General features: G+C 42.1%; 4 protein-coding genes and 1 pseudogene across 5 annotated transcripts; 1 reads left to right on the top strand and 4 right to left on the bottom strand.

The window, feature by feature from the left end:
- Positions 1 to 15,057: 15,057 nt before the first annotated feature.
- Positions 15,058 to 15,438, bottom strand: LOC133904494 (putative cysteine proteinase inhibitor 7). The gene has a single exon (XM_062346003.1). It carries the CDS (start codon positions 15,436 to 15,438, stop codon positions 15,058 to 15,060), a length of 381 nt encoding a protein of 126 aa, XP_062201987.1.
- Positions 15,439 to 21,407: 5,969 nt separating this feature from the next.
- Positions 21,408 to 21,788, bottom strand: LOC133904493 (putative cysteine proteinase inhibitor 7). Its single transcript, XM_062346002.1, has one exon. It carries the CDS (start codon positions 21,786 to 21,788, stop codon positions 21,408 to 21,410), a length of 381 nt encoding a protein of 126 aa, XP_062201986.1.
- A 9,633-nt stretch (positions 21,789 to 31,421) lies between these two features.
- On the top strand, positions 31,422 to 34,088 carry LOC133904492 (uncharacterized; annotated as a pseudogene).
- Positions 34,089 to 37,431: 3,343 nt separating this feature from the next.
- Positions 37,432 to 40,306, bottom strand: LOC133904254 (G-type lectin S-receptor-like serine/threonine-protein kinase At2g19130). 2 transcript variants are annotated; one of them, XM_062345711.1, is made up of 2 exons: positions 39,873 to 39,972; positions 37,432 to 38,061 (listed from the first exon to the last, which is right to left on the bottom strand). In XM_062345711.1, the coding sequence occupies exons 1-2, from the start codon at positions 39,877 to 39,879 to the stop codon at positions 37,586 to 37,588; spliced, it is 483 nt and encodes a 160-aa protein (XP_062201695.1). In that variant the 5' UTR covers positions 39,880 to 39,972; the 3' UTR covers positions 37,432 to 37,585. The 2 variants fall into 2 exon arrangements, with proteins under 2 accessions (XP_062201695.1, XP_062201694.1); XM_062345710.1 differs by having other exon boundaries at positions 37,432 to 40,306.
- A 12,745-nt stretch (positions 40,307 to 53,051) lies between these two features.
- Positions 53,052 to 59,366, bottom strand: LOC133905306 (2-dehydro-3-deoxyphosphooctonate aldolase-like). Its single transcript, XM_062347065.1, has 14 exons — positions 59,208 to 59,366; positions 59,031 to 59,086; positions 58,437 to 58,534; positions 58,258 to 58,354; positions 57,727 to 57,792; positions 56,698 to 56,757; positions 56,499 to 56,573; positions 55,660 to 55,744; positions 55,246 to 55,304; positions 54,376 to 54,420; positions 53,819 to 53,917; positions 53,643 to 53,690; positions 53,487 to 53,534; positions 53,052 to 53,400 (listed from the first exon to the last, which is right to left on the bottom strand). Exons 2-14 carry the CDS (start codon positions 59,067 to 59,069, stop codon positions 53,344 to 53,346), a joined length of 876 nt encoding a protein of 291 aa, XP_062203049.1. The 5' UTR covers positions 59,070 to 59,086; positions 59,208 to 59,366; the 3' UTR covers positions 53,052 to 53,343.
- Positions 59,367 to 72,089: the final 12,723 nt, after the last annotated feature.

Below are 72,089 nucleotides of genomic sequence, written 5' to 3'. Positions count from 1 at the left end.
CGCGTAATACTGGGGACAACAAAGGCCTCACTCGAGGTGGTGGAAAGTGGTGCCCCATCCATCGGAGCAATCAGCACGACTTTGACGAGTGCTTTGTGTTCAAGAAGAAGCTTGATGAAAAGATCAAGGCAAATGCTGAGCGTAGTAATAAGCAGGCTAAGTCAAACGTGGAGGGTAGCGAGCCCTAGTTCCATGAGGCTGACCACAGTTTGGCACACATCTTCGGAGGATCCGCCACGTACGAGTCCAAAAGGCAGTACAAGGCGGTCGAGCAAAAAGTCAACTTGGCCCTAACTGGGCCCGCTCGGTATCTCAAGTGGTCGGAACAGTCGATCACCTTTGATCAAACCAACCATCCAGTCACGATACCACATCCTGGTCGATACTCGGTCGTGGTTCAGCGAACCATACTCAACATGAAAGTCTGCAGAACTCTGGTCGATGGTGGTAGTTCACTCAATCTCATTTTCTCCAAAACCTTGGACAAGATGGGAATTAAGAGGTCAGAGCTTAATATGGGAGTCGAGCCTTTCCACGCCTTAACTCCCAACTCATCGACCATGCTTCTCGGCTAGATCGAGTTGCAGGTCACGTTTGGCACGCCCGACAACTTCCGCACAGAAAAGCTGACCTTTGATGTCGTGAACTTCGAGACGGCGTACAATGTAATCTTAGGTCGCCTAATGCTAGGCAAGTTCATGGCGGTGGTTCACTATGCCTAGCAAACACTCAAGATCCTGGGTCGTAAGGGGGCCATTATCGTTAAAGGGGATCAACGCGCAGCGGTCAAATGTGACAAGCAAAGCCTAGATATGGTCGAACACTTTAGTCGAGTGGCCATCACTCCTAAGGACGCAAAATCTAAGTGCCAAAGGCGCCAAGGTGTCGTCGAGGCCAAAGACTCCAAACTAGTAAGTCTTGCTGGCACTTCTGAGCCCGACGACGCCAAAGGCAAAAATAATGATGGCGTCAACAACAAGAAGAGCGATGGTTACGTCAAGGCAGTGCCTCTCAACCCATCTAAACCATCTAAGATGGTTAAGATTGGGGCCAACCTTGACCCCAGATAGGAACTCGAGCTCATCACCTTCCTCCAGGCAAACCAAGACATGTTCGCATGGCAACCGTCCGATATGCCTGGGGTCCCCAGGGAGGTGATCGAGCATCGACTAGCTATTAAACCCGATGCCACGCCTTTGGTGCAGAAGCAGTAAACATTTGTGAAAGATAGGAACTGGGCCATCCAGGAGGAGGTCGATAAGCTCCTAAAGGCGGGTTTCATCCGAGAAGTGTGTCATCCTATGTGGCTCGCGAATCCCATCTTCGTCAAGAAGGCCAATGGCAGATGGAGAATGTGCGTTGACTTCACCGACCTCAACAAAGCTTGCCACAAGGATCCTTTTCCTCTCACGCGCATCGACTAGATCGTCAACTCTACAGCAGGCTGCGAATTGCTATGTTTTCTAGATGCCTATTCAGGGTATCACCAAATTAGCATGGGATTAGAGGATGAGGAGAAAACGGCTTTTACTACTCCTTTCGGTGTATTTTGTTATGTATAGATGCCTTTCGGTTTAAAAAATGCTGGTGCTACATATCAAAAGTGTATTCAAAATTGTCTACAATCCCAAATTGCACGCAATGTAAAAGCATATGTCGATGATGTCGTAGTCAAATCGGAAAACAGAAGTGCATTGGTTGACGATCTCATGGAAATGTTTGACAACTTCAGGAAGTATCGCATGATGCTCAACCCCGAAAAGTGCACGTTTGGTGTGTCGTCTGTCAAGCTTCTCAGCTTCCTGGTGTCAACTTGTGGCATTGAAGCCAACCCACTTAAAATTGAGGCTCTTGACCAGATGTGGTCACCTCGAACACTAAAGGAGGTTCAAAAACTGACAGGTTGCATTGCTGCTCTTAGTCGATTCATTTCCAAGATGGGCGAGTGAGGAATGCCTTTCTTCAAGTTGTTGAATAAACAAGACCGATTCAAATGGATAGAAGAAGTGGAGCGCGCCTTCTAGGACTTAAAAAAGTACTTATCTTCTCCATTAATTCTTACACCGCCTAACGAGAAAGAGCTCTTTTTTATATTGCAGCTACCCCATAATTTGTAAGCACGGTACTGGTGGTCGAACGGGAATGTTCCGAGAAAAGGCCAAGGTCCAGAAACATATTTATTACGTGAGCGAGGTTCTAAATGATGCTAAGCTACGATATATGCAAGTATAGAAGCTGATATATGCAGTATTGATGTCTTCCCAGAAATTACGACACTACTTTCAAGTGCACAGGATCAGCGTCATAACGACGTATCCACTGAAGGATGTAATACACAATCGGGAAGCTACTAGATGAATCGCGCAATGGGCAGTAGAACTGAATGAGTTCGACGTAAGCTACGCACTACGCACAAGCATGAAATTTGGAGTGTTAGCAGATTTCATCGCCGAATGGACAAGCATTGAAGAAACCAGGCCAAACATGGTTGAAGATCACTTGACACTCTTCTTTGATGGATCGCTCATGCTTCAGAGCTTGGGGACTGGTATTGTACTCAAATCTCCAACGGGCGACGAACTCAGGTACATTGTGCAATTAGACTTTAAAGCCTCTAATAATGTTGCAGAATATGAAGGACTGGTAAACAGGCTCCGTATAGCTACATCACTTGGGATTAAATGACTTCTTGTGAAAGGGGACTCACAGCTAGTCATAAACCAAGTTTAAAAGGTGTACCAGTGCTTGACGACAACATGACGGCTTACTTACTCGAGGTATGAAAGCTCAAGCAAAAGTTCAAAGGGCTAGAAGTGACGCATATCAGAAGGAGTGATAACTCTGATGCGGACGAAATTGCTAGATTTGCTTCTTCTTGGGCACCGGTACCCATAAGAGTCTTTGTTGAGAAACTCCTTAAACCATCTGTCCTGTCGACGATCATAGGCTGCCCAACCAGACCAGCAGTCTGGCCAGGTCAGCGAGGCAGAACCCGTAGACACGGATGCTGCACTACTCGAACGCAAGCTGACTTGGATGACTCCGTACCAAGCCTATCTCGAGGGTCGAGACATCCCTGATGATGATGTGGCTGTAGAGCAAATTGCTCGTAAATTCAAGCTCTACGTCTTGGTAAACAGCAAGCTCTATCGAAAGGGGAGTAACAGAATCTTGATGAAGTGCATCACTCAAGAAGAGGGCAATAAAATATTGCTCGATATACATGGAGGCACGTGTGGTAATCATGCGTCTTCTTGCGCCTTGGTCGGAAAAAATTTCCGCCAAGGATTCTATTGGCCGACTGCCGTCCAGGATGCTTCCAAACTGGTCAAAAAGTGCGAGAGCTGCCAATTTTTCAGAAGGCAGACCACTCGACCAGCCCAAGCTCTACAAACAATTCCTCTTTCTTGCTATTTCTCCATCTGAGGCTTAGATATCCTATGACCGTTCACAAGGGCTCAAGGTGGTTACAAGTTCCTATTCGTGGCTATCGACACGTTCGCCAAGTGGATAGAGGCCGAACCCGTAGGAAAAATAGCCGTAGAAGCGGCCAAGAAGTTCATGAGGAGCATAATTACTCGATTCGGCATTCCGCATCGGATAATTACGGATAATGGTAGCCAGTTTAGAAGCAGAACCTTTATTGCATTTTGCGAAGAATTTGACATCAAGACTTGTTTCACCTCAGTAGCTCACCCTCAGAGTAATGGTCAAGTCGAGCGTGCTAATGCTATAGTCTTGCAAGGTATCAAAACTCGGGTCTTCGACAAGCTAAAACCCTACTCGAAATGGCAGGTAAAAGAGCCTCCCTCGGTACTATGAACGGTTCATACATCAACTAATAGGGCCACCGGTGAAACTCCGTTCTTCTTGGTTTGTGAAGCGGAAGCGATGCTCCCGACCGAGTTGCAGTTCGGATCACCTCGAGTGGAAAGTTATTCAGAAGAAGGGCAGGAGCACTTACGAGCGGATGACATAAATTTACTCGAGGAGTACCGTGATCAAGCATCTATTTGAGCGGCTAAGTATCAGCAGACATTGCATAGATATCAAAGCTAGAAAATTCAGCCAAGGCAACTCGCTGCTGGGGACCTCGTCCTACGAAAGGTACATAAACAAGCCTAGCGCCACAAGTTATCACCTAAGTGGGAAGGACCTTATATATTAGTCAAAGTCACCCGACCTGGGTCAGTACGGCTATCTACTCTGAACGGCGAGATACTCGAGCACTCGTGGAACATCAACCAACTCTAAAAGTTTTATTCATAAGATAGATTACAGAAAGGATCCACCTAGCTCTAGCAAATAGTGAAGATCCACCACCTCAAAAAGTTTGGAAGCGTATGGACCCTCATTCGCCCCTGAACAAGTCGAGGAACCTTCTATACTCCTCCCTCAGGCGGTAGCTGATCACTCCTGGAATCGGCCGCCGACCAGCATACGGGCCAGGAAAAGTGGCCGAGGTGAAGGTCGTGCTGGAGCTTATGACCGGTGCTAGTGATGCCGAGTGGTCTTTTGCCTAGCGCGAAGGCGATGTGACGGTTGTCGACAGAGAAGGCGATTGTGCCTCCTTCGCCGGTGACGACTCGGGGGCTCCATCGCCGAAGACCTCAAGGGCTACTTGTTCGATGATCTGGTCAAGATCACCACCATCCCCATTCCTCTTCGGTGCAGAGCACTACGCCGAAGAATAGGTCTTGATGTAACGGCAAACGCACTGAGTGAGGGGACGGAGATGATCCACGATGGATGTTTCTTCCCTCTCCTTTTGAGGCCTGCTACTCGAGTTCTCGTCATCGGAGGACGTAAGGATGATGACCTCAGGAGGTATCATGGCGAGGGGCCTAGGGGAAAGGACTTCTAGGATCGGCTCAAGAGGCGGAGGTTGAGTGGAGGCCATGGCTTCAAGCTATACGAGTCCTAGGAGGCAATGCGTAAAAAAACAAAGGAGATGACGGACAAATGGCTTTGAGTTCCTTCTATTTATAGCGAGGAAAATGGGTTGTACTGTGTAAACATGGCCGTCAAGATCTGAAACGATGGTGTCGCCTTAGGCGTGTAGAGCGTTTGGTGGAAGTCATGATGGCGTTATGGCTTGTCTCATCTCTGCAAAGAGGGATGGGCGGCCATTATGACACATCAGATCAAATGTTGCGGTGAAAACAGTACAAATAGGAGTGGGGTCTTTTAATGCCCACCTGCCCACTGCTTCAAGTTCACTCGATAATCATATTGCAGTCAAAACCATAATGCTCAGGGGCTTTCATTCTAGAGTATTCAGTCAAGAACGAGCCTCATCCTTCGACCAACTCCATTATTGAGTATTCAGTCAAGAACGAGCCTCACACTTCGATCGACTCCTTTATCGAGTACATGGTTGAGAACGAGCCTCATTGTGTGCATGGTTGAGAGCGAGATTTGGTCGAGTATAGAGTGCTGAGCTATAAAACTACTTTCTGATCAATAGTACATGTATGTCCTTTTCTACTCTCCGATCGAGTAATTTATTCCTCAACCATAGAGTCGGGGGCTATATCATAATACCATATGTTTGTTATATGTTTTTTGCAAAATTTTATCTGGCTCTGCGTCGGTCACATTGAATAGGACCAACGGAGGCATGTGTTGGGTCGATGATGGACAGCTATACCTTAGGAAGAATAACAGCACAGAGATTGTCAGACTTCTCACGCTTAACGGTCAAAAGGATTCTGAAGTCCTAGTCTGTCTCATGTGTGTCCTCTATCAAGTTCATGTTTGCATGCTAATCGAATGCGCACGTTGAGAAAAGTTCAAAAAAAAATTCGACATGATCTTTCTTTTTCTAGCTCTGTATTAGTCTTTCCTTACTATTACGGTCTCTCGAGGGCCGCACATCTAATGACTTCTCTAGCTATGATTTCAGGTATCAACAGATATACCATTGATCAATCTCGAGAATAACGATAGCACGCTCTGATCAGTTTTGCATCTATTTGTACTAAACTCTATTTCATAGACAAGGAAATAGTAGTCATAGCATATTAGATAGACCAAATATCAGCAGCATCTCCAGTACAATTATCAAACAAGAAGAAGCCTATTACATATTTAAGGGAAAAGCTTAGGAGATATCCACCTACAAGAACACCACTTAAAATTCCCTTCAAGGGATTTGACCGTCCTGGAAACATCGTCGGGGTGCAAAATCTCGAGCACCGAGTATTCATCTCGGTCAAAAGCTGAATTTGTCCGATGGAAGCCTAGAGTTTGACCAGGGTTGGTAATCCCTAGTACTGGAAGGACAACCTCAGAAGTCAAGCCCAGCAGAATTGTTTTTTCCTTCATCCAAGGGATAGCTTTCCAGTCGAGAGGCTCCCAAATGTTATCATTAAAAGCATGGATGGAAACTAGTGTCTGAGCATTGCGTTCAGCAGGATCATCAATTTGGTCGCCCCAAGATTTCAAGAAAAACACGCGAGTCTTGTCCAAGATAAGTCGAGTGCCCTCTAGACCAGGCTGCCAGAACTCAAACTCCAGCATCGACTATCCCAATGCCGTAATGACTCCTGATGGATCCCCTGAAGCAATCCCATCCAGGAAATCAGCAATGCGCCACCCGAATTTGCTATTAGAGACTTGGAACCAACGCAGTGGACCATCGACAAGAAACACATGCACACCCTTTGTCATATGAAGATGAAAACATGGCATCCTTGGGACGATGATGATGAATAGTCTCTCGTCTTTTCGCACCACACATCCCTCCAGGCTTACCCAAAACACATCATAAGAGAGTGGCGGAAGGTCGTAGAACCATCCTGCCACTGGGTTGATTACTCTGCCCTTGACCTGGCGTCCTCGCTCGATGACGATCAAGAGCCCGCTTGAGGCCCTGACTATCTCCCAACTGTCACCAACTAAACCTCAGAAATGAAGATCTAAAGTTGCTTCACTCCCCAGACGATGCACCTTGACCAAGCCATCATTGTACACAAATGGTCCTTTCAAGATCCATGGCGCAAACTCTACTACCATGTGCACTTCACGCCAAGAAGTGTACACACAACGGAACAAAGCGAAATCCTCCGGGTGCAGCAGCTTTCTGGAGATGGTATCTAGTACTCCCAATGGCAGAACAACCCAACTGGGATGCTCAGCCATGAGACTCAGGGAGGGCAACAAAAATCCTTGAATGAAAGTGGATGATGCCGAAATAGTTTAGAGAGGAGATCTAAAGGCAAGGTTTTAGCAAAGGTAGAAAAGATGAGGCGATGGAGTTTCTCTTTGGAAGTATAAGTAAGGCATTGTTTCCAAATTAAAATCGGAAATTGATTCCACCTCGACAACTACAATGAAATACACACAAATAAGTAGATCGAACAAAATGCATAAATATTGAGCAAGAACACAAGAAAAACAAACCGAAGAGGAAACACAAAGATTTGTTTCCCAAAGTTCAGATTCACCACCGTGAATCATATGTCTCCATTGAGGAAGCTCCAAGGAGTTGGGTCTCTTTCAACCGCTTTCCTTGATCTACTAGCTTTATCTCTTCCCTTACGGAGGAGAGATAGATCTTCACAAACTTTTCCATGACTCACCACAAGCACGGGAGCCCGCCGGGCAACGCCTAGCTGTCTAGGAGGCTTTACCTCTAAGAGTAAAAAATACTTGATGAACTTCTTGCCAATGAACTCAAGTGCTCAAGATGGGATTTCCGCTCACTTGCACTCAATCTTCCAATCTCTCAACCCAACTCACTTCTCTTCTTAAATCACACATTAAAATGGAGGAGGGAGTTCTTTTGGCTTTGGCTTTGAGTATTTTGTGGGGAGCACCAACAGCAACCAAAAGAGGGGGTGAGGGGTATAAATACCCAGCCCTCAAAAACTAGCCGTTACAGCACTTTTTTGTATTGACCTGGAGTCTCCGGGTTAACCCGGAGCCTTCGAGTAAACTAAAAAGACCCAAACCAAGACTCCAACTCGGAACCTCACCCGGAGTATCTGAAACCCGGAGTATCCGGGTCAATAAAAAAGGCCCTAACAGACCACTCAGTCCGGAACCTCACTGAAGACTCTGGACAACCCGGAGTATCCGGGTTTAGCACAGCTGGCCCTCTAAAAATGGCGATAACTTTTGATCCCGAAATCTGATTTCGACAATTTTGACTCTATGGAAAGCTTATTTAGAGGGTTACACATCCAACTGAATTCATGATCCTAAACACATTTGATCAAACTAGGAACACTCCGAACCCAATTAGAAATCTTCCACACTTTCTGCACTGGATTTATAAAAAGAACTATCACTTGGGTTTGGTTAGAAACTCTTGAGCACTGAGACACGACAATTAGCTCTATGTTGCATCCCTCTTAATAGTGCACCATACCTATACTCAAATTCAAATATAAAACTCGTTTGAACTAATTTGAGCATTTGAATACCTTCAAGTACCACTTCTTTCTTTTAAACCTTGAGGGTTGCCAACTTCCATATAATCTTCACTCCATCTCTTCTTTATTATTCATATGATTGATGCGAATCATTCATAACTTCCCATGGCCTCACATGGTCCATTGGCGCAAAGCCTTCACTTGCTCTTCACCACCACTTTGGTCCTTCGACGCCAAGCCATTTGCTTGCCCTTCATCACGGATGGTCTATCGCAGCCGAGTCTTGCTTGCCCTTTACCGTCTTGCCATAGAAAACCATTTTGTATCCCACATATTTAAGGAATTCACTTTATCATATATGGAGTTCAGTCTTATTCTTCACTTCTTAGCATATAGAATATCTCAATTCAACTTATGCCTTCTAATGGAACCTAACCCCAACTCACTCTCAAGTACAAAGCACATGCGTTAGTCCATAAAAACTCAATTAACTATATCATACCTTTAGTTACTTTATCTCCACAGGTAACTTAGCATTTACACTTCTCGTCAATCTTCTTGTGCTTCTCCTTCTCCTCATGAGCATCACTATGCATCCCTGACCATCACCTAGAGCTCCATCTTGATGCACGTTCAATCTCCCCATTCACCTAGTGCTCATGCATATCTGTCCTACATGTATCACCTATGAAACAACCTAGTAACAATTCTCAATAATGTTGTTAGTCCATTGGTATTATCATTAATTACCAAAACCACACATAAGGGCTAGATGCACTTTCACACTCCGGGAAGGCTGGATGGAGCAGGCGACGGTGGCAACGCGGCGGAGATCGATGGGGTGGGGCTAGGCATTGCGGGCACCGAGGATGAGGATGATGGCGTAGAGGGCTTTGAGGTGGCATCGGGGAGATGTAATTTTTTCTAAGTGTTGGCACTGTATGGGGAGCAGGCGGCAATTTTGTTTTATAGGGGAGGGCCTTTACTACCGACTTAAGAGGACAACATGCAGTGAAAGGAGACCTTCACTGCCGGCTCATGACTTAGGCCAACAGTGAAACCCATTTTAATGATGGCCCTAGAGGTCCACGGGCAGTGAAACACCTTTCACTGCTCCAGTAGTTGACCATGGTTCATCGGCTACGGTTTTCTGCACCAACCACGTTCACCGGCCCTCTGCTCATGGCAACCGACTACTTGCTAATTAATTGGAGCTTTCTATATACATTAATTTCATGGATAAATTTTTTAAATCATTAAACATTAAGATAAATATGTTAATACCTATAGCTAATGTAAATCAATAATAAAGACACCTTCATTAATACATAGTAAGTCATATCCTTCATTAATACATACTAATTCATGTCCTTCATTAATATGCACATAAAGCTACTTAATCTGACTTAATGATTCGCCCTTCATTATGATCACGGCACAAATAGGGAGGTTCGTCTGTGTCTTTCATGAGACCTAGGTCAACGTCCTCTCTGAAAGGAGGTAACGCACCGAATTGATTGTAGTCTTCCTCTCAACGACATTCTCCACTCTGACAATCCTTATTTTTCCTTGAAGAACCACGTGGCGCTCATCCTTGTTAGTCGGGTCCTGATCCTTTACATAGAAGACTTGCATAATATCTTTCACAAGTACGAATGGTTCTTCTCTGTATTCGATGAGTTTTTGGTCCACTGCAGTCATATCGTACTTGTCGATCTTCACGCCCCCTGAGAGTCCAACACATTGGCACCGAAAAAGAGGAACCCTTAACACTCCATAGTCGAGCTCCCAGATCTCCTCTATGAATCCATAGTATGTCTTCCTATTGCCATTGCTGTCGTAGGTATCAATACAAACACCGCTATTTTGGTTAGCGTTCTTATTATCTTGTGCTCTCGTATAAAATGTAAATCCATTTATGTCATATCCTTGGAATGTAAGGATTATAGTTGACGATCCGTGAGCTAACACAATCAACTAAGCACACTCTATCTGCTTATCCATCACCTGTCTACGTAACCAGGTGCCAAAATTATCTCAGTGCTGTCGCGTAGTCCAAACATGTCTAGGACTTTAACTTCTCATGGTTCAGCCGATATGATCTTTTGTGTATACTCCGGAGTCAACATGTCCTGCTAGGGATCACTATTGATTTTGGTTTTGAAAAGGATTTCTGAGTCGTAGCCGTTTGTACATGAACCTAACGGGTCACACATTTAATGGGTTGGAACAAAACATGCGAATTGGATTCATATATGGGTTTTAATTGGATTGTGATCCATGAGAAGTTAGAGTCCTGAAGGGCATCCAACGTGGGAGCCCATTGGCGAGCTCTATATAAGGAGAGGCATGGGTAGGGCGTCCTAAGGTTGAGCCACTCCGAAACTCTAGCCGTAACCTTCTACATGATCTCCCAAAATCCTAGCTGCGCGTTCGGTGCTAGCACATCGGAGCTCGGCATTTCTGTCTAGTACGTGTGGGTACCATACAGGAGTTGTTGCTATTGCGGTGCTGATCTTCTCAACGAGTTGATCGCAACATGTTCGGGATTGGTCGCCGGCCGTGATGAACTGGTCGACGTACCTGCTCGTCTGATCGCGGAGCACAATACGACCACTCGGATCTAGTCGGACAGCACGACACAACCACTCAAAACTGGTCGAGGACGCGACAGACCTGATCGGGAGCTGGTCGAGGAGCACGACCACCTGCTCGGAGTTAGTCGGAGAGCGTGACCACCTACACGGGGCTGGTCGCAAATCTGATCGAGAAGCTGCTTGAGGAGTTTGGCGAGCACGGCGTTGGATTGGTCTACTCCAACTCTTCTTCCGCTGCACCGCGCGTCAAGCAGTAACGATCTATGATCTCCTACTAGCATGGTTTCCAGGGTGAATGGGGTAAAAAAAATTATTTTAGGCTAGCATAGCCTACCCGTTACCCAAAAAATATCAGCACCGACATCATAATGTACTTCTGCTTCATACACAGCCAAGGAGGAAGGTTGTAGATACATAGTGTCATAGGCCAAGTTCTACGACTACTCTTAATGTTGTCAAATAGGTTCATCCCATCCGTACTTAACCCAAGTCTTACATTCCTCACATCTTCTGCACCAGGCTTCTTGTATTTCCTATCGATGTATCTCCATTGCGTAGAATCAGCGGGGTGTCTCAGTATTTTATCATCCTTGCACTCCTCGACATGCCATCACGTCAATTTGGCATGCCTTATGTTAGCAAATAAATGCTTCAAACGGTGGACTATTGGAAAATACCACATCACTTTGACGGAAGGCCTTTTCTTCTTTCCTTCACCATAGATATCACCATCGTCACAATTGTACCATGCTACACCATAGATGAGACACACTTCCAAGTCTGCATGCTCTTCGCAATACAACATGTAATCATTTGGACATGCATGTATTTTCTGTATTCCAACCACAAAGGGCACACAACCTGCTGGGCCTGGTACGTATTTTGTGGCAGCGCATTTCCCTTTTGAAGCAATTTCTTCAAGAATAGTAACAACTCTGTGAAGTTTGTATCAGACCACCCATTGCTTGCCTTCAATTGTAGCAGTGAAAGCACAATATGCAACTTTGTGTGCTCCTTCACGCAGCCCAGGAACAACGGTGTTTTAGAGTCCTCTACCATACACTGAAACTTTTGAAACTCTCTTTCATTGGTAAAATTCCCCTCCCCATCACACAACATCCGCTCCAGATCATTGTTGTCATCGTCAGCCAACATCTGCTCTAGATCATCATCGACCAACGTATCTCCGACAAGTGACATATCGGTGTATTCATCAACTGGCATATCGGTGCACAAGTATCCGTCTTCTCTGCCAATGTGTTGCCCTTCCTGTATGATCTTAGCTTCACTGTGCTCGGTCCAATGGGTATAGCTAGGTATAAAGTCCCTTGGCATCAAGTGGGAATATATCTGTTGGGTGGTGGAAACTGCTTTTTGTTCTTGCAATCGACGTATGGATAACACATGTATTGAGACTGTATATTAGACTTGTACGCCGCGGTTGCTACTTAGAAACTCCATACAGTTCTGGTACTCTGCACTCACCTGGCTTACATCGTATATCTATCTCTTGTCCATCTACAATTATATCATTATTGTAAATCCATATTCAAAATATCTAGAAAATTTTGCAATCACCAATAAATAAATTACATTGCCATCTCCTACCAGCAACTGGCCCGGGTTGGAGGAGCCGCATTTTGTATGCTTTCGTGTCCGCTTCCGATGAGTATTTGTTGGTGCCATCCCTATAAATTTTAATTATTATTCAACCCTTATGTATGAATAATTAAGTAAGAATGAAAAATAAATACACTCATACATAAAATTTCTATATTGGATCTTGCTAATTAAATAAAATATAAAAAATATAATTGGATCTTGCTACATACCTAAATATCATGGCAAAATTTTCTAATTCATTAAAAATCAAATTAAATATGCTCATACCTAAAGTTTCCTATTGGAGCATGCTAATTAATCAAAATATAAAAAATATAATTGGAGCTTGCTACATACCTAAATATCATGGCTCATTTTTCTAATTCATTAAAAATCAAAAATAAATATGCTCATACCTATAGCTAATGTAAATCAATAATAAAGACACTTTCCACCATAAGCTACTAATTGAAGCTTCTATATCATAAATCAGGTATACTTGCATCTATATTTTCTTAAAACATTATGGTCATAAGTTTATCTCCATCATTTCAAACTAGAGCAATTTAGCAAATAAAATTCAACAAGAAATAGATTGAAGATGAAGTTATATACCTTGGAACATCTAAGACATAAGGATTCATCAAATTTTGAAGCCCAAAAACTTGGTGACTAAAAATGACCGTCACCAAGTAAGAACAGAGTTCACCTCTGTTGTGCCCAGGTTTGAGAAAGGAGATATCACTGCCGGCTCATAACACCAGCCAGAAGTAATGCACGGTTATCACTGTCGATCGGTGGCTTAAGCCGATAGTAATAAAGAAGCTGGGAATCATTGCTGGCTCAAACCATAGGCTGACGATGATGACCCTTATATCACTGCCAGTCAGTGGCTTCAGCCGGCAGTGATGAGAGAGCTAGGAATCACTGCCGGCTCAAGCTATAGGCCAGCAGTGATGATCATTATTACTACCGGTTCATACACCACGATGTTAGATTCTTCTCGTGCAACTAATGAACCGACAGTAATAATATATCATTACTGTTCTATTAAAAATTAGTAGTGATGGATCTGTATATAAGCAAATATCTATATAGTAGTGCCGCCTACTTGTTTAATTAGTAGTGATCGGTGCTTGGTTAGGACTAGCTTCTTCTTGCTTTTGCGTGGAGCTGCACTATCGCCCGTGTTTTTTTTAAAACTTTTTTTTGCATGCAGCTACACATACACATATTTCCTTTCCCTTTTTGGCTGGATTCCGTTTTGCTTTTTTTACTTTCCTTTTTTCTCCTCCTTTCTTTACACTTATAAAACGTAAAGTGTATTTTGTTTCCCTTTCTGTAGCTTTTTATTCTTCTTTGCTTCTTTTTTTTCTTATTCTTTTCTTCCTTTTCATTTTTCTTATTTGTTTCTTCTTCTTTTTCTACTCCTTTTCTCTCTTTGTTTTTCAATACATACATAAAATGTCAAATTCCTTGTTTTCCTTGGTCTTTTTAGTGCATAGTGTGAGATTAGTTGGATTCAATATTTTCTGTAAGGGTCGATTCAACATTTTTTTATCAATTGATCATTTAAAATATAATTTCAGCATTTTTATTTATTGTAGATTTTTATTTAAGATATGTTGCTTCAACAATTTTCTGTTAAGTGTTGACTCAAAAAAAAAATTCCCAGAACTGACCAGTCAATATATTTTTCTTGATTCATTATTTTATTCTGACACAATCTTTCTTTTTACAAGTGTTGATTCAATATTATTTTACAGACTTGCTAATTCAACTTTTTTTTTTCTAAAATAGGGTGCTTCAACATTTTCTTCCGAACTCAACTTTTTTATGAATTAAACATTTTTTTCAATGGTTAATTTTTAATATTTTTATGTTGGGTCCACAACTCTTGGGCTGGATTTTGTTTTGCTTCTTTATTTTCCTTTTTTTCTCCTCTTTTCTTTACGCTTATAAAACATAAAGTGTATTTAGTTTCCTTTCTGTTGCTTTTTTTCTTCTTTGCTTCGTCTTGTTTCTTTTTTTCTTTCTTTTCATTTTTCTTACTCGATTCTTCTTCTTTTTCTTCTCCTTTTCTCTCCTTGTTTTTCAACACATACATAAATATGAAATTCTTTGTTTGTTTTTGTCTTTTTAGTGCATGGTGTGAGATTAGGATATGGTATAATGATTGATAGATGGTTTGGTACCTTACCTTTTTTTCTGAGAAAACAATTAAGGCAATGCGTGCTTGCATATAATGCTCACAGCAGATCTTATTCCTGCTTATTAAGTAAAAATATATATTAGAAATACTGTTATTAATCTTCCTTTTGTTCTTTTCATTTGTTATTTGTACTGTTAATATTTCTCTTCTATTCATCAATTGTTTTTACACTGGAAAACATTGATCAAGAACAAAATTATTTCATTATATTGAAAAAATTATTCTTTAAGATTCATTTGTTACATATAAAAAATTATCGGGGACGAGCTCAGTTGGCCGGCGGCGGCCGCGACCTGATGACGGCATGGAAGGAGAGAACCTTTTGGGGTTCGATCTTTTCAATCACGTACACCACCGCCCTGTACTTGTCGTCCCCAGGGCCGGCGCGGTTGGACGCGTCGATGATGAGCTCGTAGTTGCGGTTCGTACTGGTGCACTCGCCGACATCCTGCGCCCTGGCGCTCTCCACCTTGTCGAAGCGGAGCACGGTGTGCTGCTGCTCCACCGCCCACTTGCCGAGGTTCTGGATGAACGGGTCGTCGACGTGAGCTACCGTTCTCCATGGACAGGTATCTGCGGCGGCGAGCGAGGCGACGGCGCAAACGATGGTGGCAACGGCGGCGAGGAGGAGGCCACTGCAGGTCCTCATGATTGCTAGATAGGTTTGCGCGGTAGGTATGTGTCTGGTTTCGACCGGTGGTGTTTTTCTGAAGGTGCGGACTGCTGTGTCCAAGATCAGGAACCCGAGGGCATTTAAATAGATAGGTTGCGCATGCATGCATGCATGTGGATTCATATCCATCTTTATGTGTAATCTGTTTACAACTGGATTGATATCCATGTTGATGTGTGATTCAGTAGGAATTAAAATAAATCATATCCAGTCTCCTCTGACTTAATGACGGCAAGTCACGCCGTGACTTTAATTCGCCATCTGCCGTCCAAATAGAGAACGTACGTTTAATATGCTTTTACATGCTAAGAAGAAGATATTAGGATATGGAAAACTTAAGTGCCAGCCTAAACGGTATAGTTTTGATTGAGCGCTAATAATTACCTTCCTGTTAATTCACGAGAAAATAATTAAGGTGGTACTTGCTTGTATTGCATGTCGTGTAATCCTACATTCCTACCAGCAGGTCGCATATATTGCTGCTAATTGGGAAGTATATAAAATCTTACATATGTATCTGTCCTGTATACTACAAATTGTAGCCTTCGTAGAACGCTCTCGTGACATTAAGGTGGGTACAGTTTGTGTCGTGAAAAAACAGCCACAATTGACCATACAGCAATTGATCGCTTGGCGAAATGTTGCAAACTGTCAATGTAGGGCTTGGGCGTACTATACGGAAGCAATCGGAACCCACCATACGGACCAATACCCTGTGACAACAAAGACAATCATACGAGGTGTATTGTCTCTGCGATTTCTTTCACTACTACGTAAGCTTACATATATAGCATTTCATCAGTGTCAGTTAAATAATAACTACAAATTGTAGCATTCGAATAGGACCTACAAGTGATACGTAACGAAAGGTGGGATATACGATGCGGTCAAGCCAGATGCAATGACGGTTGGTACATATTATCCGGTAATAACACATTTCTAATGCGTGTATCTCACTATTTATGACGATGAGTTTTATTGAACTAACGAATACGTTGCATTTTTATTTGAAGTGCCACAAGCAAGGTTTTAACACCGTTCTTTGTGGATATTATGTTTGCCAGTTTTTAGAGTTAATGGGAGGTACACAACGAACCTTGGGGATGTAAGTCATCAGTGCGCTTGCACCTACCTTTAAGGGGTAGGTTTTGTAACAACCCAAGTTCATAAAATTAAGAAAAATATAAAACTTATTCAAGAGAGTAAAAGAATTTGCTAAGCTAAATAATTCTTAAGTTTATATATGTGTATATATTTGATGACTTGTTTGTTTGCTTGTTTATATGAGCTAATATAAGTATATATGTGGTATACATTGTATGTATAAGTATACATGTGTATATACAAGAGAGAAGACAGAAAAGAAAAAAAAAAGAAAAGCCTCTAGTGAAAAAGGTCGAAGCCTATCACCTCTCCCCTCTTCTCTTTTCTCTCTGTTTCGACCCGATCCTGCCAACCCAGCCCGTCACAATATCTCCCTCACCCTCTCCTCTCTTTCTCTGGGCTGTAGCCCACTTCGCCAACTCTGCCGCCCGTCATCCTCTACCTCCGGCTCCTCTCTCCTCTGCTTTGTCTTACGCCGCCGAAGAAACTGAGCTGACCACGAGCCATGGATGAAAGCCCGACGTGCATACAATAGAGAAGACCATCTAGAAGCTCGCTAGCCTATGGATAAGCAAGAATTCCGGTCGAGTACACCTTATCTCCATGCAAATTGGAGTAAGTCAGAGTCCGAATGTTTGCCGCCGCCGTTCAAATCGAAGTCGAGACGCCCACAAACTCAATCTCTCCCGGATATATAAGGAACCCTAGACCCCTCTTCTAGAGCGTCCCAGAGCAATCCATCGGTCTAGAGCCATGAGTGGCCGAGAGCAGCTCTTTTGCCTCCGCATCGGAATAGAGAGCCACCGAGGAGTTCTCAAGCATCGCAGGAGCGCGAAGGAGTTTTCCGAAGCAATCCCGACCACCAATTGTCGCCCAGAGCAAAGTTCCGACGAGGTATGAAGGAGTTCACCGCCGTACACCATCGCCCGCCTTGCTAGAGCCTCTCCGACGTCGACGTGTCCCCTAAGTATGATCCCCATGCTTCCCCGACCCTGTTCTGCCGCTTGCCGGATTAGATAGGTCACCGTAAGTTGTTATGGCGAGATTCCAGCGTTGCGCCGCCGTGAAAGCTGTCAATCACCGCCTCTGTTCAGCCGGAGATGAGAACCAGTGCACGTGAGCCGTCCGATCTGAGACCAAGAGCTGAGATTAGAAGCCCCTCATACCCCTTCGGTAGCCAATCTGAGCGCAACACGTGTCAAGTCATAATCCTAGTCAGCAGCCTTTGCCATGTCAGCAAGCCACATTAGCACTTTTGCTTACGTGTCAAACCACCACAGCCTGTAGTGTCCAGTCAGCAACCCAGTCAGCTTTTGTTTTTCTTTTTAATTGTTTTAATTGTGTTCTGACGTCATAATGGTTAAATATTGCGTAATAAATAGTTTTCAATAGAAAAATAATTATAAATAATAATAATAGTAATTCGTTTACTCTTAGCATAGTATAGACCAGGCAGAAGAGCGGTGAATGGACGATGTCTTGAGATCCGAAAGGCGCAATAGGGGGCTTCAGTTTTTGAGGTGGAATCATGCGGCAGTGAAACCTTAGCAGGTAGATATGTGCTGAGAGGGTACATTGTAAAGCCTTTGCAGTGGATTCCTAGCCCACACCTTAGTAGTGTGATGGCTGTGACATGTTATGGTTGGCAATGGCGTCCTGGTCGTGTCGCTGCACAAACAGGGATGGGCTCCTAGGGTCATGTAGAAGACTCGATGGGATACACTGTGACGCGGTTGGTGCATCCATACGAATTTCGGATTGATGGGGAACGCGAATGCAAATTCGGTGCGCGCGCAGAACGCATCCAGAAACCAGATAGCGGGTATGTCGACCTTGATTGCCAGGGTTTGGCTACTCTACTGGCCGACCTGGTTGGTGAGGCTTGGGGAACATCATGGGACATGCACCGGTGAAAGGGCTTAGTGATTTGACCTCTGGTCGGTCAGGAACGTCGATGCCAATTGGCTACAGCGCGGCTGTTCTGCGGCTGTCCACGACGGTAACGACCGTGGTGGCGTAGATCGAGCTTTGGTCAGGGCTAGAGCTTGGCTAGGGACTTAGTATGATGCTAAAACAGTAGTAAGAGATGAGACGAAGGAGTCCTCACCTTGATTTGATGGTCGAGGAAGAAGGATTCGCGGAGAAGCCGACGTAGCGCATCACGGGCGACGGCGTTGGCGGCTCCGGCAAACGGCGGCACTCCGGCGACGCACGGAGAGGGCAGCAACGACTTCTAGGGCTTGGGGGCATGGAATAGGGGTAGGAGAGGGCGTGCAACACATATTTATAGGGCTAGGGGCAGCTGGTTGAGGTGGAGTCCAAACCGAACACGAATCGGATTCGAGTTCGAGTCGGTTACGATTTCCTTTTTCGCAGCTTTGTATTCCGAGGATGATATCTCCATCGTCCGGACTCCAAATTGGACGTTTTCTTGATTCTAAATTGTTGTACTCGAAAATATCTACAACTTTCATAGTCATCGGAACTTCTAAAAATGTCATCTTGATTTCCAAAAATGCGCCACAAGATAAACTGTTTGAACTTGGACTTATCTGCGCAGCACTGATTTCGGGGGCCATAACTCACAGCTCCATTATCCAAAAGGGGACTTCCATAGGTTTAAAATCGCAGCTCCCGACGAGACCTACAATTTTGATATTGTCAAGATTTGCATTTCAGATCGTTTTGAACTCCGAAACGTCATGGAAAGATGAGGCAGTTCAGGACTCCACAAAAATTTGCAGATTTTGTGGATCCTTTATTGGACCATCTAGAAGACTTGGCTAAGGGTTTGGACTTGAGCAAAATTGAGCCCAAAGATATTTTAGATATATCTAGGGTTTAGAAAAGAAACTTTTACAGAGAAGTTTGAATAGGGTTTGAATTTGAATTGAGTTTGGAGTGAATTTAAGAGAAACGAAAAATGAGGTTGAACAAGAATAGGAGTAGATAAGGAATTTGAATTTGGATTTGGATAGAATTTGAGAAAGTGGAGAGATTGACTTTAAACAAGGATTTGGATAAAATTTGAATTGAGCTGGAGAAGGATCAGGTATGATCAAGGATTGAATAGATGATGAATTCGAAGATTTTGAATTTCAACCATTAAGATCATTAACTTATTCACTACTGAGTTTTGTAAAAACCTTTTCAAAATCTTTTTCACTCAAAACACCAAACAGAAAGAAAAGAAAAAGAACTCTAATACATTTACCTGGCTCCTAACAAAACTCAGCATGCAATGCACACAAAAATAATAACCTATATTGATTGATTGATTAAGAAAATAGGTTTTAAACCTATACTACTGGTGAAGCCATTCAACAATCTTGAAATTTTTTAGAAATTTGAGAAATCTGAAAATCAGGGTGTTACAGCTGGCTCAATCCATCAGCTGGCAGTGATGACTTTATCACTGCCGGTTCATAAGCCATGATTGTTGATTCTTCCCGCCGCAGCTAATGAACCGGCAGTGATGTCCATCATTGCTGGCCCATGAGGAACCCGTAGTGATGGCCCGGCATATAAGCCTAGTTCTGTAGTAGTGACTACACTATCGCCCGTGTTCTTATTTTTTTAACCGCTTTTGCATTCAGCTACACATACACATATTTCCTTTCCCTTTTTGGCTGGATTTCGTTTTACTTTTTTATTTTCCTTTTTTCTCCTCTTTTCTTTACACTTATAAAACGTAAAGTGTTTCCCTTTCTGTAGCTTTTTATTCTTGTGTGCTTCGTCTTTTTTTCTTATTCTTTCCTTCCTTTTCATTTATCTTATTTGCTTCTTCTTCTTTTTCTTCTCCTTTTCTCTATTTGTTTTTCGATCAATACATACATAAAATGTCAAATTCCTTGTTTTCTTTGGTCTTTTTAGTGCATGGTGTGAGATTAGTTGGATTCAATATTTTCTGTAAGGGTCGATTCAACATTTTTTTTATCAATTGATCATTTAAAATATAATTTCAACATTTTTATTTAATGTAGATTTTACAATTTTACAAGATATGTTGCTTCAACAATTTTCTGTTAAGTGTTGACTAAATTTTTTTTCCAAGAACTGACCATTCAATATATTTTTGTTGATTCGTTATTTTATTCTGACTCAATCTTTCTTTTTACGAGTGTTGATTCAATATTGTTTTACACACTTGCTAACTTAACACTTTTTCTAAGATATGTTGCTTCAACATTTTCTTCCCGACTCAACTTTTTTTATGAATTCAACATTTTATTTTTCAATGGTTGATTTTTAATATTTTCATGTTGGGTCCACAACTCTTGGGCTGGATTTTGTTTTGCTTCTTTATTTTCCTTTTTTCTCCTCTTTTCTTTACACTTATAAAACATAAAGTGTATTTAGTTTCCTTTTCTGTTGCTTTTTATTCTTCTTTGCTTCGTCTTTTTTCGTTTTTTTCTTTCTTTTCATTTTCTTATTCGTTTCTTTTTTTTTCTTCTCCTTTTCTCTCCTTGTTTTTCAACACATACATAATATGAAATTCTTTGTTTGTTTTTGTCTTTTTAGTGCATGGTGTGAGATTAGGATATGGTATAATGATTCATAGATGGTTTGGTACCTTACCTTTTTTCTGAGAAAACAATTAAGGCGATGCGTGCTTGCACAGCAGATCTTATTCCTGCTTATTAAGTAAAAAATATATTAGAAATACTGTTATTAATCTTCCTTTTGTTCTTTTCATTTGTTATTTGTACTGTTCATATTTCTCTTCTATTCATCAATTGTTTTTACACTGAAAAAGATTGATCAAGAACAAAATTATTTCATTATATTGAAAAAATTATTCATTAAGATTCATTTGTTACATATAATTATCCGGGACGCGCTCAGTTGGCCGGCGGCGGCCGCGACCTGATGACGGCCTCGAAGGAGAGAACCTTTTGGGGTTCGATCTTTTCAATCACGTACACCACCGCCCTGTACTTGTCGTCCCCAGGGCCGGCGCGGTTGGACGCGTCGATGATGAGCTCGTAGTTGCGGTTCGTACTGGTGCACTCGCCGACATCCTGCGCCCTGGCGCTCTCCACCTTGTCGAAGCGGAGCACGGTGTGCTGCTGCTCCACCGCCCACTTGCCGAGGTTCTGGATGAACGGGTCGTCGACGTGAGCTACCGTTCTCCATGGACAGGTATCTGCGGCGGCGAGCGAGGCGACGGCGCAAACAATGGTGGCTACGGCGGCGAGAAGGAGGCCACTGCAGGTCCTCATGATTGCTGGATAGGTTTGCGCGGTAGGTGTGTGTCTGGTTTCGGCCGGCCGGTGGTGTTTTTTTGAAGGTGCGGACTGCTGTGTCCAAGATCAGGAACCCGAGGGCATTTAAACAGATAGGTTGCGCATGCATGCATGCAGGTGGATTCATATCCATCTTTATGTGTAATCTATTTACAACTGGATTGATATCCATGTTGATGTGTGATTTAGTAGGAATTAAAATTGATCATATCCAGTCTCCTCTGAGTTCATGACGGCAAGTCACGCCGTGACTTTAATTCGCCATCTGCCGTCCAAATAGAGAACGTACGTTTAATATGCTTTTACATGCTAAGAAGAAAATATTAGGATATGGAAACCTTAAATGCCAGCCTAAACGGTATAGTTTTGATTGAGCGCTAATAATTACCTTCCTGTTAATTTACGAGAAAATAATTAAGGTGGTACCTGCATGTATTGCATGTCGTGTAATCCTACATTCCTACCAGCAGGTCGCATATATTGCTGCTAATTGAGAAGTATATAAAATCTTACATCTGTATCTGTCCTGTATACTACAAATTGTAGCCTTCGTAGAACGCTCTCGTGACATTAAGGTGGGTACAGTTTGTGTCGTGAAAAAACAGCCTCAATTGACCATACAGCAATTGATCGCTTGGCGATATGTTGCAAACTGTCAATGTAGGGCTTGGGCGTACTATACGGAACCAATCGGAACCCATACGGACCAATACCTTGTGACAACAAAGACAATCATACGAGATGTATTGTCTCTGCGATTTCTTTCACTACTACATAGCCCTACATATATAGCATCCCATCAGTATCAGTTCAATAATAACTGCAAATTATAGTATTCGAATAGGATCTATAAGTAGTACGTAACGAAAGGTAGGATATACGATGCGGTCAAGCCGGATACGATGGCGGTTCGTACATATTTTCCGGTAATAACACATTTCTAATGCGTGTATCTCACTATTTATGACGATGAGTTTTATTGAACTAACAAATACGTTGCGTTTTTATTTGAAGTGCCACAAGCAAGGTTTCAACACCGTTCTTTGTGGATATTATGTTTGCCAGTTTCTTAGGGTAAACGGGAGGTACACAACAAACCCTCGGGATGTAAGTCATCATTGCACTTGCACATTTTTATTTGGTTCAGTTTCCATTGTCAATAGTATTTTAGCTCTTTAAGTTATATTTTCATTTCAGGCATGGATGATCAAACCTATCCACACCTCTCTCAAAGACGAAAATATCAAAAACGTCCAACGTGATATGTGCCGGTCCATCATGCACGAAGTCATCCACAAGAGTGGCAGATTCTTCGATCTCGAAGACGAATTGGCTAGTCATCCGAGTCTTTGTGAGTGGGAGATGAAAGAATACTTGTGTTGAATATTTAGCTTATGATGTAAATTGACTTGAAAATATTGTACTTGTAAATAATTTTGTATTTGTGTTAAATATTAGACTTGTGTTGATTCAAATACTGTTTGTTGGGGGGAAATAAAACAGCCTAAGGATAATGGTTGAAGATTACCATTCAGATCCCTTCGGAGTCTTGATCTCCAGACCCTCTGTTAAAAGCTCGATCTCCGATGTCATCAGATCCCTTCATGGTACCCCTTCGTACCTGTGAAGCCTTCCCTTGGCTACACCGGAATATTCCCCCGAAGCCTCCCAAAAACCCGACCTCTCGAAGCCTCGATCCTCCAAAGCTTCGGCCTCTCCAAGCCCAGACCCTCTGGGGTCCTTCTTCCCAAAGCCTTCACCTCCCGGTTCCATACATCCCGAGGCCTCCATCTCGGGCTGCTCGGAACGCCTTCCCGAAGACAGCAGGGTGAGTTAGCAGGCCTTTGGAAAGATGTGCCGGAAGGGGAGCACCGGTCGTGCTTTACCTGCAAGGAAGTGATCGGCATTAAAGGCCTAGGCTAATGGACACTGCTCTGACATCCCGGTGTGATGGAGGCTATCCTGACACCCCTAACAGTGCGGCGTCAGGCCGCAATCTGCGACCGGCTCGCCCCCTTCAGGGGACAGGCACCACGATAATTACCACGGTGGATATTTATCTCCCCAATAGGGTAGAAGGTAGTTATCCGGGATAAAGCCCAATAATTTAGTCAGATCCCAAATATTTGTACATTATGATAACTTGTATACCAAGTTACGCACGACCCTATAAATAGGAGGCCATGATCCTCTAGGTAGAAGTAGGCAACGAGCAAGACAGAAAAAAGATACAAAGGTGAAAACACACCAAGTCACGCTGTGATACTCCTTCCAGAGTGATTCATTTTTCTACCATCAATACATTTGTGGTGTTCCTTCTTCTTAAACTTCGTCTCCAAGCTTGAGTCTCCTCCTTAGAAGAAACTCTCGCCGTACTTGCTGGGGCAAGACGAACTCTTTCTCCAACAGCACGCCGTCCGTGGGGACTCGAACATAGAAGTGCTAAGAGAGGTAGGAATCTACTAGAAAAACCACCAAAGGGTTAGCTAAAACCGCCATACCCACCGTTACAAGCATACAACCATATGCATAGCTGCCTTAGCCATACGCACCGTATGCATGCTCTAGACCCGCTATCATGTGGGACGGCATTCCTCCGACCTTGGCCAACTTAGAACCCTAAGTCGGTACAGGAACTCCAGACGGCGCGGAGGCCTTCCAGCCTCAGCACGACAAAGACTTCACCACCTTAGGAGAGGATGCGGCTGAAGCCATGGCTAAGCAGGCCACCTTCCATGGTTCTGGGCGGTCCAACCCAGGAGTGCTCCCACCTGGACTTGGTCCCCAGGTATCCCCTTCGACCATACCTATGATACCCCGAGCAAGCTAACATCTTCGGAAAGTCTGTCCAAATAGCGCCCTCCTTGGGCCCCACAGGCGAAAGAGAGTTCCAAGAAGATGGAGGGCTCCGGGGTGCGCAGACCCCACCAGCACCTCCAACGCCGCCCTCGCAACGCCAACCATGCACAGGGAACCCCTAGCCCACCTCGTCTGGGGAGGCATAGTTAGAACCACTTTGGCCCCAAAAGCCGGTGCACCGGGTAGCCTCGATGGTCTCCCAAGGGGGAAGCAAACCTGGGGAAACCATAGGCTCTGGGACACACCGCCTTTGACAATGACCCCAACGACAACTCCAAGCTTCGGCACCCCCAGAGGCACACGGGTGTGTCCTGCACAGACTAGGGTGCGGCCATAACACCAACGACTACCGCACCCTCATGACCTTCCGAGAGGAATACCTCAAAAGGCAAGCAGAATACCTGATCGCAGAAAGAGCGGGTGGAGGACGGCGCAGGGTCCGGAGACCTGGGGCCAACTCAAGGGCAAATCCCCGGCCCCTCAACCCTGCATCGTCGCTACCAACCCTACCAACAGTACCACTACTAGCAATAAGAACTGAATCGCAAACACGCCGTCGCCAGGCTCCGGATGGAGTACCTCCGGAGCTGGGCATCGGCTTAGGGCCGAGGAGGTCGCGGACCATCTCTCCCTACTAACCTTCGACTACGCCTCTGACATGCCATCGCCAGGCCCCGGATGGATTACCTCCGGGGCTAGGCAACGGCTAAAGGCTGAGGGGTCAAGCACCGCCTCTCCTAGCCTAGCCACAGGCTTTGAGGCCACCAAACCTCGCAATAGAGGCCTTATTCCTACAAAGGTACGCCCGCTATTAACCACCAAGTAGTTTACCTAGTGATCCGTCTTTCATATGGCTAGGTTAGAGTCTGTTGGAGGCCTCCAACATTACTGCTAGAAGTCTTTTTTCAATAGATAGCCACTAGAAGTAGCAGAACTTAAGTTACATTCTCACTTAGCATGAACAGTTATATAACCTAGCTATGTTTTATGCTATAACTAGCTTCTTATTGCCGACAGTAGACTACAAAACTTAGCTAGTATAACCATGCAAAATCCCTACACTCCCGTAGACTCATCGTGCCTAGGTCGCCTGAGGGGCTGGCCGGCCCAGGTTTCCTTTAAGGCATTGTGCGGCCTCGGAAGTGTAGTTGCCACGTATCAAGGGATTTCCTTGACAGACTGTGTTGCGGCGCCACCTGTAGGACATCTTCAGGTGGTGTGACAAGCCCACGTACCGCGGACATAGCATGCCTAGGTCAACTGGAAGGCAAGACTGCCTAGATTTCCTGAAAGGCATTGCGTAGTCTCGGTAGACAGTGAGGCCCACACACCACGGACGCCGCTTATGCCTAGGTTACCTGCAAGGCAAATTATGCTCAGGGTGCCCTGGAAGGCATTTGCATAGCCTCTGGTGTCGAAGCAACGCCCCGAGGGATGTCCCCGGTGGTGGAGTTGCGGTGCTCCAAGGAATGCTGTAGCAAGGAATCCTCGTTGCATGACATGCCTACACACCGTAGGCTTAGTATGCCTAGGTCACCTGGAAGGCAAGACTGCCTAGGTTTCCTAGAAGATATTGTGTAGCCTCTGTAGTGTGTGGATGCCAGTTATCAAGGGACATCCTTGTTAATGTAGTTGCAGCGCCCCCGGGGGATTTCTCCGGAGGCGTGGCAAGCCCACGCACCAGTAAACATCACTTGTCTAAATCCAAGGTCACCTGAAAAGGTTTCCTGGAGGGTAGGCTTTGCCCTGGTAGAAAGTGGAGCCCACACATCGTGGGTGTAGCATGCCTAGGTTACCTAGAAGGCAAGACTACTTAGGCTTCCTGGAAGGTATTGTGTAGCCTCGATATTGTATGGACGCCGCATATCCGGGGACTGCCCTGATGTGAGGATGTGGTGCTCTGAGGAATGATGTCGCAAGGAATCCTCTCTGCACGACATGCTTATATACCGCGGGCGCCGCTTGTGCCTAGGTCACCTGCAAGGCAGATTATGCCTAGGGTGCCTTCGAAGGCATTGTATAGCTTCGGTCATATAAATACCACGCGCCAGGGCACATCCTTGGTGGACAGTGTTGTGGTGCACCCCGGGCGTTTCCTCGGTAGCACGACAAGCCTACACACCACGGGCGTAGCATGCCTAGGTCACCTAGAAGGCAAGGCTGCCTAGGTTTCCTAGAAGGTATTGCGTAGCTCCGATAGTGTGTAGGACTTTCGGCATTAATACATGCTAAGAAACTTTGCAAAACCTCCGGCAAAAACAGAGAACCTTACAAAACCTCCGACAAAAAACGGAGAGTCTTACAAAACCTTCGGTAAAAACAGAGAGTCTTACAAAACCTCCGACAAAAACGGAGTCTTACAAAACCTCCGACAAAAACGAAGAACCTTACAAAACCTCCGACAAAAACAAAAGGTCTTGCAAAACCTCTTACAAAACCTCTGATAAAAACGGAGAGTCTTAAAAAACCTCCGGTAAAAACGGAGAACTTTATAAAACCTCCGATAAAAATGGAGAGTCTTACAAAACCCCTGACAAAAACGGAGAGTCTTGCAAAACCTCCGCACAACAAAGAGTCTTACAAAACCTCCGATAAAAATGAAGAGCTTTACCAAACCTCCGACAAAGATGGAGAGCTTTACCAAACCTCCGGCAAAAACGGAGAGCTTTACCAAACCTCCAACAAAGACAGAGAGCTTTACCAAACCTCCGACAAAAACAGAGAGCTTTACCAAACCTCCGCACAACAGAGAGCCTTACAAAACCTCCAGCAAAATGGAGAGACTTTCAAAAACCCCCGCGATGGAGATGTTTTCTAGAAACTCCGCTGGGCGAAAAAGTTCTGAAAGGACCTAACGGGAAAAGTACCCCGGTATCTTGAAGGCTAATGTCTTCGTGCCAAAGGGATACAAAACCCGGTGGCCTCCAAAGAGCATCGCACAGATCAAAGGGATATAAAAATCCCCCTCCCTATTGGGAAAGAGACCGCAATTCATGGTAGCGGCTAAGGAATGAGGGGGTCACGGACCACCTCTCCCGCCTAGTCTTCAGATTCGCCTCTGACGCGCCGTCGCTAGATTCTGAACAGAATACCTCCAGAGCCGGGCAGCGGCTAAGGGCTGAGGGGGTCGCAGACCACCTCTCCCGCCTAGCCTTCGGCTTCACCTCCGGCGCACCATCGTCAGGCTCCAGACAGAACACCTCTGGAGCCAGGCAATGGCTAAGGGTCGAGGGGGTTGCAGACCACCTCTCCCACCTAGCCTTCGGCTTCGCCTCTAACCCGTCGTTGCCAGGCTTCGGACGGAACATCTCCAGAGCCAAGCAGCGGCTAAGGGCCGAGGGGGTCGCGGACCACCTCTCCCGTCTAGCCTTCGGCTTCGCCTCTAACACGCCATCGCCAGGCTCCGGACAGAGTACCTCCAGAGTCGGGCAGTGGCTAAGGGCCGAGGGGGTCGCGGACCACCTCTCTCGTCTAGCCTTCGGCTTCGCCTCTGACGTGCCATCACCAGGCTCCGAACGGAGTACCTCCGGAGCCAGGCAGTGGCTAAGGGCCGAGGGGGTCGCGAACCACCTCTCCCTCCTAGCCTTCGACTGCGGACGGAATACCTCTGGAGCCGGGCAGCAGCTAAGGGCTGAGGGGGTCACGGACCACCTCTCCTGTCTAGCCTTCGGCTTCGCCTCCGATGCGCCGTCGCTAGGTTCCGACGGAATACCTTCGGAACCAGGTAGCAGCTAAGGGCCGAGGGGGTCGCGGACCACCTCTCCTGTCTAGCCTTCGGCTTTGCCTCCGATGCGCCGTCGCTAGGTTCCAACGGAATGCCTCCGGAACCAGGTAGCAGCTAAGGGCCGAGGGGGTCGCAGACCACCTCTCCCACACAGCCTTCGGCTTCGCCTCCAACGCGCTATCTCCAGGCTCCGGACGGAGTACCTCCAGAGCCAGGCAGCGACTAAGGGCCAAGGGAGTCGCGAACCACCTCTCTTGCCTAGTCTTCGGCTGCGCCTCCGACACATCATCACCTTCAACTCAGGCAATCGCTAAGGAACCCGAAGGGTCAAGGACCACCTCCGGAGCTCGTCTCCAAATGTTCCAGATGGACTTTGCTGAGTCAGAAATCTAGAACAAATTAGGAAGGAGACCCTACCAGTCCCAGGCCCGAGGAGTACGTAGTAACCGGGGACGACGTGGTCGCCAATGCTTCACCCGGTTCTCCTTAGTTACCCTACGTATCCATCACCACCAGATTCCCGAGGCCACCTCTCCCTCAGAAGGAACGAAATCAGTGATGATCTATTCGAAGGCTCGGTGCTCCGATCGTCAAAAAAACTAGTCATCGCCTTCGAAGGGGACGAAGAAGCACGATTTGGAGGCACGAAAGCACACGCGCATGCGGTCACCCGTTCGAAAGATCCCCTCATACTCCGATACGGAAGGAGATACGACCCCCCGAATTATTCAGAACGTGGCAGTGGCACATCTTGTCCCACCAAGCAAACGCGTGGGATTCTCCAATCCCACACATAACTTCTACTCTAGCGACCTCAAAGGACAGAGAATCGTCATCAGACATCCTTGATGCTATACCAGGCTAGGGTTAATTTTTCCTCCACATCCTCTCCCCTCTCTGAAATATCGGGGCCCGAGAATGAGGGGGTACTGTTGGGGGGAAAATAAACCAGCCTGAGGATAATGGTTGAAGATTACCATCCAGATCCCTCCGGAGCCTTGATCTTCGGACCCTCTGTTAAAAGCTCGATCTCCGATATCATCAAATCCCTTCACGATACTCCTTCAAAGTCCATTCAGGGTTATGTGACCAATTTTGCCCCTAAAAAAACAACGATGTGTTTTGATTAAAAAAAAAAGCTATTTGAGGTGTTGCAGAATGCAGAATTGAATAGTTTTTCATCTTTTATGGGTTTTCATAGGCCCCCTATCAGAGTTGACCATCCGTCACGGCTTTTGTCGAACCTCCAGCATGGCTCCGGGTGATCCACTGTGGCTCGGGTACTCTTGAACCTGCGTGGATCGCTGCAATTTCAATCCAAAAGGAAGAATTTGAAAACAAATGCAATGACAATTGTAATACCCCGTATTTTAGAGTATGCTAATTATCTTATATTAATAACCATGTTAGATTAATGACCTTTAATTATACTTGAATACTAGAGATAAGATAGTCAAATTTTAGTTGACAAAGTTCTTTCACGGGGTGCAACTAAATTATTTCAATAAACATTGAACCCGGGTGACCATTGCATATTGTTTCTTTGTGTGTGTCTACGGCTGCATGCATGTGTGAATGGCTTGTACACCTGCTAGAAAATCTCGTCGCTGGTTTTGGTTAGAATATTGTACATAGGGCCCAGCTGTCATAGAGGCGCAGTAGTTAAATACTTTCTCAGCTCAACAGTGAATTAGACAGGACCGGAAGAGAGCTGTGCTTTTGCTTAAGGCAGCTGCCAGGTGGGACCCATTGCATGTAAAGAAAATTAACCAACGGAGGATAAATACTTCTAGAGTCACAGCTTTGCCCTTGCTTCAGAAGTAAACGTGTGTTTGGTTCAATGGATATGCAGGGATGGGAGATGGCCGTCCCATATTTGCTAGCGTTTGGTTTGAGGGTGAGTAAGGTTGGGATTGCCACTGACACCGAATATGCCATAAGATTCGGGGCAGACGGAGCCGCGAAAAATTGGCGGACTGTGCGGCCCCCGTCCCTTCGCACCCCTCGTGAGTCCGACGCCCTGTTGCAGTCACCTTCTTTTTCTAGAACAGAGGCTGCGCACACAGTTCCTCACCTCCCGTTCCTTTCTCCCAGAACAAAGGCGGCACACACACGTGGGCGCCAGGGGAACCAGGAGGTGGCGACCGGCAACCTCCTCCCTCATCCATCCAGGCGGCTCTTCCCTCCTCCCTCCGTCACCTGTACCCTCCTCCACCCTCAGCCCTCCTTTGTCCTCGACCACATGCATATGGAGGAGCGAAGCCGACAGCCGAAACTACATCGGGTGGAGACGAAGGTGGAGGCGCAGAACGACCTTGTCCCCGCGTCCTCCTCCCTCTTCGTCTTCGGCTCGCCCCACCACACTTCACGACCTCAGCAGATCGGCTTGTGCCCAAGGTATGAAACCCTATCTCGATTGGATGGTAAAATCATAGCCTGGGACAGTTTTAGGACTTCATGATTTGGCATGCTAGATAGCAAGCCTTGGCTGATTAGGGGGCCAGGAATATTTTTGCATTGTACTCAAGAGTTTGGTGGCTTCCTGTGATCCGTGATGTTGTGTGGAAGGGCGAAGTTCTGCCGGTATTTATGCGCCTAACGAAAAAACCAATATTTGCACCCAAATTTTCTCTTGTATGTTAGTATACTCTTTTCAGACCATAGAGACCAATGATTTCTTCTGTCCATTGTCATTCTTATAACGATTTCTGTCCATTGTGCATTGTCTTGTGCCCAAATTGGTTGTAGAGTGTGGTAAATTTTAGGTGACTATAGACTAATTGATGCATAAACATGGATGGGTTACTTCCTGATTTGTTAAGATTACTTGTAGGGTATAGGTTAAAAATCTATTTTGTTGTAATCTATATGAAAATCTTTTTTTCCTGCATCCTGTATGGCTTACCTCATCATAAATTGGTGCTTAAACGCATCCTGCTATAATGGATTTTTTCTCGGTTCATACAACAAAAACTCATGTGTAGCCTAATTGATGTGAACATATGTGATTTGTCTATGCATTGTAGATGGACAAGAGGACCAAGCTTTTAATTTATGGTGCTGCAGCACATATGTTGATGTCGATGATGGCCATAGTTATTGAGTCTAGAAAAAGAAAAAGGGGTGCAAGGAGAGAACCTATTACCTATGGACCAATAGAAGAAAGAGATAGGATCAGAATTGAGTACCTGAACACAAAAATATGGAGGAATGATACAACTTGTGTAAACATGCTTAGACTTAGTAGAGCATGTTACTTCCGATTCTGTATGCTTTTTAGGGATCGTGGGTTGCTTCAAGATACTATTCATGTGTGTGTTGAGCAGCAGGTAGCAATGTTTTTAAATACAGTGGGACATAACCTTAGAAATAGGTTAGTTGGCACTAATTTTGATAGATCTGGTGAAATAGTTAGCTGTTATTTCAATAAAGTACTTCATGCTGTTGGTGAGTTACGAGATAAACTTATTAGACCACCTTCATTGGACACTCCAACCAAAATATCAGGGAATCCAAGGTGGGATCCTTATTTTAAGGTGTGAGGTTCAACCCTATTTCATTTTCTAATTTTTTAGTTATATAAGACCGTATGTTTCCTAATCTTTTATGGCTTGTATTGAACATAAAATAGGATTGTATTGGAGCTATTGATGGCACGCATGTACAAGCCTCTGTTTCTAAGGATATGGAGCCTTGCTTTCGGGGTAGGAAGTCTCATGCCACTCAAAATGTAATGGCAGCCGTAGATTTTGATCTTCGGTTCACTTATGTCTTGGCTGATTGGGAGGGGACAACACATGACGCTCTAGTATTAAGAGATGCTTTAGAATGTGAAAATGTCCTTCGTGTACCACAAGATAATAGATTTATTTTGTAGCTCAATTACTCGATGCCATTTGTTGATATGTAGCAATGTGACCCACTTGTCCATCATTTGTTAGGTAAATTCTACCTAGTTGATGCTAGATATGGAGCCAAACCCGGGTTTTCGCCCCCTTTTCATGTTGTCCTGTACCATTTGAATGAATGGGGGAATAATCCGGTGCAAAATGAGAAGGAATTGTTCAACCTTAGGCACTCGGCTCTTCATGTTACGGTAGAGCGTGCGTTTGGGTCACTCAAGAGGAGGTTCAAAATTCTTGATGATGCCACTCCATTCTTCCCATGTCGGACTCAAGTAGACATTGTTGTAGCTTGTTGCATTGTTCATAACTGGGTTATACAATATGGGGGTGATGAGCTGATCATACAAGAATCTAATTGGCCAAGTCATAACCATGCTACATCATCAATTGGGCAAGCAAGTGAACATGCATTTATGGTTAATTTTAGGCAGGGAATTGCAGATCAAATGTGGGAAGACCGTCAAAACCACTATAGAAACTAATATGTAGTTCTACTATGTCTTTGTAGCTTGCTGAAATTTCATTTGTATGGACAAATTGATTGTTGAAATGTATTTGTATGGACTATTGGGTTGCTGAAATGTATTTGTATGGACAAGTGGATTGCTGAAATGTATTTGTATGAACAAATTGATTAATGAATTCAATTTGTGTCTTGCTGAAATGTATTTGTCAATAAATTGCATGCTGTAATTTCTTGTAATATATGGTAGGAAATGGAGTCTGAGGGACAACAAGAGCACACTGGGGAACTAGCTGAGGGAAGTGGCCATTTCACATGGAATTCAACAATGTCCTCTTTCATGCTCTCTCACCTAGCCAATGTGGTGGCTAGTGGCACTAGGACATCATCTGGCTTCAAGAAAGTCCATCTCAATATGTGTGTTAGGGCTGTGAATCATCATTTTAAGACTAGGCTTAGTGGGGAGCAGATTAAAAATCATTTGAGAACATGGCAGCGAAAGTATGTAAAGATAAATAGGCTTAGAAAATTGAGTGCTACTGGTTGGGATGAAGATAATTTTATTATTACTCTTGATCATGAGCACTATACAGACTATGTCAAGGTATCCTTACAACAAATTTTCTTTTGTGCATCAACTACTTTGCTTTCTAGTGATGCTATACTGAAACATGTTACAATCTTTTGTGCTTGTTATATGCTTTGAAAGAGAAACATATGTTGAGGTTTTGTTGTACTAGATTCTTTGTGCAAATGGGTCTTTTCATATTAATAATGTGTCTACATGTTTTGTCTACTAATTGGTCTTATCATTTCTAGGATCACAAATATGATGATGAGTACTTGAACAAACCTCTTGAGTACTATGATAACATGGTTACCATCTTTGGGAACACCATGGCTACAAGACGATATGCAAAGGGGTCAAATGAGGCTCTAGGTACCGAAAATGTTGAAACTGAAAATGAAGAGGGTGACAGAAATGGTATTCCTACCACTTCTGAAGATAATGGGGCATCCTCATCTGCCAGCAAGCCCAAAAGAGCCAAGATAATTAAGAGGACAGACTGATTGCTGCATTCAAATCTGTTGGTGACAAGCTTGCCAATACTATAGTGAAGGCCGGTACCGTGGATAAGGATGTACCTGAAGATTTATTTGACAACTTGAATAGCCTTCCAGGTTTCAATAAGACACACATATCTTTCTACTATGCTTACCTGGTTGCCAACCTTAACATGGCTAGAGCTTTCAACAAGCTGCCATTCAACCACAAGTTAAATTGGGTTGCTATGTTCATTAGTGACAAGTTTCCTGGATGTTAGACATTCTTTGATTATGTGAGGGTTGTCTCCCTACTTTTGGCTTGTACCCATTAAACAATGCATTATGGGTTAATTGCATGCAGACTTGTATGCATACTTTTGACTTGTACCACATAAAACAATGCATTGTGGTCTAATTATATGTGTATAATTATAGACTGCTACTTATGGCATGTGATGTAAAAACCAGTTAACACTTCAAAGTTGCAGAAACCTTTTGATTTTGTTACAGAAATTAGACATTCTATTTTTCAGTAATTTACCTCAGGAAGCCACATTCAGGGCATGAGATACTTGCCTATGTCAATTTCTTTTACATGGTATAGCTGTTACTTTCACACTACTATTATATGTGTTCCTCATTCCATCAATGAGGCAGCACCAAGTTGACCCCAGGCTCCAATGAAGAAATCTGCTTAGCCATCATGAAATCTGCTTCAGTGGCCATAATGGAGGTAACTTCACCAACTTTTGAAAGAGGTACGCATATCCAGCTTGTTCATCCTCATCCATCCATCCAAACAAAAAATGAGATCATCCCATCCATCCAAACAAAAAATGAGATCATCCCATCCAACATTATCCCTCTAACCAAATAAAAAATTAGCTCGTCCCATCCTTCTAACCAAACAAAAACTGAGATCATCCAATCCCTAGAAACAGGGATGGCCATAACCCATCTCACCTTACCTCTAAACCAAACAAACCCTAAGCTACCGGTGGGACCCACCTCATTCATAGTTTAATCAAAGAAGGGGATCAGACCGGGCCTTCACCAACATGGCCTTTTCTTATTTGTTAGGTTCGGGAAGGCTTGAGTTGTTTATTGGTCGAGCTCATCAGTTCACTGCCCAAGTGCTACCCGACGCTGACCGTAGCTCGTAGAAACTGACCTCGACATTGACCCAGTGATTGGTGCTACTGTATAAGTGGCTAGCACTGCTACAAAAGTTTTGCTAGTATGTCAAGGCAGTTGAAGTGCTATAGAAATACTGTTAGAGAAAGCAATTTAATTGATATTTGTTGAACTCTACTAACTAATTAAGGCAAGCGGCATATATCTATTAGCATACTTACATTCTACATATATTTTATTTTGATATTGTTATACCGTCTCTATAAGCAAGCGAGATTTATGTTAATAACATACTAACATTCTACTTTCATTTATACATTTCAAGTATAATTAAGGCAAGTGGCGTATATCTATTGGCATACTTACATTCTGCATATATTTTATTTTGATGTTGTTATATCGTCTCTATAAGAGAGCGAGATATATACTATTAACATACTAACATTCTACTTTCATTTTTACATTTCGAGTGGTTATTCTACTAATATTACATTTATGTGTTTACATTTAAAGTTATTGTGTTGCTTACATTCTGTGTGTGTTTTATAACTAAAGTTAATTGTGTTGTTTACATTCTACATGTAATTTATATCTTATGTTGGTGTGATATTTGTACCGTTATGATACTTACATTTTGTGTGCATTTTATATCAGATGTCGGTATGTTGTCTCTGTATTGACCTTATTAACTGGTGTTACGACGACAATTGTATTGTACCGGTCACAATTCATGTATGGGATTGTCTGAGTTCTTCGACGAGGATAGCTCTTTTTCAAAACAACGTGTTTGGTGATAGATTCGTAGGAGCGACCAAGTACTAGTACATCAAGAGATACGATCCCCAGAGGGCTAAAGAGCTCTGCTATTCTAGAACTGCATGAATGTATGGTATTCTATTAGAGAATGTTGACATCGGAGTACCCCTCTATAGAGTATAAAAGTGTAAAATTTCACCCTCGTGACTCCCAGGTTGGGAAGATTGCGGTCATGTGTGACACCAGTTAAATCATTGTTTATTTGTGCTATTGGTTGACTTGCATATTGGCTGAGTTGAATCATTATTTTAGCTTCCGCGTGTGTTATGTTAGTTTTGCTAATATCATGTATCCGTTTGCTAAGTGTGATTTATCATACTCATCCTTACTTGTTGCTACATTTTCGTAGACCGTAAAATATGAACTAAGCTAGTTAAGATGGGAGAACGACTAGGCGTAACAAGAGCATTAGCTTAATATTTGTTGTTCACTCATGTAAAATGTCATCTTAAATATTGTAAATGTTTCTAAAATAATAAATAAAGAAGAAAAACGGTTGTAATCCACTTCTTGTCCATGTATGCTTTTATTTTTACCTTACACGGTTATAAATTAACTTTTATAACTGTGTGGCGGTTATCATGTCTAGACCCTGATGGGGGCGTGCACTACTGTAGAAACTCTCATCAATATCGGTTTAAAATCGTCATCAATAACGGGTTGTGAACCAACACTGATTACTCGGCACTGATAGTCACTGATATCAGTGCCGGGTATGGAACCGATACTAAAAATCACTATCAGTGCCGGTTGGTGACCCCAACTGGTACTGATAGTGGACTATCAGTGTCGGTTGGAGCTATCATGGCTAACTGGCACTAATAGTCTCTGTCTTGATTCAACGTTTTTTTGCCGAAAGAAACTTCAAAAATTTTTTTTGCGACCAGTAGCACCTGACCAGAGGCTGTCGGCCTGACCACGCTCAACATTCGCAAGTCACGCGATATTCACTCGCATGCAGCAACCAAGACTCGAACTCAAAATTTCATAGCCTGTGTGCTCGCGTGATCCCTCTAACCATCTCAGCTATCGTCCATTCATGAGTATAGTAGCACAATAAATCCTTTTGACATCTTTTGACGGAACGTTTGAATGGCTATTTGAACATCTACATGACCTCAAATAAAAAAGTTGTCAAGTACAAAGTTGTACATCTCGTCTAGAGTTACAATTTTCAAATAAGTTTTTCCTTGTCCGACTTCGTGTGAAAAAGTTATAAATTTTTTAATATAAGCTGTTATCAACCACTGTTGCAACTTTACATCTCATCTAGAGTTACAATTTTCAAATAAGTTTTTTCTTGTCCGATTTCGTGTGAAAAAGTTATAAATTTTTTAATATAAGCTGTTATCGATCACTGTTGCAACTTTATTATAATCATTTGGACATTTGAATGACCTCAAATTAAAAAGTTTTTAACTACAAAGTTGTAAATCTCATCAAGAGCTATAATTTTCATATAAAGTTTTTTCCCATCCGACTTTGTGTGAAAAAGTTATGAATTTTTTAAAATAAATTATGACCGTAACTAGTATCAGTGCTGGTTCGTAGTAAGAACCGGCAGTAATTCTTGCTCACTCATTTCTCTTGTACTTTGAAAGTACTGAAAGTATTTCCGTCCACATCCATAACAAACGTGCATCATACATCTCCACTAAATATGACACTGTCTAACATGAAAGGGAGACTGTGCTTATATACCATACAGGCAAGGTACGAAGGTAGATAACATTTTATTGCAGAACAGAGAAGACAGGAAATTAAAAGGCTCTGTATGGTACAAGAAATTCCCATGGATATTAAGAAATATTTGGCTAAAGGAGAATTAGAAGCAAGTGGAATGTGAGCTTCCAGCGATAGCTTGAAGTAGTCTCGGCATTGGGGGTATGCTGATTTCAAGTAGGCCCTCAAGGATTTGAACCACCTCGCCCATTGTTGGCCGGTCGGACTCATCATCTTGAATGCACCAACATGCAACCTTGCAAGCAATTTCAGCTTCTTTCAAATTCACTTCACTGCATAATCTGTGATCCAACAAGCTCCTAACATCTCCCTCAAGAATCTGCCGAGCAACATGTACAGGGTAATAAACGTCATGATTGCTACCGCAAGAACATGAAACATATGAGTTCCTCCTTCCGGATACGATTTCCAATAAAACCATCCCATAGGCATAAACATCAACTTTTGGTGTAATAGCCACTCCGCTGATCCATTCGGGTGCAAGGTATCCTATAGTTCCTCTCATTGTAGTTAGGACGCGGCTGAAATCTCTTCCCAAAAACTTGGCCATTCCGAAATCTGCGATTTTTGGGACAAATGAATCACTAAGGAGAATATTTTCTGGCTTAATGTCACAATGTATGATGCAGTCGCGGCAATCAGCATGCAAGTAGGCCAATCCTCTAGCAACTCCCAAGGCTATTTGATACCTAGTACTCCATTTCAGCACTGCAGCTTGGCTCTGGAAAATATGGATATCCAGAGAGCCATTTGGCATGTGTTCATAAACAAGCAACCTCCTAGCACCTTCACAACAAAAACCAATCAATTTAACTAAATTGATATGTTGGATGATTCCAATCGAGCTCACTTCAGCTCTAAATTGCTTCTCTCTTTGATGAGTACCATCGAGTCTCTTCACTGCTATGGCAATTGAGTCATTTAGAAACCCCTTGAATACTGAACCGAAACCACCTCGCCCTAGCTTCTCTGAGAAATTTTTCGTTGCACGTTGCAAATCAATGTATCGGAATGCAATGATGCCATTGCAACCTTGAGCACTATTCGATATGAGGCCAGTGCTCTTCCTTTTGTTACTCCAAATCACTATTAGCATGATGAATACAAACAAGCCTAAAGCAGCAACACTTGTACCAGTGGCAACTCCAATAACAAATCCTCTCCTTTTTTTCTCTAGACTTTGCACATCTTTAGCAGCAAGGCGAAGGTAAAGAGTTTCTCCATTTGAATTTGCTGTGCTACTACACTGTATTTGCCTTATGTTAAGAAGTTCTTCATGCCAAACAGAACATGTGCCGTCACTGAAGGAATATGCAGAGCAAGAGCAATTATCTAGGCAAACTTGACCGCATTCACCTATGCTATGAGCAGCTTCTACTTTGTGGGAACTTTGGGACAAACTAACACATGGCACAGAGTAGAACTTGTCTGTGGAACTTGTTACGCTTCCATTCTCAATGCAGTCTAATGGAGTATTTCTCAAGCATCCACCCGTTCGATCATCTAGCTCCCAATCCTCAGGGGATCTTATGGTGAATCCCTTCATACAAGTGCAATGAGCAAGCGCATCATCATTGCAAATTGTGAAAGGTCCACAGGCGGCATACACATCACACTGAGCTCTGGGTTGGACATAGATCAGATGCCAATCTTGTGAGCCTTCAAGCCAAATGGACGTCTTAATTTGACCAGAGACGTCCAAGTGATGATAAACGACCGTTGTTTCATCTACTAATGCATATGTGTAGTATTTCTCATGAGCATTGTCTACAAATGACCTGTTAACGGCTTGCCTAGTGTTCCTTAACATCTCTGCCACCGAAGCAAAGTATTGGCCATTCCACACACCACTAGACCAATATGGTGCAGACGAATTCAATGGTGCAAGGATAAACTGGTTAACACCACTGGGGTCTAGCTCCTCAAAGTATACACCAGTAGCTGGGCTCAAGGAGTTTTTGTTAGAAACAAGACGGCGATTCAGGCCGGTGATCTTGTCCCAACCAAGCTTTGCCCCAGGGAAAAATGTATCCGTCGGGTGGTCAAAACTCTGCCATAAAATGTCCGACGAGTTTGAGATGCTCCTTAGGATAAAGTTTCCGCTATTCAGGAGCATGGCAATGGTACTTTTTTTTGTCATGTTGGCTTGGCTAGACCAGAAAATGGAGTCGGTTGACCGATTTACGATAACAAGGTTGCCATCATGAGAGATTTTGAGCAACAGTGAGGTGGGGCTCTTGATTGGATCATCCCTGTTTGCTACCCATGCTTGTGTAAATTTGGGGACATTATTGAACCATATGCCAAGATACCAGCTGCTAGTGTTTTGGGAGGATTTGCTGCTTGCCTCGAAGAAACCAAGCGCGTACCTGCCATTTTTGGAGACGAGCTTGTCGCGAATGGAGAGTGCTTGACCAGCTGAGATGGTGTCCGTCGTGGCTGAGCTCGCAGGGATGTGTATGGTGAACAGTAATGCAACGATAATATGGTCGTAAGGCATGGTAGTGAACAAAGGGGAATCTTGGATAGACAGGATGAATAGGGTACAGGGTCCTCACTGCTAAGTGCTGCTTTATAGATGGGAAATGAGGCCAAAAGGAAATGGTGAAACATCAACCACCGCCATGAACATTGGGGCGCAGTCAGACCGAGAACCACGAATTAGTATGCTGAAAACACGTCCACAAACTAGTATGCTACATATTGTCCACACGGCAAGGGCATATTAAAGTTCTGTAGTATTTGATAAGTTGAAACTGGACAGTATTTATGTTCCTTTTCCTTCTAGTTTTAAAGCATGCATAGGCACAAAATGGGCAAATATATAAACTCAAATTCCCACGTTAATATGCAGAAGTCAACAATTTCTAGTTTCTCTAATTAATTGAGAGAAAAGGGAATAATCTACGGCACTTATGTTCTATGGCACATTGTCAAAAAAGCTCTGGATATAAACATACCTAGAACTATTACCTACATGATGTGTGATTAGTTGAGGAATCGATGTTGAGCAACAACCTAAGAATCTAATCTTTGTTGTTGGTGTAGCATATTTAGATCATGTTTAGCAGAGCTCTAACTCCGAGATCTATGTAAGATTTAAAGTTTATAGGATAAAATAAAATAATTTAAATATTTATTTTTAGTCTAAAATTAGAACAAGATATCTCGATCAAAGAATCAATCTGTCCACAGCTCTAGCTCCAAGAATTTCTAGAGCTAGGAATGACCAGCTCCAAAAATTCTTGAAGGTAGAGCTATGCCAAATAGGCTCTTATGTTAGGCTATTTGGCTATACTGTAATGATATTGCTTTTGATAAAAAAAAAACAATTACTACTTTCTTGCATGTATTATTCAGAGGAACACATTGGCTACGCCATTAGAGTTTACTAAAAAAGAAGAGGAAAGAGCAAATGTGTACAAGGCGTGTCAAAGATTGGAGATTGTAGCATTGGGAGTCTTTGTTAGAAATGGGTGGTGATTCAATTCTAGAATATGTGCTGGATGATATATTTGTCTTTATGTAGTTTCAACATTTATTTGCTTATTTGATCATGCATGAGTCATGCAACCTAATTCTAATAAGAAATCAGGTTGTGTGTATTGTACATTGTAGAGGCCCAAAACAAGTTTTCATTATTTTAAAAAAACTTATGTTCTATAAAGTAAGATGTTTTCATTATTTTAAAAAAACTTATGTTCTATAAAGTAAGATTTCAGGTTCGAAGCTAAGCCTAGCTTAATTCAAATGATCGCTCGGTCATATATAGTAAATTTGGATTGAAGATATAGAAAGGTTTCTAATTATTGGTTAGGTATCCAAGCTTTCTGCACATAGATTCTATTCAGTATGCCATTCCAATTTTTAAATGAAAAGCCTATGATTATTAATATTTTATGTTTAACTACTTCCATATCTATCTCTTTAGGGAACTCGAACATTCCTAATATGATAGGCCACAAGATGTCGTTCTTAATTGAATCAAGAACCACGTGCATATCACCTCGTTCGCTAGTCCACAATTTGTAGCTAATAGGAACATGATCCTTAACAGCTATCCCACAAACTGACTTGTACAGCCTGATCACTTTCTCTGGTGCAATTGGCTCCCCTGCTGGTGAGACATCCGTGATCACAAATCATTCCGTAGGCATCTTCGAGGGACCTTGGACGATGCTACTCCTGGGATTGCTCATTGTCGTGACCCTCCAAAGTATCAGGAATCTACACATAAGCGAAAAAATTATTGAGAATCTATACGATCATATGTATAACATATGCATTCATCTACTTATGAATTACCTCATCGCCTCCACTGGTATCTGTTTGGTCTAGGTTGAAGTAGTTACTCGGGCTACGTTCTTCAATGTTTGACGGTGGCACATCTCCTTTCGGCACCTGGGCCAGATCGGAGGGGGCACATTCTTGAGTTTTCTGCATACGATGGCGACGAGTGGTTGGTGGCGTCATCCTTTCCTAAGTATTCTGCATATGATGACAACGAGCGGTTGAGTGTTATGTAGATAGAGAGCTAAGGACGAAGGGAGATATAGAGAAAGCCGACCAGGGAGGGAGAGAGGCCGGCGAAACAGTGAGATAATCAAGAGGGAGTCGATAGAGAGAATGCCTACACATATAATATTGTAAATGAGTACATTATGATCATATTTAACAAAAAAGTACATTGCCATGACCAACATATTTGGCCCAAAAAAATGAAATGAGCCAGAAACAAGAAATAATACAACCAATATACCATACAAATAACCTAAAGCATCAGATGTACCTAACCTCTTACTTTATGTGGTGAGAATACCTCTTAATACCTTATGTACTTATTCTTGTTTTATTGGGTTCAAATGTAGACCCAGAAGGCATTTAAGCTGATGTTGGTGGTGAAGAATAACAGACTTAGGTTTTATCTGCACCCAAATTACGTGTAGGGTTTGGGTCTACATATTATGTTTCCGATGTATTACAAACTCTATATTAAGCTTGGCAAAGGTATGATTGACTATGTGTTGTAATATATTTTGTAAGACTTTAGGGGCTGTTTGCTTTATGTCTGTAGCTGGCCAAGCCAAAAAGTTGGCTGACGTTTGCTTCAAAGCCAGGTTTTGGCAAGCCCTAACAAAACTTGTCTATCCAGCTACAGTAAACAGAGCATCCGGGCTGATTTACAGGCGGCGACAACGTCCACCAAAATTTGGCTTGCCTCCTGCAGCGAACCAAATTGACATGGCAGAAGGGGAACCGGCTCCTCAGACTTTGGCAAGCAAAGTCACGGAGCTATATAGTGTGATGAACAGTATTCTGTGAGAGCATGAACAGTCGCTTGCAGTACTTTAATGGAGGACGGATACCGTTCAAAAAATAATGTGCGGATTTTACTGTAGCAAGCATATTGTAGCATTGTTGTATCACGCTATAGCCATGAACCTTGCCCATCCGTTCTAGATCCAGCGGCTGAAAGAGGGGGAAGTCACAGATATTGTAGCTCCGTGACTTCCCTTGCCAAATCAGAGGAGTCGTTTCTGGCAGAAGGCTATTGGCTGTATTAAATGGTTCTTTTTGGATTATCAACCTTATTGGATAACGGGCAGGTTACGCTAGTTTAAAATAAAAAAAAATTATCGTATTCACTTAGGAAACCATGCTAGTAGAAAATCATAGATCGTTACCACTCGATGCACAGTGCAATGAAAGAAGAGTTAGAGTAGATCAATCCAACGTTATGCGCGTCAAACTCCTCAAGTAGCTTCTCGATCAGATCCACGACCAGTCCCGCGCAGGTGGTCACGCTCCCCGACCAACTCCGAGTAGGTGGTTGTGCTCCTCGACCAGTTCCTCCACCAGCTCCCGATCAGGCCCGTCGCGTCCTCGACTATCCAACCAGATCCGAGTGGTCACATTGTGCTCTGCGATCAGATGAGCAGGTACGTCGACCAGTTCGTCACAGCTGGTGACTAGTCCCGAACACGTCGTGATCAACTTGCCGATAAGATCAACGCTACAATAGCTGCAGCGCCTCTACAGTATCCACACGTACTGGGTAGAAACGTCGAGCGTCGATATGCTAGCACTGCACGCGCGGCTAGGGTTTTGGAAGATCTTGTAGAAGGTTGCGGCTAGAGTTTCAGAGTGGCTCAACCTTAGCACGCCTTACCCATGCCTCTCCTTATATAGAGCTCGCTAATAGGCTCCCACGTTGGAAGCCCTTTAGAACTCTAACTTCTCATAGATTACAATCCAATCAAAATCCATATACGAATCCAATTCGTATGTTTTGTTCTAACTCATTAAGTGCGTGGCCCGTTAGGTTCATATACAAACAGCTATGACTCAAAAACCCTTTCCAAACCAAAATCAATAGTAGTCCCTAACAGGACATGTTGACTTCCAAGTATACACAAAAGATCATATCGGCGGAACCTTGATATACATATGCACCGATCTCTTCGCCTCACGATACCAGTCAAGCTCAAGGCGAAATACGTGCCACTCTTGTGATAGCTCGACCATTCACTCGATCAAGTAGTATATTCATCATGACTAACTCTTTAATCGTATTAGCATTGCCATGCACTTTCTCGATCCAACTACCTCAAGGGGCCCAGAGATATCTCTCCCATTATCAAGGAGGGGCACATTCCATCTTGATCGCTCACAACCCACGATATGTTTCATGACAAACCCAAAAACTACCTTTATGACTACCAAGTTACGGAATAAGATTTGACAGCCTCAAAATATGCCACTACATATTCTGGAAATCAATGACGATATCAGGTATAAGGATCCTGCAGGTACACCATTTAAGATAACAACTGATGGCACATCATAAATAACAATCCCAGTAGTATCCCAAGGTAGGTCTATTCAACATCATGTTCTCTAACATAAATGTCCACATTATTGACTTGGTATCTCTATATCTATGATCTATAAAACGTGATCATCAATCAATATATGTGCTGATCTTATGTATCATCACAATGATATGCGACCATGGATCAACTAAGAATAACATCATGATATAAACAAAGAGTTTCATGAACAAGTCACATACTTACCAATCAATATAAAAGGTAGTCATTCTTGGAATAACAATATTATTTAAAATTACATTAACATAGATGTGTGATATAATCATCTTTATGATTGTCTCTAGGGCATATCACTTCAAACCTTTCACTGTGTATCTAATGTGTAATCCAATTGAACCGGTGTATTCCTCACGATTTAATCTACAAAATAAGATCCATATTTGCTATATTTTGAAAGAAAAAATAGTGACATATGGTCCACATGTGTCATACTCTCATATTTAAACACTAATTCTAGAGCCCAATTTTAGTATGGCCCCAATTTGGCCACAACCAAATTTTGGATTGGCTCATTGATGTACGAAACCAAACATCCCCTTAAATCAGGTTTTATAATGGAAGTATGTTTCTAATGACAAATCTATTAAAAATATATGTATCAGCTATTGATTAAAAAACCGATACAAGATGTACAGTGGAACTCAGAGGTGGGGTCCGACAAATATGTAAGACTCGTACTAGCATGGAGTTGTTTATGTAAATGGACAAATCTAGGTTGTAAGCTAAATTGGATATTATTTATAAAATCCTAATGTTGTCTAACGCAATGGAAACCACTTAATTGATGGTTTTAGTTGGTGACATTTTTTCATGCCAACGCACGGGCTTGACACATGAATATGTTGAACATATTAGATTATTTAGTATTTTTCTTTGAGTATAGACGCGAGTATTCTACGTGCGCGCTTACCAGTACTAGTACTCCTGCCGACTGCCCGCCGAGTACTGGTCCTTCCTAGTGGGTGCCGAGTACTTGTCCCGATTTGATGATGGAATTAGCTGAGTTATCTGAAGGAAGCATGCATGAAGGTGGGTTAATCAGGGCTATAAGCGGACTATTGCTCCTCTTTTTCCTTCAGCGTCAAGCTGCTTTCATGCACTTATGTAAGAACCCTAGCTCCAGCCTCAAGTAGTCTTGACCGGAGGGAGTAGTACATGTCATGACGAGGTGATGGACCATGGAAAGGTTGAGGGGAGGCGAGACCATGCGGTGAGAGAGGTGATGCCACAGGCGGGCAGCACGGACAATGAGGTATCATAACTATCATTGGACTAGGGCACGCCTTACTCTTTTGTGATGAGTGGCCAGAGTCTGCAGCCGTTAGAGGCCGGGGAGGAGAACATTCTAAGCAGACCACAAAAACCCAGTCATTAGTGGTTCAAGATAAAAAAGGTTCTTACAAAAATCTTGACTTCAATTACGCCAGTGGATCTATTTGGAAACATAGATATTTCACTACATAAATTGCAGGAAATTTGTAGTAGTTATTGTGAAGTTCCAAGCTAGCCGTCTCAGGTCATATTTCAATTCAACTGATTTTAATTTTGCAATGTCAGATAGAGACATGACATGTTTACTTGACTTACTCCAACGTTTCTTCAATGCGCGTGCCTAGGACTTATGAACCGATCGATGCCTGGACCAGATAATGTAAGGACACGTCAACAGAGCAATATAAGTCGAACTATCTTGAATGATTGACAGTGAACCAAATATGGATAGTCTGTAAGTTTCTAGACATGTTTCTAGATGAATTATCAGATATGCCACCAGATCAAGATATTGAGTTTGTAATTCATCTTGTGCCAGGAACTAAGCCTATAGCTAAGAGACCCTATAGGATGCCTGTTAATGACCTAGCCGAATTAAAGAAGCAAATATAAGAATTGTTAGAGAAGGGTTATTTTTGCCCTAGTACCTCGCCATGGGAAGCACATGTGCTCTTCATGTAGAAGAAAGATGGAGGCCAAAGGATGTGCATAGATTATCGAGTACTTAATGATGTCACCATAAAGAATAAGTATTCATTACCCAGAATCGAAGATCTATTCAACCAACTTATCAGAGCTCGAGTGGTTTCAAAGATAGAGTTAAGATCAGGATACCATCAGCTAAAGATTCGAATATCAGATAGTCAGCTAAAGATTCGAATATCAGATATACCCAAGATAGCATTCATCACTCGGCATGAATTATATGAGTTTACAGATATGTCGTTCGGATTAACTAGCACCCCAGGTTACTTCATCTACCTCATGAATAAGGTTTTTATGTAGTATCTGGATAAGTTTGTTGTGGTGTTTATTGATGACATACTAGTTTACTCTAAGAGTGAAGAAGAACATGAAGAGTACCTAAGAAAAGTTTTAGGAAAGCTTAGAGAACATCAACTGTATGTGAAGCTTAGCAAGTGTGAGTTTTGGTTAGCAGAGGTGCCATTTCTTAGACATATTTTATTTGTCGGAGGAGTTGCAGTAGACCCAAGTAAGGTGAAAGATATGTTGAATTGGAAATCACCTACCAGCGTTACAGAAGTGAGAAATTTTCTTGGTCTAGCAGGCTATTACCGACGTATCGTAGAAGGTTTCTCGAAGATAGCCAAGCCACTTATAGAGTTGCTAAAGAAGAAAAAGATGTATGAATGGACAAGCGCTTGTGAAGCGAGTTTCAATGAGCTTAAGAAGAAGTTAACTACAGCCCCAGTATTAGTGTTGTCGGATATCCAGAAGAACTTCGACATATATTACAAGGCATCTCGATAAGATCTTGGATGTGTTTTGATGCAAGAAGGACAAGTGATAGCGTACACTTCGAGACAGTTGAGGACTCATGAGAAGAATTATCCAACTCATAACTTGGAGTTAGCAGCAGTAGTGCATGCTTTGAAAATATGGAGGCATTATATTCTTGGGTAAAGATGTGAAGTATACATGGATCATAAGAGCTTAAAGTATATATTCACCCAGACGGACCTTAACTTGAGGCAACGAAGATGGCTAGAATTGATCAAGGATTATGATGTAGGAATCCATTATCACCCAGAAAAAATAAACGTGGTTGTAGACGCGTTAATTCGTAAAGTATACAGTACTATTGCCATGTTACAAGAAGCTCAACCGACTTTGTGTGAAGAATTCCGACGTCTTAACCTAGGTTTTGTCATGAATTTAAAGGCAGTAACCATGGAAGTAGAACCTACCTTGGATGAGGACATTCGGAAGGGACAGAAAGATATGAAAATATCAAAGGGATTAAAGAAAATATTAATGCAGGCAAAGCCCCAAAGTTCTCAGAAGACGAGAAAGGCATGGTATGGTTTGTCAAGTGCATCTATGTACCAGACCAAAAATAACTTAAGGAGATAATTTTAAGATAAGCTCATGAGTCAGCTTATTCTATTCACCCAAGCAGTACCAAGATGTATCAGAATTTGAAGTGCTGCTATTGGTGGCCTGGTATGAAGTGAGAGATAGACGAGTATGTGGTAGTGTGTGATGTATGTCAGCGTGTGAAAGTAGAATATCAGAAACCAACAGGATTGCTACAGCCTCTGAAGATACTAGAATGAAAGTGGGAAGAAATTAGGATGGATTTCATAGTCATTTTACCTCGTACCCAATCAGGATATGATTCAATATGGGTCATTATGGATCGTCTCACAAAGGTAGCTCATTTCATTCCGGTTAAAACAATCTATAAAGGAGATAAGTTAACAGAGTTATCTCGTACCCAATCCAGGATTGTGTGCTTGCATAGTGTTCCAAAGAGAATAGTGTCAAATCGAGGGACTCAATTTACCTCAAGATTTTGGCAGCAACTTCATAAATCCTTGGACACGAAGTTGAATTTTAGCTCAGCATATCACCCACAGACAAATGGACAGACAGAAAGAATAAACCAGATACTTGAGGATACGTTGCGGGCTTGTGCTCTTCAAAATCGTAACAGTTGGGATAAGAACTTGCTGTATGCAGAATTTTCGTATAGCACTAGTTATCAGTCCAATTTACAGATGACCCCATTCGAGACATTATATGGAAGGAAGTGTAGAACATCCTTGCATTGGAGTGAGACTAGAGAAGGTCAAGTGTTTGGATCGAAAATACTCAAGGAAGCTGAGGAGCAAGTCAAGGCAATACGAGAAAAGTTAAAGACAACCCAATCCAGATAGAAGAGTTATGTGGATAACCGACGCCGAGAGTTAACTTTCAAGGTTGGAGATTATGTGTATCTCAAGGTCTCGCCTTTAAGAGGACTTCGCCGTTTTAAGGTTAAAGGCAAGTTGGCACCCGGGTACATTGGACTGTTTAGAGTGAGTGCTAGACGTGGAGAAGTGGCCTACCAGTTGGAACTGTCGCCCAAGCTAGAAGACGTGCACAACATGTTTCATATATCGTAGCTGAAGAAGTGCTTGTGTGTGCCAAAGGAACAGTTACCCCTGGAAGAAGTGGAACTGCAAAAGGATTTGACTTATTCAGAATACCCGGTCAAAATTTTAGAGACGGCTAAGCGTGTGACTCAGAGAAAGGTCATATGTATGTGCAAAGGACAATGGAGTCACCACACTGAAGATGAAGCAACCTAAGAACAAAAAGAAGAGCTAAAGGCAGAGTTTCCTCACTTGTTTGGAGATCAACCCGAATCTCGAGGACGAGATTCCTTTAAGGGGGTAAGTTTTGTAACAGCCCAAGTTCATAAAACTAAGAAAAATATAAAACTTTTTCAAGAGAATAAAGAATTTGCTAAGCTAAATAATTCTTAAGTGTATATATGTGTATATATTTGATTACTTGTTTGTTTGCTTGTTTATATGAGCTAATATAAGTATATAGGTGGTATATACACTGTATGAATAAGTATACATGTACAAGAGAGAAGATAGAAAAGAAAAAAAAAGAAAAGCCTCTAGTGAAAAAGGCCGAAGCCCATCACCTCTCCCTCTTCTCTTTTCTCTCTGTTTCGGCCCGATCCAGCCAACCCAGCCCGCCACAATCTCTCCCTCACCCTCTCCTCTCTCTTTCTCTGGGCTGTAGCCCACTTCGCCAGCCCGGCCGCCCATCATCCTCTACCTCTGTCTCCTCTCTCCTCCGCTTTCTCTCACGATGCCAAAGAAACCGAGCTGGCCACGAGCCATGAATGAAAGACCGACACGCATACGATGGAGAAGACCATCTAGAAGCTCACTAGCCTGCGGATAAGCAAGAATCCCGATCGAGTATGCCTTATCTCCATGCGGATTGGAGTTCAAGTCAGAGTTCGAGTGTTTGCCGCCGCCGTTCAAATCGAAGCCGAGACGCCCACGAACTCTATCTCTCCCGGGTATATAAGGAACCCTAGACCCCTCCCCTAGAGCGTCCCAGAGCAATCCATCAGTATAGAGTCGTGAGTCACCGAGAGCAGCTCTTTTGCCATCGCATCGGAATAAAGAGCCGCTGCCGTCGATCTCGACCGTCGTAGCCCAAAAGCTGCTGCCAAGGAGTTCTCAAGCATAGCAGGAGCACGAAGGTGTTCCCGAAGCAATCCCGACCACCAATTGTCACCCAGAACGGAGTTCCGATGAGGTCTGAAGGAGTTCGTCGCCGTGTGTCATCGCTCGCCTCTCTAGAGCCTCTCCGACGTCGACGTGTCCCCTAGGTATGATCCCCGTGCTTCCCTGACCCTGTTCTACCGCTCGCCGGATTAGATAGGTCACCGGAGCGCTGTTCTAGTGAGATTCCGACGTTGCGCCACCACGGAAGCCGTCGTTGCTGCCTCTGTTTAGCCAGAGATGAGAACCAGTGCATGTGAGCCATTCGATCCAAGATCAAGAGCCGAGATTAGAAGCCCCTCATACCCCTTCGGTAGCCAGACTAAGCGCAACACGTGTCAAGTCATAATCCCAGTGAGCAGCCTTTGCCATGTCAGTGAGCCACATCAGCACTTTTTCTTACGTGTCAAGCCACCTCAGCCTGTAGTGCCCAGTCAACAACCCAGTCAGCTTTTGTTTTTCTTTTTAATTGTTTTAATTGTGTGCTGACATCATAATGGTTAAATACTGCGTAATAAATAGTTTTTCAGTAGAAAATAATTCTAAATAATAATAATAGTTAGTAAATTAATTTATGAAAATGTTTAATAATGTTTTATAGTTTTAAATAGTTTATAATTCAAATGAATGCTAGAAAAATCCTAGAAAATCATTGATGGCTTTGGAAAAATTCTAGAAAATTCCTAGCAGTATAATTTCATCTGTAGATAATCTTTCTAGTCATGTTTTGATCTTTAGAAAATCATGACTTGTCAATCGTAGCTCCATTTTGACTCGTTCTTTCGCCAGATTGTCCGGACTAGCGTGATCTTATATGTGATGATGTTTATTGTGTGATTTTTGGTTTTTTTATCTTGGTGTTTATGTGTTGTTGCTTTTCCACGTATGTTGCGAGTAGACACCAATGTTCAGGAGGAGCTAGAAGGTCTGCAGGATCAGGATTTTGAAGACCCAACTGAATTCAGTGAAGGCAAGTTGTGTTCTTGATCATTTTTATCTCAGTTTTTAAATATTTTATTTTACAAACATGCATGCTAATAATTTTGTTGAGAATCCCAAGAGTTAAGCTTTACCCTAGTTTTTTTCTTATCACCATAGTATGGTTTGGGTTATGAATGGGTAGATGATGCTTAGCTTTGCTTTGGGATGGTAATCATGATAATTGTTCCACGAACTTGATAATGATCCTATACAATAATGATAAAATATGATGGAATAATTTTTGTTGTAATATGGTATAGGGATTTGAGTAGTTGGTATGATGAAATGTATGGTTGGGAAAGTGGTAGTCTTGCTAAAATCTATGGACCGATTCGTGGGGTGATATTTCTATGTTTACAGTACAACCATAAGACTGGTATAGGACGGACCTAGCCAAGTAATTTGCTTACTCTTAGCATAGTGTAGACCAGGCAGAAGAGCGGTGAATGGACGATGTCTTGAGATCCGAAAGGCCCAAGAGGGGGCTTTTGTTGTTGAGGTGGAATCATACAGCAGTGAAATCTTAGCGGGTAGATATGTGCTGAAAGGGTACATTGTAAAGGCTTTGGAGTGGATTTCTAGCGCACACCTTGGTAGTGTGTAAGAGTTCTCCGTCGGCCAATAGATGCTCGGCAAAATGGGATGAAACATCTTGTGTATAACGTACAACCTCTACAGAGTTAAAACTGAATATTCAGCCGTGCTCACGATCATAAGTGACACTGAAAACCTACTATGATTATAACTTGATGTTTTATTTAGTCGGGTCAACTGTGATAGTGGGAATCATAGTTGAGAATGATTAATCATAATGGTAGGAACTATGATTGAGCGTTCAACCTTAGTGGATGGAACTTTGGTCGAGGTGTTGGTAGTTGGTTAAATCAAGATGGATACAATCTTGAGGTGGTTTGTTATTCACTTAATTATTATTGATTTTCAAATGGTTTTACATAAATAATGTTTTACGTAAAGGAGTCATTTAGCCATATTCTTGTTAAAGCTTTCATATGCATATTATTTTCTTCACAACTTGCTGAGTATAACAAGTACTCACTTTTGCTATCACCACCAAACACTCAGTTGGAGAAGGTATCAAGGAGTACACTAAAGGTGGATCGTTCTAAAATACTTTCTACGTCGATGATGCATGTGGAAGAGTCGTAAAGGATTAGAGTCTTCGTAGTTCGTTTAGTTTCGCTGCAGTTTATTTAGTTCTTCGACCCTTGAAGGTCACTTTTGTAAAACGGTTAATTCGATTAAGTATAAACATTGTAATGATTATTATCAATTAAGTCACCGTGTGTTGAAATTGATTTCTAGACTCAGTATAAGATTTGTTTGTTTTTTGAACCAGTCTCGACATGATGCAGAATGAAAATCTGATGTGATCCTCCGGGAGGACGTTGGTGAAGATGTCCGCATTTTCTCCCACATTCGCCTGACGATGTATGTCGAGCTGATGATTCTGAAGCTAAAAGGTGAGTTCACTGGTTCTTCTCACCAGCTGGGACTCTACGTTTCCTTTGTTACTTTCTCATTTTGCTAGCCAACTATATTGTAGATGATATGGGTCGACTATGCAAAATGGGACACGGCTGCACAAAACTGAAATTTGTCGATGAGAATTCAGTTGAATCCATGGGATTGATATCTGGAATCCGCAAGGTAATTCCTACTTGGGTAACTTTTTAATGTGAAGCGCACAGAATTTGATCAAAACTTTCATTTGTGTGCTTCACTTCAGGCGTACCACATGGTGAAGGCTTTCAAGGAGAAAAGGCTCTCTGTATCTGAGAAAGGCCATGTACCCACCAGGAAAAGTAGTAGACGGCTACAGAAGTAATAATCTAATTCGAAACTTGCTAGTGCAGTAGAACAGGCAGCTTGTCAAGTGATATTTATTTTATTGTATGTATCTGGAGCGCTGGAGTCGAGAAATTGCTGCATTGTTGCAAGCTTGCTGGAAGGAAGAAAGTGGTAGTTTCTTGTACAAATTTCCTGCTGTTACTGTCACAAACTGATCCATTGCATTGTACTTACATTTTGGTTTGTTCCAATTAGAACCTTCTTGTAGTTTACTTCAACATCAAACTAGAGAGAGAGAGACGTTCCGGAACTTTATCAATTTATCATCTGGATCAACAGAGGCATCAAGCTGGTAATCAGCCAGCAATTGTTTTATTTTGGCAGTTTATTGTTTGTCCAATAACATGGTACAACTGATGAAACAACACAAACCAACCAGACAGGTTTCCACCAAACCAACCAGACAGGTTTCCACTCCACTCAGTAGTTCAGTGATAACAATTATCCACGGCCATTATGCTTATGCTTGAGAAAATAACAATTATGGCATGCAAAGAGCAATCCATCCTGAAGTGATTACACTGGTGAAACCAATGGAAAGTGGAACTGTGCCTTCTATCGACCAAACTAGATCATTCCTGGAACGGAGTGAGATCAATCTTGAACTGCTTCTTTCCCTTGGTAACTCGCTTCCCACGGAGCAAAAAGAAAAGAAAAAGAAAGATAAGTTTACAGAGAGAATTGGCTTGAATATACTGAAGGATGTTATACTTACAGCAATCGCAATCAATTCCTCCAATAGCTCCTCCAAATTGCGCAATGGCTAAATCAAAGAAAAAAATACAAACAAATAGCATGTTGTTATATGATACACATTATGAATGCTGCAACATATGGGGGAGAAAGATTGCATGGATGAACTGGATTATACCCATTGAGTTGGGCCGTCACATGGCGCATTCAAGGGATCATCATGTACCTGTGGGATTATGCAACGAAATAAATCTTAAAGTTATGATAATGTCATTCATTGTTGAGCATAACAGCAAGTATGTTAAAAGAAACGGCATAGCTTCCTCCTTTTCCTTGTTGTCTTTTATGTTTTACCTCCATGAAAATGCCATTACAACCAACAGCAACAGAAGTCCTTGCGATGCATGGTATTAGTTCTCGTAAGCCCCCGCTTGCAACACCTCCCCCATCAAGCTTACAAAATACAAGAAAATAGGCCCAAACTTAACCAAAACAAACATCCCCGAAACAACAATGATATGCACTGCAAGCTAGTTCCAAAGTTGTATAATGAAGTAATTGATGTTTTAGTGGCTGATTTAGATAGTAAGTAAAAATTCAACAGATAACTGAAACTATTAAAAAGGCTGGTTATTACATATAGAAATGAACGAGGCTGGAACAGTATGGTGTTCTAAAAGCTACAAGATTTGTGGCTTGCAAATTTTTGCATCAGAGAAGAACGGGAAAAAAAGTGTGGTCAATTACTAGAAATGTCAATGTAGACTACTGGGAATTCTAAAAACATACAAAAGTTTTCCTTCATGCTGCTTTCCATCACTAATCAACGTTGGACTCACTTAGAACCAAAAATCAGTACCTAACCTAGGTTGCCTAAACCAACAAAGGTACATCACAATTGGTCAATATACCTTTCTTCCAGCTGGTTGTTGCAGAGCATGTGTTACATCAGCTACCTGAAATGAATACTTCTCCATAAATGGTCTATATACTATACCATAGTTTATGCTCACTACCACATAATTGGCTATTGAAACGTATAATAAAAATGAAAATGTTAACTATGAAACTAATGAGTCATTGATTAAAAAAACTTTTCCAAAAGCATCAGATAAAAATACAATCACATTCTCGTGAAAAGTGGAAAAGGTTCAATCTAAAATTATTTTTTACCCTGGATTAGTTGCTCTGTTGATGAGCACTAACATTCCTTGTTTGCAAGTGCTTGTTTTGATTGGAAGATCCAGGTTTATCTTTTCAGGGAATTTTGCGGTAAGACAATGTTATTTCGTGCTCTTTCTATACAACACTATTAAAGATCAGTGTCCTACCGCAAAAAAGTAAGTAAATAAATAATAACAGTGCCCTGCAGCAAAAACTACAACATAACAGTGTCGTACAGCAAATTTTGAAGTCAACAAGGAACAACAGCCATCTGGGTCATCCCTAAGCAACATAAATTCATTATTGATAGTAGAAAGCCGGACCGCCTCTATCATGTCAAAACAAGTGAACCAAATCAGGAGAAAAGAAATGCTAAAGTAATTAAACTGAAACTAAATAGCCATCATCCTCACTATAATGACCAAGTTGCATCTATGTAAAATCTAAATCTTGTGTTGAATTTTATTCAAATGTTGACCCATAACAAATACCAGACCTGTCCAATGCCAGAAATACCAATAAGCTAGATGGAAGAGTTCAATCAGAAACAAGCTAAATGGGTCTACCCATAAGGTAGGTTATGCAGTTATGGACAACAGTAAGGTTCCAACACTTACAACTGGGCAATTAGCTTCCCTCAGCCACTCAAAGTTCCTTGGGTCAACAATTAGATCATCTGCGTGTTAATTTCAAAAAATATCAGTGTCCATGGAGTGATGAAGAAACAACTATTAATAATCAGATTGTGATAAAACTAGGTGACCAATAAGAGACGGTGTGCTGCTGTGAAACCTCTAGTTGCATTAAATATTTCAAGAAGCATCTAGCTGCTACTTGGCAACCATCAGTTCATGATCATGCTACAAGCCTACAATATGCTTGAGTGTCCAGAAAGAGTAGCATATCATGGTATGTGTCAATGTTTCCATAATGGCCCGATGTCATAGAACCATATCTATGATTGTTTTCTTTCTCTTTTCTTGTTGAAGTCAACAATGAACAGATAAGAGGGAGCCAAAAGATGCCTTAACTGTATCCAAACATGGTACCACGCTCACAGACCATCACATTTGGATTTCCAGCAAGTCTTATTTTCTCTACGGAGTTGACCATAACCTGGAGATGTACATGTTCACTTTGACAAACATATGCATAAAAAAATAGTACAAGTAAATTTGGTAAGATAATTTGCTTGAACCAGGAGGTAATTCCTAAATAAACTTCTTCAAGTGACTGCATATATTTCATGTCAAAAAATAGTTATAGTGGTATGAAGACAGCAGATGTTTGGATAAACAATTTTCCATAAAAAATAACGTGTAAAATATATGTTTAAGGATTTTGGGCTGGGATGGGAAAATTTCCATCTTAAAACAAAGGTTATCTGAAGAGACATAATATACTAGAGGTCAGCAAAAAGGTAAATTGGTTATCACTGATGACAGTGGTGACAGACTGAACAGGAACTGATAATCTGCTTGAACATCTTGTTATACTTCATGTTTGTTGCTGGAGTAATGTGAAAATTCAATCAACTTAAGTCAAGCTACTGTAGTAATATTTTGAAATTATATAAGTCCTCAAGTAAATGAAAATTTTCAGGTAAGAGAAATTGCTTCCGCTTTCTGTCAACATTGTACCTCATGCATAACAATCACAGTAAGCTTCCCCAGAATGCATAACCAACATGGGGCAATAGGAGTATAGGACAGTATGGTATGTTTGTGACTTTTTTGCAACATTTAACTGCATATGAATTTTTTGAGGCTAATGATTTAACCAGATAATGAAAACAAGAATAAATTAGCAAGTCGCTAAAAGTACTAGTATTCGGATTTCAACAGTACTACCAGCTAGTAATGCAACTTACAGAAGGCGCACAGAATTGTCCTTTCTTGATATTGATAATTTTTCCAGTCTTAGCAGCAGCCACTAGAAGATCAGTCTGTTATCATAGTTTTATAATGTGTGCATTAGGCATGCAGAATGTGATATAAATATGTAGAGTCATGATTAAATATATGAAAGTATTATAGTTTGCCATAAAATTTCCGTTCGTTCAGTTGCACCTGGCGACAGAGGAAGGCTGGAATTTGTATAATGTCAGCAACTCTTCCAACAGCTTCACACTGATTTATTCAATTAGTTAGGAACCATCTGTCACTTCAGAGAAAATGATATGTAGTACGGGATTAAGAATTCAAAAGGGACGATGCTGGAAGAGTGCAAAAACACATGTAGGAATAAGATGGGTTGTTTGGTTAGAGCAAAATGTGGCTAATCGTGGTAACAAGCTCCGCATATGTTTTTTTCTCGAACACGCAGGAGAGCTGCGTATCTTTGTATTATAGGGAAAGAGAGTGGTCCATACAAGAACCCCTCTTACTAGGACCAAGGTAAGAGGGGGTAAAACAAAACAAACCAGAAAAAAACCTTTCTAAGATTACAATTAATCGACCCGACTATGCAATTGCACTGGACCTATACCCCAAGACGCCCGAGTTCCAGGTTCTGGAGGTTTCTTGCCCCAGCCAGAACCCAGAGATGACCCTCCAGCTGAAAGTTTCTCACAGAGGTTGAGACACTTGGTGAATCTCCATCAAACACACAGGCATTTCGATGTTTCCGCATATGTTTACAAAAGCAATAGCTCGAGAATGAAAAGCAAGTCTGGATATGAATATGAATTCAGGTTCAGAAATGAAGCTGAACTTTCCCCTCAAAAAAGAAATGAAGCTGAACTATTCAATACCTTAACTTGTGTAAAGGTGCCTCTAAAAAAGAGAAACATGCGTGAAGTCTAAAGTTGCTTGCTGAAGGTTATGTATTTCTGGAAACATAACATGACTAGTAGACCTTAGTATCAAAAAAGGCATTTTCCGCGTGTTGAGAAATTGAAATGCAATAACAAGTAGGACAGAATAACATTTCTCTTAAAAAAATGCTCACAGTACAAATGATACATTTTTTCCCGAAAACTGTGGGGGAGTTCCCCACAGTGCAAAGTACAAAGGATACATAATTTATAGACCATGCTAAGATCCGCTGCAGAATTAGCCAAACAGGGAAGTAACACAGCAGAATTTGCAAATGGATACCTGGTGGCTTTCGTGCACATCAGTGACCACTGGAAGGTCATATGTTGCCTTCACCTTTTCAAGGATCTGACCAAAAGACAAAATAGTACAACAATATAGCATCAAACACACTACTGCACATGGAAAGTTGGGTCTGAACAAATAGGTGCATACACATCACATAGAAATAGACATATCCCCTGACAGAACAAAGAGTAGTGAACTGCCATTGGCTCTGAAACAGATCAGAGATATGGCTAACTGTTATAATTTCTCCTGAAATCAAAGCCTAGTCCAAATAACAATATACCACTATGTATGTCACCAGGTAATTTTAACTGTCTAGCCCTTCCCATACATCCAGATAGTCACTAATACCAAAACTACGCCCAACACAACTATCATCTAGTATTGCAGAAAAGTAAACTAGTGTCACATAAGAGAAAATATGACTGGACATGAATTTGCATGTAATAACTTCTTGTGCATTAGGGAGCACTAATGCTATCTAAATTAGGAATTGCCTAGTTCAAAGGATAAAATTTGTCAGACCTTTAGGCCTTCTTCGAGACCAGGACCACGGAAAGATTTTGATGATGTACGATTTGCTTTATCAAAGCTGGACTTGAACACAAGTGGAATCCCAAGCCTGTCGAGGAGAACAAACAGCAGCAGCGCAGGTTTAAATTTAGCCAAAAAAATAAACAATATTACGATGATTAGGTGCTCACTTGGTTGTGATGGCCTTAATGTGTTTGGCCATCATCAAGACATGCTCCTCCGATTCAATCACATTGGGCCCAGCTAGCAAGAAGAATGGTTGAGCAGCCTGTTGTAAGAACCAAACAGTTCAATTCTTACATAGAAATAACATGGGGCTTAACAAAAATACACTAGTAATGACTAATGAGTATCGCATGTATGATGGCAGACCAAGAAAATAATAAAGTGCTTCAGATAGGATTACACTAGTAGCTAGTATCATCCATATGATGGCAAACAAAGAAAATATCACAGGCACAAGGCCACTATCAAGGTCAACATTCCCTAAACCATCCAGACAAATTTTTAACCAGAATGCACACTGCATACTATAAGCTTCAATACTAATCTTAACAACCGGGAAAGGATAATGAGGATCCAACAATTACCACCAAAACTCATACCAGCAACGCAAGAAGCGTTGCTACCACATCCTTGCCAAGGAACAGAGGGGCAAAAGTTCTGATCCAGCCACAGGCCACAGCACGCAGGTGGCCGACGAAATGACGCAGCCAAGACGACGTGAATAACTACATAGGCAATTAGCAATGCGTACAGCGTACCTTGAGGCCGTCGAACAGCACCACGGGAGGAGCCTCCATCCTCTCCTTCTTCCTCCCTACGGTAGCACTACCCAAGATCAAGGCACCTCACAGTCCAAGGACCCCAAGAACACGAGACGAAATGCGGCAGAATCACGTGCCAGAAAAACAAAATTTCGAGGAAGGGAGAGCACGAACCGGAGAGAAGAGAGATCCGATCGAAATACGAGTGCGGAGCGGAGAGGCGCAGGAGGAGTGAATGGGGCCGGAGCGGAGGACGACGACAGCCACGGGAGGAAAGAGAGAACCAAACCTTGTGGGTTTCTGTCAAAATTTTTTGTATATTTTTTATATCTAAAAAATGCAAAATTATGAGGTCGTTTTAGAATTTTACAAAATAGCCTCCTCCTACCCGTTTAGTGGGCAGAAAGTAAAAACAGCCTAGAGGTTGACGTGGATGCCATAGAAGAAGGATAATAGAGGTATTTCTTAGCTTGCCGGATAGGTGAGAAGTACCTCCCAATAGGAATTAGTTTTAGTTCACTCTTGTTGCCTCCTACTTGTTGGAAGGGCGAAACAGATCGACCTGAGAAGACAGAATAAATAGACGTGAGAATTAGTTTTAGTCCACCGTTGTTGCCTCTGCCTATTGGAAGGACGGAACATATCGACCTGAGAAGACAGAACAAATAGACGTGAGATTGAGTGTTTTGTTTCTTGCATTGCACGGCTCTTCAATAGTTCGTCTAAACCACTCGGCTGCCGTTGCCGCTCATCTGCTAAGGAAATTGGGCACCGACCTTGCGAGGCTGTGACGCACTATAACCTTCTTTGGTCCTTCCATCGCCTATCATCCATCCCCATCGACCCTACTAATAGTTATCGCCCATTGGCAATGGATAGCCTAAACTTAAGTCAAGGTTCGCTGCCGTATTTGTATAAACAAACTATAGCACTAACTAGTAAATAGTAATTAGTACCTTTATTGAGAGTCGAGAATCAATGGGCTATACTTAGTGCATGGAAGGAAGGGGTTAATTTATTAACTTAGATGTGCTTAGATTAGAAATCTAATTTATCTTTTGTTTCAATTCTTTTGTGCTTTATTATTTCCATTGCTTCAAGGTCAAGGATGAAGAAGAAGACACTAACAATAAATACTTTTTTCAAGCCAGTTACTTCAAGCTCCTACCCTAGTGTTGAAAATGCAAATCCAACCACGGAGCAACCTACAGGACAAAATAGCTCTAATGCTAATCCGGATGATATGCAAACTCCTGATCAGACTATTGTGACACCAGTAGAAGTTCCGCAACAAGCTAGAATTGGAAGAGTGCCCAGGTAAACGCCAACAGATTTTGAAACTTCCTCATGATAACCAATAAGAAGCACTGCAATTTTTTATTTCTGAGGGCCCATATGTTGCATACAAGAAAGAGTGCCCATTATAACAACAAAACATCGTCACCGATTCCAATACAGTTGGTTCAAACAATTTCCTTGGCTAGAGTATTCAGCAACCACAAATTGTGCCTATTGACTACCGTGTTTCATCTTTTCGCAAAAAGCCAACTGGGAGGTGTGGCTCAAATGCATTCATAGTTGATGGATTCAAAAAATGGAAGAAGGTGAATAATGGAAAAGAGTGTGCCTTTTTAACTCACATGGGCCAAGATTTTAATTCAGCTCATAATTTTTCAGTCAGGTGTTTTGATAATCTAAAAAATAGTATGAATCAAATTGAAAGGGTGATTGTACAAGCCTATGAAAAAAAATTGTGACAGGGAAAAAAATTACGGGAAAAATAATAATTGAAAAACAAAAAGTTGATGATGCATCTCTAAAGCTTCTCAACATGAAATAGCGAAAACATACTCATCTTTGCATAAGAAAAGGAAATGAGACAAAAAGGAAAGGAAAGGAAAGGACAGGAGGTCTAGCTAACCTCCTACACGTAGCATGATGAAGCAGGCTCGGAGTTGGATGCGACCATGCAAGGGAGGTTTTTGGTTGTTGCCTATGGGGAGGGGAATAAGAAATTTGATTACGTTATGTAATTAGTAGGGTTAAGTACAAATTTGAGCCATGTGATTAATACTCGTGGACGATAGATATCAAAAGCTCACGCATAACTCATACATTCTATATCTAATCATTATAGAAGATATAAATTGATTCTAGTTATTGGATATAGATGGAAGAAAATAATGGTGTATTAATATTTTTTAATGCTGATAGCGCCTATTAATTGCAAGTTTTCAATTTGATTGGAGGTTTCCAAACAATTGAGATAGGAAGAGACATGAGACCAACTTTGATTGTGGAACGTTTGATCATATAAGATGTATGGTGAAGATTATTCAAATCTACCATAACTCATCATTTTATAGGAGTATAGATAGGTTGTAACAAGTAACATTTGTTCGTTTGTGATTTTATTAGGTGGTTATCATTACAAGCTTGCCTTTTTAGAGGACATGATGAAACTCCAGGATCCATAAATCAGGGTAACTTTCTTGACATGTTAAAGCTTTTGGCTTCTTACAACAAGGACGTCAAAGAAGTTGCAGAAAATGCTCCAAGAAATGTCAAGTAAACCACTTCAATAGGAAATTCTTGGCCTACTTTCTCGAAGAATGCAGAAAACACTCAAAGAAGAAATTGGTAATAGCAAGTTTTGTATAATCATTGAAGAAGCTCGAGATGAGTCTAAAAAAGATCAAATGGCATTGGTCCTTCGGTTTCCCAAAAGCGAAGGGTTCATAAGAGTGTGTTTCCTAGATGACATTCATGGCAATGACACTTTGCATCAACTCTCAAGGAGTCAATTTGTGATGCCCTAGCACATAATAACTTGAATGTCCAAGATATTAGAGGCCAAAGCTATGGCGGGACAAGTAATATGCGAGGGGAGCGGAAAGGATCAAAGGCTCTAATTCTGAATGAGTGCCCTTATGCATATTATATTTATTGTATGGCTCATCAACTACATACAACTGGCTCTTGTTGCGGAATCAATTTTTTTAAAATGTGGTAGAATCAAGAGTTGTAACACCCCAAAATTATAATCCCAAAAATCTTATCAAAGAAATAAATGGAATAAATTTTTTGCAAGGAAGAAATAAAGAAAATACAAGAAAATGAGAAAAAAAGGAAAGAAAAGGAATCAAAATAAAAAGAAAAAGAAAAATCCCTTGGGGCCCAATCTCCCTCTTTCTCTCCCTCAGCTTGCTCCCCCCCCCCCCCCCTCTTTTCCGACCTTGGCCCCCTCCCGCGCCCCCTGGCCCAGTCGCACCGAGCCGACCCACCTCTTCCCTCCCTCGCCCCGAACCAGCTCCCTCTCCCTCCGCTCCCGCCCGCACGCTCCCTCCTGCGCCTCTCTCTCTCTCTCTCTCTCTCTCTCTCTCTCTCTCTCTCTCTCTCTCTCGCACCAGCTCCACCCGTCAAATTCGTCTCCCTTCCCGCGTCCCCTTTCCTTTTTCCCCTCTCTATGTCACACCTGTCAATCCTGCACCGAGAAATGAAGGGAAGTCCCATGTGTCTGCAAACATGGAAACCCAGTCAAGAGGTAGGACAGGAGGAGCAATCGCGGTCGGATTTGAAGCACGAGGTATGGAAATTGACCGCGGATTTCTCACCGGTGCCCCCAAGCCTAACAAAAATGAATTTGTGCTCTCTGGGTATAAATACCCCCACCCTGAGACCCCCATTGGCATCCCAGAGCCTTCTGCACCATTTCCCCTCACTTCCCATTGCGCTAGTGTCACCCAAGAGCACCCTCACCAAGCTCAGAGCGCCGTTGCACAAAGCCTCACCGTCGCTAGGCCGCTCCCCAACGTCGACATGCCCCCAAAACGTGTTTGTCATCACCCCCGCGTCCCGTTCCGCCTCTCAGCATCGACGCACCAAACCACTGCCATTGTCGTCTTCCAGCTAGATCCGAGGTAAACATCGGCGTTCTCGTCCTACATGGATAGGCCACATCAGTCCTCTGTCCTACGTGGCATGCCACATTAGCTTAGCCTTTTCCCTTTTCTTGTAATTCTCTTTGCTGACGCCAGTTGATGTCATAATCCTCTTTTTCTTTAGGAAAATAATTCATAAAAATTGATAAATTTAAAAATAGGATTTTCTTAATAATAAAAATTAGGAAAAATCTTTAATAACTCTATAAATCTATCAACGATTGGTAAACCGCTGATCTAACAAACTTGTTAAATAATAGGGGATGCTTTGAGTAGACGAATTACAAGGGGATTACATATGGATTTTTAGATAGGTTCGGACCTCCCTTCGAATAATAACCCTAAATCATATTTGTCTTGTATTGATCAGAGCATGTTATAAGAGGGTATAGCTAGGCTAGATGAATCTAAACCTAGTTGGTGGCTTCTTTCTTGCCTTCTATTGGCTTGTATGGGCTTCCAATGACTCAAAATCACTTGTCCTCCATAGGGCCCCTTGGTTCCATATATATGGGGGTGCCATTCATGCTCTGCAATCCAATCCTTATTTCTATTCTTGGAGATAGACCTTCCCAGTAACGGGACACCTTGGGTACATGCGGGTAGTTTTCTTTCTTCTAGGGACCCCCTTTCTAAAGATAAATATATGCTTCGAGAATTAAGGGAAACCCTGGGATGCCCAGATATGGTAATATCCAGTAGTCATCTTTAAGCCCCCAACCAGTATGTGAAATGAGGCTTCGACGTGTTAAGTACGCGGCCAGCAAAGATAGGCATTTTGTTCGACCGCGTCATCGAGTAAGACTTGAGTTTCCAAGTAGGATGATGTGTCTAACTGGGTTCTCTGGGTTCTCAGATCATCTAATCAGGATTCTAAATGCCTCCGAGTTCTTAGGTGACTCCTCAAGAAGGTGTTCCATCCGAGTAGGTTGTTTGATCAGCCCAAAAATAGCGCCTCGGCCTTGAAAAATGTATAGGGGGGATAAGACTCATCACTCACCAGGTTCAAAAGTTGGACCGTCGGAGTGGAAGTTTTACGTGGTGGTGAAAATATTATTTCCTCCTTTTCTGGCAAAAGATAAAGATGATGTTGGGAAACTAAGGGCCTTTGTCGATGTAGTGCGCCAGCTCTCCTAGTATTTCATACCAACAGCCCCCGCGTGCACTGGAAGAAAACCCGAACAAAAAATGTGATGGGACCCTGACATTGACGATCATAGCTCCAAGTAGTACTCTAAACCGTCGCGGTGGCTAGTCGAAGAATCACCGAGTACGCTTAGACTTTCTTCTGTAACCTATGCTTAGGAATAAAAACTTATTCTTTTGTTAGTAAAAAATAAAAAGAATGTAAATGAAATCGGTGGGACTTCTTAGGAACTCGATACCGAGGAGATAATGACAACCTAACATACTTAGTGTTACTCACTTCCTCCTTCGGCTAGGGTAGGATATCTTCATCACTAATCGGAGAGCTTAATTGGGTGAGCCCTAGGTCCCATATGAGTGGGAGGCGTTGTAGCCCCGGGCACTCAGGGAAGCGATAAGGAACCTTTATCACAACCTGCAAGGTCATAACTTAAAACATCGTCCCCACGTGAAGGAAATTGTTTTGGCACACGCACAATATGTTATCGTTAGCTCTTGGTATATTGTATTCATCTAACCTCGATTGGTCATCTGAAAAAACTTAGATAGACAGTCAAAGATAATAAGATAAAAACTGTCGATCGGCCATTATAAATCAGCTGACCAGGGTAAGAGAAAAGAATTGAATGCTCACACTTCCCTTCCAGTCGTAGAAACTCTTGTTTCCTAAGGTTGGTTCATGTGTGACCTTGTCCAGGCTTATCCGAGTGCGCGCGATAGGTAAAGGTGCTCGGATTGTAGCTTACCACTGGTGTACCCGTCTTACAGGTGCTAGATGTTTAATTTAGGAAGATAAAAAAGAACACAAAGAGATTCAAACTACTTACGGGAAATATAAACATTTATTAGTGTAAACTTACTCTTAGTACTTACAACTAAAACTTTTGGAGTTAGTCGATGTTCCAAGAATTACCGAAGACTCATCCATCCATCATTGCTAAGAGACCAAGGGTGAGTAGGCTCAACCAACATGCAGAGACCCTCCCACAATAGGGATAGCTTGTTGCTGTTATGTTGGCTCTGAACATGTCGTAGAACCAGGTTCCTAGTTCAAAGGATCTTTTGCGGATGTTCTAGTCAAGATAGCACCGGAGAGCTTGCTGGTACCGTGTTGATTTTATCAACACTCGTGTCATTTTTTCTTCGATAACATTGAGGTCATCCTGCCTTAAAACTTTACCCTGCAGTCTGTAATAAATAACTTGGTAGATTTGTTATACTTGTAGGAATTTAAACGTTTTTTGCATTTGACAGGAATACTCTGTGTTGGATGCATTTGATAACATACCGCGATCTCCTTAATGACTTTTTCCATCAATTAGTTTGGGACGCATTAATCACTAGTCGAAGAGCTTATTATGACCTGCCTTATGTCCACTTAAGTAGGAGGCATCATAGCCCCCGGTCACTAGTGAAACGCGATAAGAAGCCTTTTCGTAACCTGAATTCACAATGTAATGATCCTTCCCTTCTCGTTGGAATTTGCTTTCAGAGAATACACAATATGTCATTTTCGGTTTTCAGCACCTAGTACTTGTTAAGCCCTGACTCTCTACCCCGAAGAATTTTTCGGGTAAACAGTCTAAATAGGAAACACAATAAAGAAAAAAAAAGCTCACATTGCCTTTGGGTCGAGAAAAGCTTTCTGCCGCCTTTGGTGCGTGTTTGGGATGAGGAACCTGAGAAGTGGCATATCCCGTTGTCAGGCATCACAATGCACAGAAGGACAAATAAGGCAGAAAAGAATTCAAACGACTTTTTTGGCAATATGATCCTTATTATTACAAAGATACTATTAGTACTTATGCTTGGGACTTATAGAGCTTATTGATGACCTACGAGCTATTGTAGGCCTAAAATCTTAAACCCAAACAACATAGTCTAGATTAAGCTGATAAGCAATGACCCTTATTACTTCGGGGGTAAAGTAGGCGCTGTTACATGAGTTATGAACTAGTCGTGGAACCTAACCCCCAAGTTTATAGGTTTGCATCTCGAGGCGTTGTGGTCGCAGTTACGACTAAGACTTCTTGTTCACCTTGATCCTTGAGCTCATAGGTTCCTTACTTGGTTGGTGTTGAACTGCCATGTCGAGACTCTACATGCTTTCCAAAGGTAACGGTTAGCGATATCTTAAATAAAAGTGGTCGAAGATCCGAGTATTACACCATGGAAGGCTTGTGTAACTGGCTTGATGGTAGATTCATTATAGATTTTTCGTCAGATTGCTCCAGGTAGGTATCTTGACAATCTATTTGTCGAAAATTGCGGGGGAAGATCACGACTTGTTGTGAATAGGGCATTCACAATTTTCTTTGCAATCGAGTTATTTGAACTTGATTTCGTAATCTTTGGTGTATTGATCCATAAATCGACTTACCATGTCACTTGAATCGTCACCGAAATCTACCCGATCGATCACCTGTTCGTCAGGAATAGAGGTAAAGTTGTTGTAGAACCCCTCATCCAAAAAACTAGTTTTCGATGAAGCTTTGGGCGATGCCTGACGGCATATCATGTGTAGACTCTTCAATGCCTTTTGTCATGATCTACATGGACGGCGTCAGCTATTGATGATTAGTAAATCATCGATCTAACAAAATTGTTGAAAAATAGAAGATGCTTTCAGCAGACGAATTACAAGGGGAGCACACAGGGGGTTTTAGACAGGTTCAAGACTCACTAAGGATAATAACCATATGTCTGTTTGTCTTCTATTGATCAAAGTCTTTTATTCTTGGAGATAGACCTTCCTAGTTACGAGACGTCTTGGTACTTCCGAGTAGTTTTGAGAATTACATAAAACACTAAGGTGCCCGAATATGATAATTATCCAGTAGTTATAGTCAAAATCCTTTATATATATTTTTCTTTAATAAAATAAATGTTTTATTATTAAAATAATAAATAGAATTCTGAATAATTATCCAGTAGTCATAGTCAAAATCCTTTATATATATTTTTCTTTAATAAAATAAATGTTTTAGTATTAAAATAATAGATAGAATTCTGAATAATGTTTAATAAATCTAGAATAATTGTTTTAATGTGTAAATAGGTTTTCTATAATGTTTTTAATTTTGGAAAAATGTATCCAATTATGATAAATCATAAAATGAGTTTTTCTTTAGTAAATAATTTTGAATAATCTGTTTTAATTATTTTTAGTGTTTCTAATAAACTTTTTAATTCTAAATAATTGCTAGAAAATTCAGAAAATTTCCATAAGCCTCTAGAAAATTCTAGGAAAATTCCTACGCCATCATTTCACCCTTCCAAAACATATCTCCACCGTTGGAACTGTGATCTAATTGTTTCCTTCATCAATAACTCACTAAAAAACATGAAAATAATAAATCGAACTATCTTGTGTGATTTTATCTCTTTCTTGGTTCTTGGTGTTTATTGCCTTATTTTATTTTATGATTAGATTCCGACATCTAGGAGAAGGAGTTTGCATGTTTCCAGGACCAGGAGTTCGAGGATCCCGCTGAGCACTAGAGTGAGGGCAAGTTATCCTTGATGCATTTTGCTCCTAAGATTTATAAACATTTTTGTTTTATAAAGTTGCACACTTACAATTATTGATGGTAAACCTAAGATAGGTTTAACTTAGTTTTTCTCATATCTACCTTATCGGCTCAGTTTTGGTGAGATCAAGGGTAGTATTGCTTAGCCTTTGTTGGGAAATTAGATCATAACACTTGGTATAATAATTTTGATAATGGTTCTATGCAACGAGATAAAATTGTGATAATATTTTAGTAACATGGAACTTAGGGTGTGGACAAGTTTGGCATGCTAGTTTGCTTATGATGTGTTCCAGGTACATTGTAGACTTTGTCGGATAATTGGTGATTTCCCTATGTTGGATACTGACGGTCTTGCCCAGACCATATTAATGACCAGTTCATAGTGCGATCGAATCGAGCTTTACAGTACAACCACTAGCCTGGTATGGGATGGACCTGACCAACTAATTAGTTTTCTCCTAACACAGTGTAGACTATAGGGTGGAACGGAGAACTGATGAAATTTCCCTGGAACTATATGGTGCAAGAGGTGGCTTCTATTGTTGAGGTTAATATTCACGCGATAATGAAACTTTAGCGGGTAGACACATGTTGGAAGAAACTTTGTAAAGGCCTTGCAGTGGATTCCTAGTGCACACCTCAGAAGTGTGTAAGAGTTTTTCGTTGACCAATGGATACTTGGCAAAACGGAATGACATATCTTGTGGGTAAAGTGTACAACCTCTGTAGAGTGTTAAATTGATTAATTAGCCGTGCTCATGGTCATCAGTGGCGTGGAATGCCACATATGATTAGAATACAATGATTTTGGATAATCTTGGTTTGTTGGTTCATTTATGGTTGCGGGAATCATGTTTGAGGTGGTTTATATCAAGGAGGTTAATTCTTGAGTTTGTTTACATTCAATATTTAATTCCACCTTTATTATATATTTTGTTAAATTTTACCTTTATGCAGATAAGCTCCTATAAGCCTTATTATTTTGAATACCTTCATTTTATTCTTTTACCACAACTTACGGAGTACAAGACGTACTCACACTTGCTATAACCATAATGCTCGGTCAGGGAGAATTCTGAGGACTACTCTAAGGAAGACGTATTCTGAGGTAGTGCTCTACATCGAATGTCTGTGGGAGATGTAAAATAAAGAATATGCGCTAGCTGCGATTTTATTTGCTTTTTTGACCCTCGAAGGTCCCTTTGTAATATCGGATAATTAAGTTAAGTTGTGATATTGTGTTTTTGCTATTATCTATTAAGTCTCTATATATTGAGATTGATTCCTTACTCAATATATAGTATATGTATTGATCTATCTTTATACCGGTCCCGACAAGAGTGAACAGATCTGAAAGTACCCAAAAGCTGGTACTGGAGTATAAATAAACATGGAATAGTGCAAATCGAGGACTTTGTTCTCATATATAATTGTATATAATATATAAGTTTGAAAAGTAGTTTCCAGTTCACAGAGCCTCACATATGTAATATAAAGAAGAACCAAGCCTTGGCTTGGTTAGTTAGTGGAGACAGTTGTATCCCTACCAATCAAGGATCAAACTCTAGGTTTACTCATTGTGTGTCTCACTAAAGCAGAATTTTCTTTTAATAGTAAGTGGCATACCCTTCGATAGCGAGGTACTTGTAGTGACTCCGTTAATCTCCAAGCTTCGTATCTCCAGTGTTTAGTAGACGATGTGTGTGTGGGTCTGAGTGTTCTACTAGGGTTTATAAAACATATGTAATATAAAGAATATCATAATTGAAAGTTAACAATAGTTGTGATAACAACACATATTTATGTTGCGAGTTCATATTTTAAAACAAAAATCGCCTTATTCCAACTTTTGCTGAATTCAAAACTGAATTTGAAGATATGTGCCCAATTAATTTTCTTCCTATTCTAGAACGCCAAACAAATTCTGCGTCCTTATACCTTGAAGTTTCCAAGTAGAAGGTTCGCAATTCATATGCCTCTTTTCTCCAATCTGAGTTGTAGTTCCTTTATAGTCTGAAAATTCCACTTAGTACTTTCAGATCCATGCTATTTGCAGTTTTAATATCTCATCTAACTTTCTTTTTAAGAAAAATATTTAACCTTACTTGGTTTAAGATTAAATTCAAATTTTCCCTCCAATATTAAATTCAAATTTCTAATCTTCTGCTACACTTTATCCAAATATAATGAAATTTTAGTCATCTAACATATTTCAAGTGAAGTACCCCAACTGTAATAATCAGGAGATGGATGCATAGTACCATCCAAGTGGCTCTTCGAATCACAAATGTGTAAGACACGGTCATTCTATTTTCCAACATGGGTTATCATTATGGTGGCATCTATTGAAAAATATTACACTTTTTATATATAGCCCATGCATCGCACGGGTTAAAGGCTATTATTATATAAATGTCCACAAGGGCTCTGCTCTACTAATTATTCCTACTGTCTAAGTTCCATCTTACAGTACTATAGTGAAATTATTCGACTTCAATAAAATATCCTAAAGAATATTTTCATAGGCGACATGACAGTGATATATAGGACTAGACTTGTGTGTCGAAAATACTTTTACAATATCATACCAATTTTCGTAGGTCTCAAGAATATATTGCAGTAGGAATTGGCGATTAAATTCACATTTGGAGACCGTGTCCAAGTTCAAAGCGAGGGGAGAAGCTGACGTTTTTGTATCAGTGTAGGGTTTTGACCTGCAGCTTAGATACAGGCAATCTAGCAAAGCCAGCTTAGATACAGGGAATCTAGCAAGCCTTTGACAAGTTTAATTAGTTAACTATACAAGCACAAGTGTCATTGAAGTATTATCCCGTATCACCGAGCACATACAGCTCATGTTTATCGACGTCAACGATTAAAATATGAAATAAATTTCGCGTGTAACGACAAAGCCGTGCATATAGAATTTATTCAGGTGGGTTAATTGGATAAGTTGTCCCCCCCCCCCCCCCGGCTCCCGATGGCTTCAGTATGAAAAAGAATGACAAATGACTTTGTATAGACCGGGTATTACGAATAGTAAAACTTTTTTTTCGAAACAACGGCACAAAATTTGTTGATTTTATCATAAAAAATAGAATTGATCTAGTTTATGAGATAAACCAGAGAAAAAACCATACAATCACATGATTAATTAAAGGAAACCGGCAAAAACCCCAACTATGGAAATACTACGACCACCGGTAACCAAAATGATGCACTACCACATACCCAAACAAACACAACCTAAGAGTCCAACGTGGGTCATTGTTGTCAAACTTGCCATGTTAGCAGCATAACATCCCTAACTTCCTACGAAAAACCCTTACCACGTTGCAACAAGCCCCTAACGAGACTAGGCGTGTACAAACTTCGCCGTCTATCATAATCGCACATCACCCAAGTGACAGTCATCAAATCACAGTGATGATCCTCCAAGACGATGCCTCCAAAAAAGACACGACACCAATGACGCCGCCATCACTGATCCAAAGCATAGACTAGGTTTACACCCGAAAGAGCCCATTGAGGTGGGAAGGGAAGCCACATTGACAGACTCCTCTATGGAGGGGGACGGTGCCCAAGGGTGTCGCCATTGTCGGCACCGGCAAAACTAGGCTAGGCTTTCACCCTGGGCTCCCTAGCCCATCCACTTGTAAAGATAGCCTGACAGTGAGCGTGCCACCCTGCTGCAGCCACCATCTTCACAAGAGTACACGACCCCATAGCCTCATGTTCACTGAAAGGCTCCTTGCGGGCCAGATCTGCGGAATAGCAGGTCCGGTAAGGGGAGGAGCCCGAGCGACGGAGAGACGGGGTGGCAACACAACCATAGAGACCAACAGTTGCAGCAGCAAGCGGTCAAACATGTGCAATGTCACCATGTGCCTATGGCCACTCGTCGTCACCACACACAGATGTGACCTTCACCGTCACCGTTGCCACTCAAGCCACCACACGTGGTCTCTAAGAAGAACACAGAACTGTGCCTACCGGCTGCTCTAGCACCGCACCAGAAGGACCAGGACAACGCACTGCTCCAGAAGCACGTCACGGTCGGCACAACACAACACAACACGATGGGCGTAGCACAGCATGGCTGTGCAGCTCGGCACGGTGGCGCAGCATAGCACGGCATGGCTGTGCAGCTCGGCACGGTGGCACAGCATAGCATGACACGGTCGTGAAGCACGACACGACGGCGCAACACAACACGACCACGCAGCTCAGCATGGCAGCGTAGCATAGCACGGCTCGCTGTCACAACACAGCACAGCAGTGGAGCGCAAGAGCAGCCACCCACACGTGCCCATCATCGATAGGGCGTAGAATTGGCTGCCCACCCGTAGATCCGCAGATCCAGCCTCCAAAACAGCATATTAGGCCTGAGCATGTGCCGATCTGCCAAATCTCGTTGGCGTTCCATCAAAGGAGAG

This window comes from Phragmites australis, chromosome 22 (genome assembly GCF_958298935.1).
Source record: "Phragmites australis chromosome 22, lpPhrAust1.1, whole genome shotgun sequence".
NCBI classification, from domain to species: Eukaryota; Viridiplantae; Streptophyta; class Magnoliopsida; order Poales; family Poaceae; genus Phragmites; species Phragmites australis.
Note: the sequence above shows the minus strand (reverse complement) of the source record. Positions and strands in the feature narration are given on the sequence as shown.

Bases quoted from the DNA above. Each gene is read 5' to 3' on its own strand.
- LOC133904254 (XM_062345710.1), bottom strand. From the start codon at position 40,003: ATGCCTTACGACCATATTATCGTTGCATTACTGTTCACCATACACATC.
- LOC133904494 (XM_062346003.1), bottom strand. From the start codon at position 15,438: ATGAGGACCTGCAGTGGCCTCCTCCTCGCCGCCGTTGCCACCATCGTT.
- LOC133904493 (XM_062346002.1), bottom strand. From the start codon at position 21,788: ATGAGGACCTGCAGTGGCCTCCTTCTCGCCGCCGTAGCCACCATTGTT.
- LOC133905306 (XM_062347065.1), bottom strand. From the start codon at position 59,069: ATGGAGGCTCCTCCCGTGGTGCTGTTCGACGGCCTCAAG. The intron at 56,574-56,697 runs GTGCAACTGAAC...CTATGATAACAG, and splicing joins CAGCCTTCCTCTGTCGCCAG to ACTGATCTTCTAGTGGCTGC. The intron at 53,401-53,486 runs GTAAGTATAACA...CTCCGTGGGAAG, and splicing joins AGGAATTGATTGCGATTGCT to CGAGTTACCAAGGGAAAGAA.